The sequence below is a fragment of the Lissotriton helveticus genome, chromosome 6, assembly GCF_964261635.1.
Source record: "Lissotriton helveticus chromosome 6, aLisHel1.1, whole genome shotgun sequence".
NCBI lineage: Eukaryota > Metazoa > Chordata > Amphibia > Caudata > Salamandridae > Lissotriton > Lissotriton helveticus.
This window is the reverse complement of record NC_136067.1, coordinates 1,168,812,819-1,168,884,907: the sequence shown is the minus strand read 5'-3', so window position 1 is coordinate 1,168,884,907 and position 72,089 is coordinate 1,168,812,819. Positions and strand designations below refer to the sequence as shown.

The following is a 72,089-nucleotide window of genomic DNA, read 5'->3' as shown; positions in this document are numbered from 1 at the left end:
CTCTTGCTCGCCCCATGTTTCTCTTAGTTCTTCTGCAGCCAGATGGTTTGCTTATTCTCTCATTTTCTTTACTCAAAAGTGATTGTACCCCTACCCCCTGTTGTTTTCCTTATTATCCTTTAATACTTTGCCGCCTCTCGCTGCCCCCTCTACCAGCAACTTTCTAGTGCCTATTTCTGCCTTTTCATTATTTTCGTCTCTGTCTCAGTTGGCATTGCTAATAATAATGCAAAACTAGCACTTGACTGCCTCCAACTAACCACACAACTTAAAACAGACCACAGTTCTTCAAATCAGCCACAATACCAGTGACGGTTCCACACTAGCGCCGAGACACCTCCGGGTATTTGTGCGCTCTAAAAATGTCACAAACATAAACATAAACATAAACATACCTGAAACTGATCACAGTATGTGAAACTAACTGCAGTACGATATCTGAAACTGATCACAACCCTTGAAACAAGCATATGTGGCACTGAGTGGTATTATTTTGAGTGTAGTTATGTTGTATTGAGTAGAGTGTAAATATGTGTTGTAAATATTTGTGTGTAATTATGTGGTATTGAGTGTTATGATGTGTAGAGTATTTATGTTGCATTGATTAGTGTGTAAATATGTGGTTTTTGATTGTATGGTACTGAGTGGTATGAGGGGTGTATTTATATTTTATTGAGTAGAGTACATAATACCACTCAGTACCACATAATTACACTGCATTCAATACAACATAAATACTCTCCACATACCACTCAGTACTACATAATTGCACGTCACATAATTACTCTACTTAATGCAAGATAAATACACTCCACACAATACCACTCTGTGCCACATAACACAACACATAATGACACTGTACTCAATGCAACATAAATACACACCTTTCACTCAAGTTCGTGCTATATAAAAAAAATTGCAATACAATAGGTCTCACATTACTGAATCTTTGAGCTGCTAGTGTTGCATTATTATTAGGAATGCCAACAGCTCAAACTTTTAAAATGCGAGACCTATTGCATTGCAAATGCTTGTTTCCCATGCAACAGGAGAGCATGTGCAGCAAGCCGGCGGGACAGAGCAAAAATGGCGCCTCCCCTGGCGCAAGTCCTAGTGGACATAGCCCCACACAATGTGGTTTCCATTTATCTCAATGGGGATATGCTAAAAATCTGCCATGGTTCTGGCCCTCCAGGGCCGACTTTGGAGAACCCTGGACTATAATAACCCTGGCCCTTTTAAGCCCTACCATTAAACACAAAAAGGTTAGTGCTACTAAAGACCATTACCTCCTCTTCCATCTTCCCCAATACAATCCTAACCTGTAAGATTCCATCTCTGTCCTGCAGCACCTGTTTGCTAGCTAATCTGTAAATCCTCCCAATGTGGCTTCTATTACCCAGGAGTCATCAGAAAAGGGAGTATTACCAACATCACTTCCTGTGATTTCCTTTCTGTGTCCTGTTACCCTAGCTGATGCAGGAAAGCATTAGTTTTTTTTAGGTTTATATTATAGGTATGAAAGCTCGCTTTTGCAACTTGAATAGCTGTTTGATGTTCTACCCAACAATGCCTCACTCAAGCAGGTGGGGTAGACACGTCATGTTACACCTGACGGAAACGTGCTTTAGCAGCTTTTCAGGTCTGCTGCACTGGGCTGTCTGCGCGGCATGAGGCTGGGTTTCATAGGCGCTTAGTAGACTAATCTATCATGGAGCATCCAAGTACCCTGGAATACTTTGGTGAGATCCATAGTTGCTTAGTAATCAGCTGAAAACAGGAAGTTTAGCTCGGATTTTACGCTGTGGTGGCACCTGGCTTTTGCTGGCATTTTGTGGTGTAACTCCAGCATTTGGGCACAATGGAGAAGGAGGTTGAGTAGGCTCTAGGATCCTCACCAGGTCCCCCATTGTTGGCTGCCATACAGTTAATGATTGAGAAAACCATTGAAGCGGTATTCAGGGCAAGAAAGGGTACTCCACCAGCAAGTTGTCTCATTTAGCGGCAATGGTTGACCCTGATCATTTTACAGAGGAAGACCAAAAAAGAGGCTGGTTTATTCAAGGGGCTGAACTTTCTGATTTTTTGCAGCACAAAAGAGATAATAATGGCCTTACTGCATCTGAGCCTGTGGTTTGAAAAGAGGATTTCCTTATTCAATACATACGCCCTGAACCTGATGCATGCAGCTGTCATGCATCTATTACCAAACGAAGAGAGAGAGATGTGGAGGAATCCTCTTTGCCCATTTTTCTGGCAGGGCAATACACATTGGATACATTTGCTGAAGATTTTCCAACTGTGGTTAAAGTGGAAAACCCCAACGCGAGAAAATTTGCTCACATGGAAATATTTTAGTCTAAGATGCCTCTCATCTGGAGCTGGTCGATAATAAGGATGGAGGGGGGTTGTTTCCCCTGAGTTTTTGCTTTCTGACCTCCTGGTTTTGACTGGTGTAATGATTCTGCACACTTTCCTCACTGCTGATCAGTGGTAAAGTGCAAGTGCTCCTGTTGTAAATGTGTTATGGATTGGTATTTCCATTATTGGCTTATTTGAATTATGTGTAAGTCCCTAATAAAGTGCACTGCGAGTTCCAGGGCCTATAAATCAAATGCTGTTGGTGGGCTGCAGCACTGGATTGTGCCACTCACGCAAACAGCCCGTAAAGTGTAACTCTGGCCTGCCATTGCAGAGCCTGTGTGCAGCCTGCGGCTGCCATGTCGACTTGGCAAGGGCCCACCCTGGCAAGTCCCTAAACCGTCCCTTCTCTACATGTGAGTCGCCCCTAAGGTAGGCCCTCGGTACCTCCCTTGGGCAGGGTGCATTGTATGTGAAAGGTAGGACATGCCCTGGTGTGTGTGGCATGTCCTTGTTTGTGAGTGACAGGGGCTGGTGGAGACTCCAGGAGACAGGGTGAGTCAGGACAGGTCTGAATAGACCTATCTGCACATAGACGCCTGAATAAGACTGTGCCTGCCTTCCACAATGCTGGCTCCACCTCCTGTGGTGCCTCTGAGGACCCTGGCCCACACTGACAAAGGAAGAAGGTACACTCTGGCAGGATGCACCCAAAACTGGTTTGAACTAGGTCCAGGCCCTTCTGCCTTCAGAGGACAAAGGAATTGCTGGTATAAATATTGGGGCCCAGACCCCAATACTTTAGAACTTGATGGAATCAAGAAACCTGCCAAGAAGAAGAGCTGGAAGAGCTGCTAGGAGGAGTACTGCCCCTTTGCTGTGTTGTTGCTTTGTTGGGTTGGCCTTCAGCTGCTGCTTCTGCCTTGGGCAGTGAAAGGACTGGAATGAACGTTCTCTACTTGTGCTGAGTATCTTCACGGGCCTGAAACCGAGCTGGCCTCCTGTTAAGAAGTCTCAGGGACTGCAAAGACTTCACCAACCTCTGGATACCACTCCTGGAACCGCTGTTTCAGTTGCCAAAGAGAAGAGGGAACCGCGACCGACTCTGTCATCCGACTCTGTTGCTGGCCTTGTGTCCTGAAGGAACCGCAGGCCGCACCGTCTCGCCCTGCACCCCAAGCCTTGGTCTCACAGACGCCATCTGCGCGATTGTCACCGAGCCGCTGCCTGCACTGCATCGAGAAGCACTGCAGCTTGCACCATCTTGTTTCACTTCGCTGGCCTGGTCTCACCGACACGATTACCACTGGCTCGACACCCGTGACCCCCTCATCACGCACAGCTGTCCGGCTCCGCCAGCGCCAATTCCAGCCAACCGGCTCTGTCGCTTGCATCGCAACCTGCCAGCACTGAATCGAGCACTGCACCACACGCCTTAGTCTCACCGACGCCGTCTGCACGATCATCACCGGGCCGCTGACTGCACCACATCGAGAGGACACCGCGCCCCGCACCGCTTCCACTTTGCACCGTAACCACGATGGATGCCACAACCAGCTCTGTCACCTGCACCGCAACCTGGCAGCACCGCATTGAGCACTGTCTTGCTCTGCACCGCAAGCTTGGTCTCACCGACGCCATCTGGATGATCGTCACTGAGCCGCTGCTCTCACCGCATTGAGAGGACACCGCACTGTGCTCCGCTTCCACTTTGCATCGCAACCTTGACGGATGCCAAGACCGACTCGCACCTCTGTGTGAGCTGCACTAAGAAAGGTACTGTTAACAAGTCTGTACACACTGTTGCTGGCCCTTACCGACGTGGTCAGCTGGAACTGCGAGACTCTGTGGTTTCCAGCATCGCGGTAGGCTCGAACCGAGCTACCGACTCGTACAAACTGTGTTTTCAACTTATTTTTGCAATTTAAAGACATCTTGCAAATTAACTATTTTAAAGTACTGTATTGTGGATTTTAATCACATTTGGTCTTGTTTTAAATACATGAAAATATTGGATATTTTTCTAAACTGGTTCGGTGTCCTTTTGTAGTGCTTACACTGTATTGCTATGTGTTATCTGCAAATGCTTTACACACTGCCTCTGAGATAAGCCTGCCTGCTCATGCCAAGCTACCACGGGGGTGAGCAGGGGTTATTTTAGGAGTGTAACTCCCTTATCCTGACTAGGAAGAAGGGTCCCTACTTGGACAAAGGTGCAAGCCCTTGCCAACTAGAGACTCCCATTTCTAACAGTGGTCAACTGAGATGCTGTCTCTAATTTTTCCCTCAGAGTAAATACCTATACTACTTATACGTTGTAGTCCATCCTTAAAGATCTTCATCACTTGGCTGACCATATGTTTGAGGGAGCAGACTGTTCATCTCTCGTGAGTGTAATGGAACAAGTTTGTTTTTTATTAGATTTATCGTTCAATAATCTTTATGCTTCCACTGTGGCTTCAGGGGCAGGAGTTTCAGCACGCCATCATCACCTATGAATAAAAAGATGGAAGGATCTATCTTTTTGTAAAAAAATATTATTCACAGGAATGGAAGGCTTGTAGTTAAAAGACAGGCACTAGCTGATTACCTTGATAGCATCATAAGAAAAAGATGGGAGGCTAGTAAAATAGCTAATTATGAATTTGGAGAAGGATGTGGGCAGCTCCTGGCTTGGAAATCTTGCATTAATCAGAACAAGAATGTATTTAAGGAAATTGTTGACGTTGAATCAGGGGAGGTCTAGATGGAGAACTCTAAAATAGAATCAGCATTTGAGTCCTTCTTCCAAGATTTATATACAGAAGACCAGGTAGTGTCGGACCCCCAGATAAAAGAGTATACCGATAGCATAACAATACCATCACTGACGGTTGAGCAAGCTTTAGGGCTAAATCAAAGCATTACTTTAGAAGAATTAGAGACCACCATGAAACGCCTAAAAGGAGGTAGTGCAGCAGGGTTAGATGGTATTTTCAATGAGCTTTACATTTTGCTTGCTGAGGAAATTGCCCTGGTTCTGGTGAGGCTGTGTAACTGTATTTTTGGCCTCCCAATTTCTAAATCATGGGATGAGGCTGCTATCAGCTTCATCTTGAAGCCCAGAAAAGAGCCTAAAAAATGTGAGTCTTATAGGCCCATCTCCTTGCTGAATTGCGACTTTAAAATATACGCACAAATTTTAGCTGGGAGATTAAATCAGGTAATGGGCTCCCTGATTCAACCTGATCAGAAGGGATTGGTAAGGGTCATCAACTTCATGATTTAACTCATGAGCTGATCGGCGCTATTGACATTGCCTCCTCAGAAAAGCAACCTCTTACCATCTTGCGTTTGATGCAGCTAAAGCCTTTGACAGTGTGCACTGGCCTTTTTTACACCATATGATTCACATTTATGGGTTAGGGGCCAAATTGGCTAGGGCTACCACTAACATCTATAAAATCCCCACAGCGAGGATAGTGGTTAATGGGAATTTAACCAGGTCAATCAAGTTGGAGCATGGAACTAGACATGATTGTCCACTGTCCCCATTACTCTTTGACTTGTGTATCGAACCCTTAGTATGTAGTATTAGGGCCAGTCAGATCTTTGCTCTGTTTGAATGGAATGGGTAGGTCAAAAAACTAGCCCTTTATGCTAATGATTTGATGATTTTTACGAGGGAGAGTCCCAGCATCCTACCCAGTTTAGAGCAGTTGTTGATGGAGTTCGGGAAGGTTTCAGGTATTTTATTAACGCCCAGAAAACTATAATTATGTCCTGAAATTCGCAGGCAAACGTTCCAATGGACAAATAACACATTAGATACCTGGGTGTACAGAGAACACATGACATTACTCTAGGGTAGCTCAGATAAATCTTGAATCAAAAATAAAAGAGGCAGGAACACTATTAAGATCTTGGAGTAGCCTTCCACTTTCCATCTTGGGCCTTTCCAATTTGGTTAAAATGTCTATCCTGCCTAAATTCACTTTTATTTTTGATGCGGTCCCTTTATCCTTTAACTATAACATTTTAAAATCTCTACAGAGTGACATATCTAGCTTTCTCTCGGCCAATAAAGCGGTGAGGATCTCTTGGAGGAAATTGCAGAACATTAAGTTAGATGGGGGTATAGCAAGTTCTGATTGTTGTCTCTATTGCTGGGCCTTCCAATTAAAAAACATAAGATCTCTCCTGTTTGATTCCTGTTCCCTCCCTTCCTTTGGGCTATGTCCAGAAATATTCCCTTGGTTGGAGATGGGTTTCTTTTTAATTTCGGCCATCCCAAATTTTTCATAAAAGTCAACCTGAAGGTACTAAGATCAGCCTGTACGCTCTGGTATCAGGTCGGGAAAACTCTTAAGATTCTGGTCTACAGTGCTGGTGCCCCTATTTGGAACTCTCTTGGTATGCCCTTGTGTCTTAAGGATAGTTTGTCAAACCCATACTGGAAGAAGGCATTAAGAAATGGGGCCAATTGTTGCAAAACAATAAATTATTATATTGGGACTACTTAAATAATATCTCAAACCAGAGTTTATCCAGATTCAAATTCTACCAACTGTCTAGTTGGGCTGCAAAGATCGGGACGGAAGGGGAGGGGGATGATGAACATGAACATGAAAACATCCTCTTAGGTCCGCTACACCAACGTAAAGAAGTCTCCAAATGGTACTGGTTGCTAGTGAAAGCAGAGCCCCCTCCAACACCGATGGAGGAGCCCTGGAGAAGAGACCTGCCTTCGATCGACATAGCATCATTATGGCAAATCTCGATGCACACTTTATGGAGTGTTGTTAAAGCTGCTCCCCTTAGAAGAAATTATTTGTTTACACTCCACAGGACATACAGGACCCCCAAGAGATTGGCAAAGCTGGGAGGTAAAGGTGTGAAGCCCTGTTTGAAATTTGCTCTGGAAAATGTGGACGACCTGCATATGTTTTGGCAGTGTTCTCGGATTCAGGGCTTATGGCACGATGTTGGTAAGACCTTGTCAGAGGTTTTGGGCCATGAAATGGAGGTAAGCCTGGTTTTGGTTATTTTTGGAGTTCTCTTAGAGGAGAGTACAAGTATTAAGTTTTCTAAACTCTAATCCTCACTGCTATTTATTTAAATCCTCCTGGCAAGGAGAGAAATTTGCTTAAAATGGGTTTCTCCAGTATTTTTTGATTGGGTTGCTTCAGTTAAAAAGTATATAAGTTGAATCATTGCTGGGTTGTTTTTTTTTTTAATTAAAAAGAACTAGATTTTGGGTGGCCTGGGATGACTGGTTTAGTAAGTTTGACAATTTATCATCTTAATAAAGTCCAATGATTATTAAATAAGTGTGATTATGGGAAGAAGGTTGATTTGGGGGAAGTGGACTTAAACTCAATCCTCCTCTAACTAATAGTCTTGCAGTTGGCCATTCTAGAAACCCCGGAGGTGACAAGGATACAGGTGGGACCGTGGCCTCCCTCTGAGGGAACCAGGAAGGAGCCTATATCCGTTTAAGGACAATCTGCTTATTTATAAATGAGGACAAAAAAATATAAAAAATAAAATAAAATAAAAAAAGATGGAAGGCTGATTCGTTCAAAAATCCATCTTCCTGAAGTTACCATTTAATAGATGCTCACTTTTTGGCCAGCAATTAGAGGACATGATTAAAAAGACGTCTGAAAATCAAAGCTGGTTACTCCAGTCAAGACCTTTTCTGAAGGAAGGGTTTTTTCTACAAGAGGATGTTCCCTTCAACTGCAGCTACAGGGGGCAACCAGCCCTTTCAAGGATGGGGTCATGGCCAGGGGACCCCACATCCTGACAAATCCTGATCCCAAAATTATTCTTTCTCCTCTGGTTCTACAGCTCCTTCTAAGAAATGACTATCAAGGAAATCAACCAGTGGGGGGGGGGGGGTGAGGGGGGGTCATTTGTCTTATTTCAAGGACTTTTGGACTTTTTTGGGACCATAGGGCAATCAGTCTGGTAGTGAAAGGGCATCACTTGGAGTTCACATACCTACCTTCAGAAAATTTTCAGTTTACTCTACTTCCAAGGGATTGACAGAAAACTTGCTCTCTTGCTTGTGAAAAATGCCATTTGCCCGGTCCCAACCCTCTAACAGAGCAAGGGGTATTACTCAATTGACACAGAAGCATTCAGGCGAGTCTTGCCCTGTGCCCAATCCCAAAGGTCTCAGCAGCTTCAGTATGTTCAAGATGACCTCACTGCTGGGGATATTTCCACACCTCTAACAAGGAGATTACCTGGTGTCCTTGGACATGAAAGATGCTTACCTCCATCTTCACATTTTTACGCTTCATCAAAGGTTTCTGCAATTTGGTGTGGGTCAACAGCATTCCCAGTTGCACGTCCTTCTATTTTGGTTAACCTAAGCCATAAGAGATTTACAAACCTCTTAGCTCCGTTGTTGGGTATTTTACATTCTAAAGGTATCTAGGTGTTTCCCTACCTTGATGACTGGTTAATCGATTCTTCTTCAGAATTGGGTTTTTCCATCAATTTTGAGAATCCACAATTCATTCCGACTCAGACTCCTCAGTTCATCAGCGCCACATTGGTCCATCATGTCTTGGCCCATTGGAATTCACTATCTCAGAACTACAATGTTTGTTCAGTTGGAGGGAATTGATGGCTGTCAGTGCAGCCCTGTGGTTCTTTCTCTCTCAGATCAGGCAGTACATGGTTTGCATTCAATCGAGCAATCAGGTGATGGTAGCCTATATAAACCATCAGGGGGAACAATCCTTTCTATTTATCCTCTCTCGAGGGAGATATGTTTATTTATTTATTGAAGTTTTGTATAGCGCTTGCTATACCCGAGGGTATCAGAGCGCTTCACAACATGTACACTTATGAGCAAACAAGTACTGAGCGACAGACAAGAGCAGAGAAGAAAGCAAAACAAAAGTATCTCCAGTTTATCAACTCAGAGGCAATATGAAAGCAGTTGCGGACATTTCTCCAATTGGAGGGGATTCAGTAGTAAACCTTCCCCGAGACCTTTCTGCGTTACCCTTTACGGTAGAGCGCGCTCTAGAAAGAGGGTTTTGAGGAGTGTCTTGAATTTCGGGAAGGAGGAGGTTAGTCTGATGTGAGGAGGTATGGAGTTCCAAATCTTGGGCGCATTACCCACGAAGGATTTATTTCCGGTTTTGAGTTTCCGAGCTTTCAGAGGGATGAGTAGAAGCGTGTCGGAGCTTCTGAGGTTCCTGGACTGACCTGCCCTTTTGAGTTTGGCGGCCAGGTATTCGGGTTTGCCTGTTTGCAAGGCTTTATGCGTGAGACAAGCTGTGCGGAACCTGGCACGTTAGTCAATAGGAAGCCATTTCAGTTCACTGAGTGACGGAGAGATGTGCTCAAATTTCTTCATTCCTGTAACCATTCTTGCTGCGGCATTGAGGGTGGTGGTCAGGGGACCTCAGTGAGATTTTGCTGAACCGGTCAGAGTTGCGATTCCATATTCAATTCTGGAAAGCACCATCGCCTGCGTGGCCTGTTTGAGATCTTTTGGCGGGAGGAAGGGTTTTATTCTGTATAGCAGCTTCAGGTTTAAGAACGCGCATTTTGCGGCTTTTGAGATGTGTTCTTTCATGTCCAGCTTAGGGTCAAGGGTAATCCCTAGGGATTTCACAGAGTCCTTTGGCGTAAGGGTCCCATTGAGGGCTTCTATGGCTTTGAGCCATTCTTCAACTTGAGGGTTTTTGTCTCTATTCGAGATGAGAAGAACTTCTGTTTTCTCTTGGTTGAGTTTGAGGTGATTCATTGACAGCCACAGTTGGACCTCTTTGAGCGTTCCATTCAGTCTGTGGATGTCTTCGATCGAGGTGGTTTCCAGGTAGAGTTGTGTATCGTCCGCGTAGAGGTGGGAGGGGATGTTGGACTTCCTTAGAAGTGTGGTGAGGGGTTCCATATAGATGTTGAAAAGTTGAGGAGAGAGAACTGACCCTTGTGGGACTCCTCTACTGACAGGCCAGGGGTCAGACTCAAAGTTGTTGATTTTTATTCTTTGTGTGCGGTTGTGAAAGAAGGAGGAGAACCATTTTAGTACCGTCTTTTCAAAGCCTGCTCGCTCCTGGAGGACTTTGAGGAGCAGGGTGTGGTCAACTGGATCGAACACGGCCGATAGGTCAAGTAGAATGAGAAGGCTGCATTGGTCAGAGTCGAGAGACATGTGAAGATCGTCTAGGACATTTAAGATTGCAGTTTCGGTGCTGCATCCCTTTCTGAATCCTGATTGGTGTGGGTCTAGTAGTTTGATGTTCTCTATGTTTTGGGTTAACTGGGGGAGAATACATCTTTCAAGTATTTTGGATAAAAGCGGAAGGTTTGATACCGGTCTGAAGTTGTTCATGTCCTCAGTGTCCTTGGAAAGAGTCCAATCTCCTTTCTCTGAAGGCAGTATATCTTCCAGGTAAGGAGAATGGCCTCCAGACCACCTGAGCAGACCTTTTCCATCCTCGGTGTCCCTTTGTCTCTCTCATGCAATACTTAGGGAAATGTGTTGCTGAATGGGTCCTTCACAGTGGGACCTATTTGCCACTAAGGAGAATGCTTTTCTTCCTCACTTTTGCTCTGTGATTCCGGCCAGGGAGAAATAGGCAATAAATGTGTTCTCTGTAAAATGGGCTCTGGCTTTTCTATACTGCTTCCCTCCTATTGCTCTGATACCTCAGGTTTTGTAGAAGATTGAGAAAGATCAGGCTCGGGTCCTTCTGGTGGTGCCACGGTGGTCATGAAGGCTGTGGTTTCCAGTATTGATACAAATATCAACAGTTTCTCCATAGGTGTTTCCTTTACAGACATCCCTCTTTTGTTAGCAACAATTGTCTCAGGAAGCTCTCATGCATTTGAATCTGGGGCGTTGGCCACTGAACAGGAGCTCTTAATAATAAAAGGTTACTCTTCAGATGTAGCAGAAGCTATTCAGCAATCAAGATGCCCATCTACTCGGAAATCTCACAATTGCCATTGCATATTTTGAAAAAACGGTGTCTTTCTAAGTGCTTACAAGCTAGGTGATTTGATTAAGATTCTGGATTTTTTACAGGATGGGTTTAGCAGTCTCCATCATCAGAGGAGGGGTTGCTCACTTGGCCACTGGATTCAAGATAGCCTGGCTGATGAGGATTAGGAATCCGAAACCGGTCCCAGGATGCTTGTGTCCGGTCCATGTAAGACATGGCTTGTCAGTTCGGGCTGGACTGTTCCCATGAGGCACAGGGTCAGACTGATTTGCATATGGCCATGTCTGAAATGGGGTGGCTGAGTGGGCTAAATAATGGTGATGGATTAAACCCAGATCAGTTGACTGGGGGTGAGTGTTTGATTTGCTCGGGCACTCCGTCCATTATCCCCTTTTGTATCGCGGGGTTGCCCCTTTAGCCTCATGTCTTTTACACAGTTTTTTATCCAATGAACTTTTGCACATTCAACAATTCCACTATGGGGGTCTTCCCGTACTTTAAACTCATCCTCCTTTTCTTCTGCTATTAGGGAGTGTGTATTGTCTGCGGTGTTAAACTTATAATTTGCATGTTTTGATCTTTGTGGAGATGTTATCCTGTATAAAATAATGAATTTGCATCCATCACGTATTGGTATAGCTTTTTGCTGCACATAATCAATCTTCAGCTGTTTGGGTATTATCTCGTAGGTAATAACTATATTGGGGAAGATGGATAAGGAAGTAATGACATGGCTACTTTCTGATAATATTCATAACTCCTGCTCCACATCTTCCCTGAAACAGTCTTGTATTTGGGAGGTGGGATTTATTATATTATGGAGGTTTGGTTTTGTAGGTAGCTTGTAAAATGGACCGGATATGATATCAGTGATCATTCTTTCCTACTGACTACTGGGTATTAGCCATATTGGGAAGATTTTCAGATAAGTTAGGGAACAGGTTCTGCAGAACGGAGATGGAATCACACAGGTAAGGACTGTATCGGGGAACACTCAAAGTGATGAAGATTACCGGTAAGTAACTGGGACATGTGTATGATGACTGAAGAAACTTTCTGTTCCTATTGATGTTTGTTTTCCAAATGTGTTGAATAAAGTTGTGCAATTTAATGATCCTTTGCTTTTGGAGCAGTACAATTTAGGCTCCACCTTTCTATGTAACAGAAATGAATTATATACCTATAACTGACATTATATTCACTCTGTGCCTTCACTTCATTAATGTGTGTGAAGCGTGCATTAATGAAATGTAGTTATTGTAGGGATTAGAAATGTATACACTTAAACACTAATGTTCAATTTAAAGATGTAAGCATGAAGTCTTTGTTCACTTTCTTATGCTTATACTTCAAGTTATGTGTTCATATTTTATTTACATGTCTTATAGAGCGCCCAAATCCCCCCCAAAGGGGTATCTCCATGCTATGGAAGTGCTATTAGGTAAGCATAGGGATACTGAAGAAGAGTTACCAAGTGGACGAGGGAATCTGGAAAAGTTTGGTTTTGAGAGACCAACGGAATTGCAAATAATTGGTGCATTCACGAAGATGAGGAGAAAGTTGATTCCAGTATGAAGGGGCCAAGTGGTAAAAGGCTTTCCCCACTGAGCGTGATTTCTTTATCCGAGGAACCACGATAAGTGATTTAGATCCAGATCGGAGTGTTCTAGAAGGCTAATACCGTATAAGTCTGTTGCTGAGGTAGCTGGGAGCATTGCTGTGAAATGCCTTATGTACTGTACAGTAAATTATAAAACATATCCGCTTACAAACAGACAGCCAATGTAGTCCCGGGAGTAGGGGGCAAGGAAACAGTTCTGGCTGAAGAGTTGGAGACCAATACGGCAGCAGTGTTTTGAACCACCTGGAGTCTGTTGAGTGATGCTTCATTGGCTGAGATTAGGAAGACATTGCAGTAGTCACTTCAAGAACCGGTAGTAAGGTTTTCCTGACTGTCAAAGGGAGGAAAGGAAAATGTTTTCCTGACTGTCAAAGGGAGGAAAGGAAAAACCTTCCTCGGGAGACTTATTATATAGAAACAAGAGCTCATGGTGGCTGTAATTTGCTCTTTCATAGAGAGTTTCTCGTCTAAGTTTACACCTAGATTTTTCACCACTGCTTTTGGAGTAGGAGCGGGCCTAAGTTGTTAGGCCACCAATCTGGGGACCAGAGTAAGGGCGCCTCTCTGAAGAGCATAATTTCCATTTTACTGGCATTTAGCTGGAAAAAGTTGTTTCTTATCAATTCCGAAATTCCAGTCATTCCTTCAGAGAAGGCTGACTGAGTATTGAAGGAGTTTTTGTCAAATGTCATTAGGAGCTGGGTGTCATCTGTATAAGAAATAGGGATGAAGCCCAGGTTCCTAAGAAGATCTGCAAGAGGGGCCACATAAATGTTAAACAATGTGGGACTCAAACAAGATCCCTGGGGTACGCCTTTGGTGAGCTTTGATGTGGGGGATTGGAAAGCACCCAGATTACCAGTTTGAGTGCGGTTATTTAGAAAGTTTGACAGCCACTGGTAAGTTCGATTTTGGATACCAACATTTCTTAATCTAGATAATAAAATGGGATGGGATATTGTGTTAAACGCTGCTGACATATCCAGCAGCTTTAACAGTACTGCCTGTCCATAATCTATGAAATGTCTCAGGTTATCTGTGACTGCAATTAATGCTGTCAATGTACTGAATCTGGGGCGTAAACCAGACTGGGAAGGATCAAAGCCTTCTGTTGCTTCCATAAACTGCGAAAAATGTTTGTTTATATATTTCTCCAGGAGTTTACTCAAGAAGGGTGGCAAAGAAATAGGGCGGTAATTAGATAGATCTTTCGGAGGTGCATTGAGTTTTTTCCTGATTGGAATTATTTGGGCAGCTTTCTATTCGGAAGGTAGTATGCCCATGGTCAGGGAGGAATCAAGGATAGGGCAGATCAGGGGAGCCAACTGCTTATGAATCAACAAGGATACCTTAGCGGGTAGAACATCCTGAGGTGAGCCTGATTTTATTGTTTTCATAAGGGACTCCACTGTATCTATTGTAAGTGGGGGAAAACAATCCAAAGGATTTGCAGAGTGAGGATGTGATGGATTAGAGGCAATGTTTTTTGTTGGGAGTCCTTAACTTTAGTGATACTAGCATATATGCTCTCAATCTTCTGGGTAAAGTGGTTAGCCATTTTATCACAGAGGTCCTGTGATGGTGTTACTTCATTATGGCATGTCTTTGGGTTTGTGATAAAGTTGAGAATACAATAGAGCTCCTTGGAGGCTTTTCCTGCCTGATTCAGTTGGGACTCGATATGTGTCCCTTTTTGCATTTATTCTTATAGTTGTATAAGTGAATGTATAACCATGCTCAAGTTGAAGTTCAAAAGACCTTTATTCGAATTTCATAAAATTCATAAAAGTACCGATCACGACAACAAATCATTATTAGAAACCACCGCAATGGAGCGCACACCGCTAGCCCCTCCTCCGGATCGCCCCTCGGGATTCTGGTACTTGTAGTTCAATAGTGGATCACCCAGGTGGGTGCAAGTCGGTACTTGTTGGACTGATGAATCTCTAGACCCGATACATGTCCCGGGTTTTTGGGTATCGCCCGAGACATGGCTCGGGTTTCGGGATAACTTCCCTCATCAGTAGAGAAATGGTTAGGGGTGGAGGAGAAGGCCGCCAAACAACCGTCAATGGCCTCGATGCCCGAACCGGCACGCAGGGCAGCATCCAGGAGCCCGTCGGCTCAAAGCTCAAGGGAGCCAATTAATAGAAACCACCGCAATGGAGCGCACACCGCTAGCCCCTCCTCCGGATCGCCCCTCCGGATTCTGGTACTTGTATTTCAATAGTGGATCACCCAGGTGGGTGCAAGTCGGTACTTGTTGGACTGATGAATCTCTAGACCCGATACATGTCCCGGGTCTTTGGGTATCGCCCGAGACATGGCTCGGGTTTCGGGATAACTTCCCTCATCAGTAGAGAAATGGTTAGGGGTGGAGGAGAAGGCCGCCAAACAACCGTCAATGGCCTCGATGCCCGAACCGGCACGCAGGGCAGCATCCAGGAGCCCGTCGGCTCAAAGCTCAAGGGAGCCAATTAATAGAAACCACCGCAATGGAGCGCACACCGCTAGCCCCTCCTCCGGATCGCCCCTGGGGACTCTGGTACTTGTAGTTCAATAGTGGATCACCCAGGTGGGTGCAAGTCGGTACTTGTTGGACTGATGAATCTCTAGACCCGATACATGTCCCGGGTTTTTGGGTATCGCCCGAGACATGGCTCGGGTTTCGGGATAACTTCCCTCCTCAGTAGAGAAATGGTTAGGGGTGGAGGAGAAGGCCGCCAAACAACCGTCAATGGCCTCGATGCCCGAACCGCGACGCAGGGCAGCATCCAGGAGCCCGTCGGCTCAAAGCTCAAGGGAGCCAATTAGTAGAAACCACCGCAATGGAGCGCACACCGCTAGCCCCTCCTCCGGATCGCCCCTTGGGATTCTGGTACTTGTAGTTCAATAGTGGATCACCCAGGTGGGTGCAAGTCGGTACTTTTGGGACTGATGAATCTCTAGACCCGATACATGTCCCGGGTTTTTGGGTGTCGCCCGAGACATGGCTCGGGTTTCGGGATAACTTCCCTCATCAGTAGAGAAATGGTTAGGGGTGGAGGAGAAGGCCGCCAAACAACCGTCAATGGCCTCGATGCCCGAACCGGCACGCAGGGCAGCACCCAGGAGCCCGTCGGCTCAAAGCTCAAGGGAGCCAATTAATAGAAACCACCGCAATGGAGCGCACACCGCTAGCCCCTCCTCGGGATCACCCCTCGGGATTCTGGTAATTGTAGTTCAATAGTGGATCACCCAGGTGGGTGCAAGTCGGTACTTGTTGGACTGATGAATCTCTAGACCCGATACATGTCCTGGGTTTTTGGGTATCGCCCGAGACCAGAATCCCGAGGGGCGATCCGGAGGAGGGGCTAGCGGTGTGCGCTCCATTGCGGTGGTTTCTATTAATTGGCTCCCTTGAGCTTTGAGCCGACGGGCTCCTGGATGCTGCCCTGCGTGCCGGTTCGGGCATCGAGGCCATTGACGGTTGTTTGGTGGCCTTCTCCTCCACCCCTAACCATTTCTCTACTGATGAGGGAAGTTATCCCGAAACCCGAGCCATGTCTCGGGTGATACCCAAAAACCCGGGACATGTATCGGGTCTAGAGATTCATCAGTCCAACAAGTACCGACTTGCACCCACCTGGGTGATCCACTATTGAACTACAAGTACCAGAATCCCGAGGGGCGATCCGGAGGAGGGGCTAGCGGTGTGCGCTCCATTGCGGTGGTTTCTATTAATTGGCTCCCTTGAGCTTTGAGCCGACGGGCTCCTGGATGCTGCCCTGCGTGCCGGTTCGGGCATCGAGGCCATTGACGGTTGTTTGGCGGCCTTCTCCTCCACCCCTAACCATTTCTCTACTGATGAGGGAAGTTATCCCGAAACCCGAGCCATGTCTCGGGCGATACCCAAAAACCCGGGACATGTATCGGGTCTAGAGATTCATCAGTCCAACAAGTACCGACTTGCACCCACCTGGGTGATCCACTATTGAACTACAAGTACCAGAATCCCGAGGGGCGATCCGGAGGAGGGGCTAGCGGTGTGCGCTCCATTGCGGTGGTTTCTATTAATTGGCTCCCTTGAGCTTTGAGCCGACGGGCTCCTGGATGCTGCCCTGCGTGCCGGTTCGGGCATCGAGGCCATTGACGGTTGTTTGGCGGCCTTCTCCTCCACCCCTAACCATTTCTCTACTGATGAGGGAAGTTATCCCGAAACCCGAGCCATGTCTCGGGCGATACCCAAAAACCCGGGACATGTATCGGGTCTAGAGATTCATCAGTCCAACAAGTACCGACTTGCACCCACCTGGGTGATCCACTATTGAACTACAAGTACCAGAATCCCGAGGGGCGATCCGGAGGAGGGGCTAGCGGTGTGCGCTCCATTGCGGTGGTTTCTATTAATTGGCTCCCTTGAGCTTTGAGCGGACGGGCTCCTGGATGCAGCCCTGCGTGCCGGTTCGGGCATCGAGGCCATTGACGGTTGTATGGCGGCCTTCTCCTCCACCCCTAACCATTTCTCTACTGATGAGGGAAGTTATCCCGAAACCCGAGCCATGTCTCGGGCGATACCCAAAAACCCGGGACATGTATCGGGTCTAGAGATTCATCAGTCCAACAAGTACCGACTTGCACCCACCTGGGTGATCCACTATTGAACTACAAGTACCAGAATCCCGAGGGGCGATCCGGAGGAGGGGCTAGCGGTGTGCGCTCCATTGCGGTGGTTTCTATTAATTGGCTCCCTTGAGCTTTGAGCCGACGGGCTCCTGGATGCTGCCCTGCGTGCCGGTTCGGGCATCGAGGCCATTGACGGTTGTTTGGCGGCCTTCTCCTCCACCCCTAACCATTTCTCTACTGATGAGGGACGTTATCCCGAAACCCGAGCAATGTCTCGGGCGATACCCAAAAACCCGGGACATGTATCGGGTCTAGAGATTCATCAGTCCAACAAGTACCGACTTGCACCCACCTGGGTGATCCACTATTGAACTACAAGTACCAGAATCCCGAGGGGCGATCCGGAGGAGGGGCTAGCGGTGTGCGCTCCATTGCGGTGGTTTCTATTAATTGGCTCCCTTGAGCTTTGAGCCGACGGGCTCCTGGATGATGCCCTGCGTGCCGGTTCGGGCATCGAGGCCATTGACGGTTGTTTGGTGGCCTTCTCCTCCACCCCTAACCATTTCTCTACTGATGAGGGAAGTTATCCCGAAACCCGAGCCATGTCTTGGGCGATACCCAAAAACCCGGGACATGTATCGGGTCTAGAGATTCATCAGTCCAACAAGTACCGACTTGCACCCACCTGGGTGATCCACTATTGAACTACAAGTACCAGAATCCCGAGGGGCGATCCGGAGGAGGGGCTAGCGGTGTGCGCTCCATTGCGGTGGTTTCAACAAATCATTAATAATCGATCACGACAACAAATCATTAATAATATACAAACAGATGAGACAATAATATACACAATAATATACAAAACAACATTACATGATTTCAAAATATACGGCAGTATTACATGGAATGACAATACAGTGCACTTCATTTCATTATATTATTTACATTATAGCAGCATTAAAAATTTATTATATTCAGGGATTTTCCATCGTTTTTCGGGCTCGTGTGGCCAATCTTAGGAAAGTGCTGGTACGAAAAGTCAATTCATCATTACCCAAGGTAACCAACATAGTGTACGATTCTTTGAGTGTGAGTGGTCTGTACTTTTTGAAATAAGGAGTTAAAAGCCATTTGATAAATCTAAGATAAAATTTGCAGAAAAATAGGAAGTGCAGATCGTCCTGTGTGCTCACACCATCACAGGGACATGGCGTGAAATCAGCACTATGGCGATATCCCAGAGGAAAAGACAACAAAAATGTTACGGTACCCGCCGTTAAACGAAACAATAATGATCGCTCCCAGCTGGTCATGGGGAGGGAAAGGTAAGGCGGCAAAGTTTGTCTATATAATTCATTTCCTATGTATTTCAAAACACTTGATTTCTTTGATTCCCTTCCTATCCGTTCATTATTGTAAAATGCATACAGTGCATTTTTGACCTCGATTTTATCCTTAATTTCAATAGTCATAGGATTAATAAACAGAGTACCTTTATTAACTTCATTAAGTGATTTACAGACTTCTGAGAGACATGGGATTTCCATTCCATGATCACAATTTAAACAGTCCTTTATAATATTTTGTGTGAGGACAGCAGCATTATTCTTCCAGATTCTGATCCAGAAGAGTGCTGGTCTAGCTCTGATAAAATCACTTAAATATGGAAGATTTAGTTCACTATGACAAATAAAATCAGATGAGGAGATCGGTGCGCCCAACACTTTTCTACAGAAACGGTTTTCTTCCCTTTGAATACAAAGGCTGCTCCCCGACCCCCATACCTCAGCTCCATACGAAGCAACAGGTGAGCACTGTAATTTAAAAATCTTTAAAATAGCCTTAGTGGCACCAACTTTCTTTGGGCGAGGGAGACTCAGAACAGAATTGTTGGCTTTAGAGAACTTGCTCGTGGCGTGGGCCAAGTGCCCACTCCACGAGCCGTTCGCAGCGAAAACCAACCCTAAATAAGGGAATTTGGCGACAGATTCTAGTTTATCTGTGCCTATCTGTATAGTATTGAGTTTTCTTTTGCCGGGTCCACAGGACATAATAAAAGATTTTTTTAAATTTACCCTCAAATCCAGACCCTCCATAAAATTTACAAAACTATGTACAAGCAGGCGAAGAGCATTTGGAGTGCGGGCCATAAGCACCGCATCGTCTGCATATAGAAGCACTGGTAGTGGTTTCCCTGAGATAGTTGGAACATCTGTAGTGGTTTTTTTCAGACAGTTGGATAAACCATTAATATAGATGATGAATAACAGAGGTGCTAAAACGCACCCCTGTCTCACCCCCCTCCCTATGTCAATGGCTCCTGAGACTTCTCCTCCCATCCCAATACGTACCCGTGCTTTCAGGTCAGTATGGAGATAGGCTAAAAATTTTACAAGAGTGTCATCAAGGCCATTGAGTTGGAGGATTGACCAAAGTTTGGATCTATTCACAAGATCGAAAGCGGATGAAAGATCCATAAAAGCAAGGTAGGTAGGAGATGAGCGGTCAACACTATATTTATCAATTATTAATTTCAGATTTAGACATTGCTCCACTGTTCCCACCCCGCTACGGAACCCCATCTGACAAGGGTCCAAAAGGTCTGTATCAGTGGCCCAATCCAGTACTCTATTATAGATTATACGTCCCAAAACTTTTAAAGTGTTATCCAAAAGGGAGATAGGGCGATAATTCGCAGGATCTGACCTATCTCCCTTTTTGTTGATTGGGACGATAATGCTGGTTGCCCATGTGGTCGGCATGGCTGCTTTCGGGAGAGAATTAAAAATATTAAGAAGTATTGGTGTCCATAAGTCCACATTGTGTTTGATGATATCTATGGGAAGGCCATCAGGTCCGGGGGCTTTATTTCCCAGACTCTCTTTTATAGCTATTTTTACTTCATAATCCTGAATCTGTAGGCCACCTGATTGTCCTAGATTAGACAAAGGAAGGTGCTCCTCTGGAGGGGCTGCATAGATTCTGGAAAAATGGGTCTCCCATGCTGCGCTTGTTATATTGCAGCTAATTTGGGTGAGCATTTTTCCCATTTCCCTGGTTTTCCTAACCGCAGACCAAAAAGGACCGCTGCCACCCAGGTTTGCACTAATCACCAAGGAGTCCCACTGTTCAGATAGTAGATTGGCCTTCCTTTCAGATATTGTGACTTTGTAGTTTTTCCTGGCAGATTGGACAGTAACTCTACACCTAGGTTTCGCAGAAAGTGCCTTTCTTAGCTCTCTGTTAGCCAAGGAGCAAGATGAGTCAAACCACTTAGGCTCTCTGCCCTCCTTGGGTAGTGGAACTGACGGTATACACCCGTTACAACGGATCTTTTACTCCGCACTACCATTACAACGCGACCATTACTCCGCATACCATTACAACGCATTGCGCTGGGGGGCGCTCTAGGATAAGGAATAAGTATAATTTACTATCCAACACCTTCCCTAGGGTCCACGGGGACTGGAGTTAGAATAGTAAATTATACTTACCACTATCCAGCGCCCCAAGGCGCTATGCGTTGTAACGGTATGCGGAGTAAAAGTCGCGTTGTAATGGTCTGCGGAGTAAAAGTATGCGTTATAACGTCATACATCCGGAACTGACAAGAGGGTTTTGATGGTTAAACACAATACTTCAAAATCAGCAATTAGTTTATCGTAATTACCACATGGAAACAAACAGGAATCAATCAAATGTAAATGTGACTTTTGTACACTATCTAAAATGGCCCCACAATCAACTCACCTCCATTTCAGTCGGAGGCCGTCAATTGACGGTGTGATGTCCCAAGCACCATTTAGATTCATGAAAATTGGGCTTGGTGCAAGATTTAAAATTACAATCAATGGATTATGATCACTAAAAGATGTTTGTACCACAGAGGTATTGGCTATACAGTCTGTTAACAGTGGTGATGTGAATACATAATCAATGGTAGAGCTGCTATCCCTGCTAATGAATGTAGGTACATAGGGGGAATTGGGGTTATACCCTATTTTCATAGCGTCAGCAAGGTCAAATTCAATTAGTATCTTAGACAATTCCAAACCTCTGCGTTCCGCTGAGTCTAGATAGATCTGATTTCCAGGCCCATAACATTCTGTAAATTTCGCATTAAAATCAACCCCCTATTAGAATACCTGAATCAGTGTCAGCTGATAGAAAACATTCCAATTTATTTAAAACCTTAGATAGTGTCAGAAAGTTCTTGTTCGGTACACAATAAAAATCATTGTTATAAAAATTTATTAAATAGATCGTGGTCTTTGACTTTAACTTATATTCAAGAATTTGAATATTGGGGTTATCTGGATTAACACTCTGCAGGTTTCTAATTGTACCTCCTGCCAGGATCTTAATCCCAATGAATAGGCCACCCGCAACTCGGCCGAAACTGGGTTTAGATGATGTTAGACTAAAACAATGATAGCCCACTATATACAGATTCCCAACAGCCCATGTTTCTTGAAACAAGAGAATATCCGCATCATTAATTATCTCAGTCCATGCAGGGTCCAGTAACTTAGATTCCAATCCTGCAACATTCCAGCTTAGAATAGATAAACCATTGGGAGTACAGCGTTTAACAGGCCTACCCCCTGTACTTCCCGTTTCATTATTAATTATATTGGCAGTGACAGGCAAAGTACTATTAATACGTATGGTTTCCACGGGGCCTTTTGGGTCCTGAGAATCAGCAGCTGCTGCGGAGTATCCCTCTGGTTTGCTGTCTGTGACTTTGATGGTAATATTGCTTTTAGTCATTGTATACAGTCAGTCCTGCTCATCCAAATTGGAAAAATAGTCAAACCGATTGTGAGTAGGGATGTTAAATATTGGTCTGACTTCAGTTATCGGGGAGAACTGATGAAAGTCAGGGGCAGGATAGGACCTATCTCTATGGTTGTATTGATGCATGGTTGAGAATTGCGGATGATATACGGGATGGGGAAAAGGTACTGACATAGGAGCCTGGTTCTGCCAATTACGGCCATTCATGTGATTAAGAGTAAAATCTTGATTTTGACTAAAGAGTGGTGATTTAATCCTTGCTCCAAAATTCAGATCTTGATAAGGAATTATGGGGTTATTCACCGTGGCTTGTTTGGGTGGTATCAAATGTCTGTAAAAATAACCTAATGGAAGGAGTGTAGTGTTAAATTCCCGTGGTGAAGGTAATGGGGCACTTGCTAATGTTTTCTCTGCCCATTGGGGATTCTTGAAATTTATTGTAACACAGTCACCCTCAAACTTTTTCCTAAGTGAGCCTATCCAGCCCACTCTCTGGGTGTTGATAATCTCCCTTGCACCTTCTATAGGAAAATTGCAGTTTGCAATTAACCAATGTAAGGTTTTGTTTTTCAAAGATATGGGAGTTTCATCTTGATCCTTCCTTAGTTTAGAGACATTAACTAGAACCAACACAAAAGCCCCACATTCCAGTGGGAGGTTAATACGGGATGGGACTTGTCTTATTGTTTTTTGTGGCGGATGAACCGTAAGGGAACTACTGGCGGGATTCACAGTCGTCCCATTTTGCTGTTTAGTGTTTTGGTCCCTCCTTTTGTCTGGGGGTACATTATTGATATTGGGGTTAACTGTTGACTGGCTAACATTAGTCCCTTTAGATGGAACCAGTGAGGGTTTAGCAACAGTATTTGTGTTTGTGGTTGGTGTTTGTAAGGTGTTAGATTTAATGCCTGCTATTTTATTGGTAGTAGAATCAGTTGCAACATTTGCAGCGCCTTCTTTAGATAAACTATTGATAGGAATGCTCAATTCGGCTACTTGCTATTCAATCCGAATGAGCCTACTTTCAATAGGAGACAGGTAAATACTAAGTAACTCGCCCAACCTTTGAAGCATATGATCGTTTATGATCTCGATGATGTCATTAATTTTACCATCCTTGTCAGGTATCCCACCCTGCTGCTCCTCCTCTCTTTCATCCTCAACAATGATATCCCCTACCTTACTCGTTTTTGGATGAGGGTTGGAGTTAGTGTCTTTTCTGGTTTTTCTTTTGGGCAGAGTATGTTTTCTAACCTTTGGGGACCAATGCTTCGGTATATGTTGTTTATATTTTTGAATGGCGCCCTCACGTCTACCTCTTAAATGCCTCGTGCTATCTGCTGATGTTACTTCAGGAGTGAAATTAAGATGCAAATCTGGGGTCTTCTCTAGGTCCATACTGATATCTGTATCAGATTCTATCAAAGGTATAGAGGCTGATAAATTCACCTCACTTGGAATGGTATGAATATCAGCGCGTATATCCACCAAAGGTCTAATATCATTAGGCATTACCTGGTTGGGTGTGGTGGCAGTGGCAATAAGACCTAGAGATGAACGTCTGGCATGAGCCAGATCTTGAGAAACCCTCCGTTCGAGGAGAGAAATACCCTGGTTTATAGCATCGTTGGCTTTAATGATAAAATTATCAATAGGGCCAGTTACTGGACCACCCCCAGCAGCAGCAGCTGTTCTGCTGCGACTACCCCTTGGTGACATGTCAGAGTAGTAAATGGTTGCTAAACCGATCACAAGTAGGAATCACACAACAAACAAAATATACTGTGTAGTTCAACGGGCAAGTATATGTAAAAGAATAAAAATGCCCTCACAAGTTGCCAGTCAGCTTAATGTTCCCAACGCAAATAAAGTACATAAGTGTCAATTATCTTCAGGGCACCTCCCCAGGCACATAGTCAAATGTACAAACCGGTACCTTACAGTGGAAATGTTAGGGAAATAGCCCCGCCCCGACCTCCTCCGGCCTCTGATGGCCACAGACGGCCCCGCCCTTGTCCCGGGCTTCTCCCGCGCGCGACTCGCGGGGCGAGAGGGAGGTCAGCGTTTAACAAGCACCTCCGGGCGCTCCACGCGCGTCACAGGCGCGCCGCCCCTGAGGCTGCTGGGGGCTGTTGTTCGTCGGGTCTCCGCCTCCGGTGTGAAAAATAATCGCCGTTCACCTCACGGCCCTGCCCTGGCGTTCCAGGTAAGTTTTCCCGCTTTCTGGTGTTCCCCCACTGGGCTCCTGGGAGGTCAGCGTTTAACAAGCGCCTCCGGGCGCTCCAAGCGCGTCACAGGCGCGCCGCCCCTGAGGCTGCTGGGGGCTGTGGTTCGTCGGGTCTCCGCCTCCGGTGTGGAAAATAATCGCCGTTCACCTCACGGCCCTGCCCTGGCGTTCCAGGTAAGTTTTCCCGCTTTCTGGTGTTCCCCCACTGGGCTCCTGGGAGATCAGCGTTTAACAAGCGCCTCCGGGCGCTCCAAGCGCGTCACAGGCGCGCCGCCCCTGAGGCTGCTGGGGGCTGTGGTTCGTCGGGTCTCCGCCTCCGGTATGGAAAATAATCGCCGTTCACCTCACGGCCCTGCCCTGGCGTACCAGGTAAGTTTTCCCGCTTTCTGGTGTTCCCCCACTGGGCTCCTGGGAGGTCAGCGTTTAACAAGCGCCTCCGGGCGCTCCAAGCGCGTCACAGGCGCGCCGCCCCTGAGGCTGCTGGGGGCTGTGGTTCGTCGGGTCTCCGCCTCCGGTGTGGAAAATAATCGCCGTTCACCTCACGGCCCTGCCCTGGCGTTCCAGGTAAATTTTCCCGCTTTCTGGTGTTCCCCCATGCATTCGAAGTGCTAATTAAATGCTTATTTTAACTTAGCCTGATTACAGGCCTCAATAGAAATGTATTTTGCTTTCCTAGCATATTCTTTTTTCATTTGCACTTGTATTATCGTGATTCTCATTAGTCAGAGGCTTATTGTTTGTATTATACTGCTGATAGTCAGGCCCGGAGGGAACAACTTGGCAGAGAACATGGAAATGTAATGGTTGAAAGAGGACATCTGTTCATCATGTGACAGGATGGAAAGATGTTCAAGGTTGAGAACTGCAGTCCTAGTTCTATGCAATGGGAAACTGAAGACATTTTGCAGTTTCACTCGAGTAACAATTTGATTGGTCCCTGATGTTGTAAAATGATAAAAGCACGTTTCTGAATTTTCTGTTACTTTTAATATGGTTTTCTCACAGTTAAGAGACACAGAAATTCCCTTTAGACTTTGAGGGGAACAGACCTCTTTGCTTGCCTTATTCTTACAAGTGTGAAGTTTTATTCTAACTAAACATTAATTGAAATAGGGGCCCTTGGTAGATGATCCTATATTTGCTCTATGGTTAGGAGAGAGAAGTGAAGTTTCTTTATGGAATAACTGTTTAATGTTATTCGTTTCTTTATTGTTGTGGCTATCACAATCCTGCATCTCATTATATTGCTCCTCAACTTAATGAGATATTTTAGCTTATCTGCTGTATTGCTGTATTTTCCCAAACGTATTATTGGTTTGCAGATAAACTGGGTTTATTGGGAATCCAAAATAAAACCTTTTAGCCATATTTGGTGATTCCTGGTCTTTATTTTGGAGTCACAGTGGCTTCACAAGTTAGAATTGCACTGTTGATGTCTTCTCCCTTTCAATCCTTTATGTCAACCAACAAAGGCCCATATGACCAATGGGGAAAGATCTTTAACAACTTGACTAAGAGATTGCATTTTAAGGCCCAAGTCTCTTTTGCCGCAAACACTGGATTTACCAGCTCCTAAAATTTACTTGTACAATTGAGCAACTGCAAAGGCTAAAAATGTAATTTCTGTATATTTTAAACAATTACCTGAAGAGATGCAGGTTAACATCAAAACAGAGAGGTCTACCTCTGCATATGTTATAAATTGACAGAGGAAGCATACCACCAGGGTCTCTGATTTCTAAAAACCTATACATTTTTCAAAAGACATTGTCTAAATGAAATCTAATAATTCTGAGATGGTGGACAGGAAGAATATAAAAACAATACTTTTTGTTCATATATGGTTTTAAATCATTGATCAACATTATTTGTAAAAAAGGTTTTATTTCATTAATCTTTGCCAATAAATACATAAACAAATATATACAAAAAACATTAGAGCAAAATAGGTAAATGCAAAGGCAACATACTACACTGGTATGTAAATACAAAATAGGTTACAGCTTCAACATATTTTTGATCTAGAAAGAAATAAAAAACGTACCCAGTGACACTGGGAGAAGTAGGGAAACGTCATCTTTCGTGAACACAAGCAAAGTATAACTTCACCCAAACCTTTTTCCTGAGAACAGATAGCCTGCCCAAGACATATAGGACTTCAGGCTCCAGAACTGTTTTTTCTACTGTCAGCTAATGGTGGTGCTAGCTCTGTGTTTCAGCGCAGAAACACATGGCTGTTTCCCTTTACATTTGATAGAAGGTCCACCCCGAGCCTTCCAACAGCAGGGAGTGGAAGGAAGTACACAGTTTGAATGTGGGGATCCCAAAGAGATATGAAGAGATTGATGTGCAGCATTCTCATGACCTTGAGCTGAAACATTACCAATGTTGTGCAAAGCTCAGTTTTTGCTCTTTTTTAAAGGTTTGCCAACTTTGAATGTTGTGAAGCTGACCAAGGTTTTGACAATATATACACTTAACACTCCTTATTTTTAACCTTACATATTAAACAGATAACTTGTGGGAACAAAAAACACAAATCTACAAAAATAAAAAATCCAACAACTAGATGTAGAGTAACCAAAAAACATGTTATCTGAGTTGCAGCAGTATTAGTGTGCTTTAAGCAGATGCCACTACAGAAAGAAAAGGACCACTAGGAAAATACAGTGGAGTCACACCACATGGGCAACATGGTCCTTGAAGTTACGGAGGCTAAGTGAAATTACATGGCCACAGACCACATAACGTAAACAACCCTGGATACATTCTCAGATTCTTTACATATATCCTTTTTATCTAGAATGCATTGAAAGGTTTGTGAGTTAGGGAGGACATCAAAACGATGTCCTCCCTAACCCCCAAACCTTTCAATGCACTCTAGATAAAAAGGATATATGTAAAGTGCTTTTTGTGGTGTGCTTCATTATACATGATGCTGATGTCTGCACTATCTTGATGGTTTGAGATGTGCTTAGGTAGTACTGAAGTATGGACACACATACCTTGAGTTCCTTTTCAAAAATATAAATAAGGTTTGAAATAAGTGAATTGAAATATTAAGATAACGCAAAATAAATTATGATTAAATGTCTGTTTGTTGTGGCGTTAATCATGTAGAAGGGATCTCAACTGTGGTGACTTGGCTTTGGCTGTTTTCGGAAGCAGCAATGATTGATGGTTTCTTCAATTCCAGGAATTCAACGATGCCATAGAGCAGCATTGCAAGCACCAGTACACACAGGAGTATGTAGAGCTTCACATCAACGCACAGGTAGGAGCCATATCCAAAAGCAGCAACGAAACCCACGGACTCCCAAAGGCAACAGTTTGAGAAAGCGGCTGCCTTGTTCTTTTCAAATAAGACTCCATAGAGTGCTAGAAAATAGGAAAATACACGTTATGAGAAGACGGTGTCCAAATAATCGCATTTTTAAAAATATAGGGGCATATTATCAAGGGGGTTTATCTCCGCTTTTTTGGCTTTAAAAGCCAAGAAAGCGGAGATAAAATTATCTTCCTATTACCTAGCTGTCGCTAACACCAGTTAGCGACAGCTAGTAGGAGATAGCGACCATCTTGGGCCCTACTTTGCATGTCAGTGATATTTATCACTAATGACATGCAAAGTGGGCGTGCCAAGATGTTAGCGACTGGAAACAGTCGCTAACATCGCTATCTCCTATTACCAAATTTTGGAGATATTCGCGCTAAGCGCGAATATCTCCAAAAACTAACACCTGCCCTGAGCAGTTCTTAACCATGTTATCCAATGGGAGGTGGATAACATGGCAAAGAGCATTAGCTCGGTAATGCATAATTATCGCTGACTTTTCAGCGATATTCATGCATTGCGGCCGTTTTTTATCGCATTTGCGATAAACCTTGATAATAGCAAGGTTTATCTGCGATAATTTCTGACGATGCTTAGCGTTAAAAAATTCGTTGCTAAGCATCGTTAGCGATAAATATCGCTTAACGTTGGTAATATGCCCCATAATGTTTGTAATGTGTTCTTTTGGTGTGCTGATGGAAAATATCTACGTTTTTCTTTACTGCATATACTCTGTTTAGGCAGCATAAAAAGACCTATTTGGGACTCACCACTTGTCCGAGCCTGCCAGACAGCATCAGCAACTCCCCAAAGACCGGAAATCACAAAGAATACTGCAAACTGGTGCTTCTGAGGATTCCAGAGCAGCAGGGCAATAATGCAGCCAATGTGTACAACTGCACCTGGAAAAGGAACATTATTTATAAGCTTTTTTGAAAAACAGTGTCCCTTTGTGTACAAAGTATTCGAAAACCAAATATGTTCACCCCATTTGAAGCGAGAAACAGAACATCAAAGGTATGTTATTTAAAACTACGGCCAATAATAAACAGAAGAGGAGGGCTGAGAAAGAGATCAATAGTGAAAAGATGTTATGCTTGCTCAAATGAATGAAAGTAATGCAGAGAACGGAAAGAGAGAAAAAGGGAAGACAAAGAGAGTGAGTGATGGAGAGAGAACCTGAAAGAGAGATAGAAACCGAGAGTGAGAAAGAGAAAAATAGTGAACAAAAGCAAGAAAGAAAGCACAGAGAGGCGAGAAAGGAAGCGAAGAGGAAAGGAAGGGAGTTGGAGGGAGCAATAAGAGACAAAGAAAGGGAGAGGGGAAAACTGAGTGAGATAGTGAAAGAGATCGACAAGATATCTGATTATGTTTCACCACTGCTTCCTGAATTATTTGGTATCCTGTTTATCTTGGGTTTCTGTTCGCCTAGCGCAGAGCTTTCCAAACTGTGTGATCCCGACAAAGTACTGTGTCGCCTCCAAGTGGTGGGTGTGTCGCGGGATGACACCACCGGTATTAAGGGCACTTAGCACATAACTGCTGCTAATTAAGAGGCATTCCTTTGAAAGAGTGTCTCGGAGTCTGCTGCAGCAGCGCAGACTCTGAGACACTCTGCTCTATGGGGGGCGGCGATTCACAACAAAGCCCCATTAACAAGTAAATGGTCTTTTAAAGACCTGTGAAGTACTTGGGTGCATATGTTCACAAGCATGAAGCATGTGAGTTAAGGAGCGGTCAGATGACAGGACTTTATATTGGGTGAGGGGGTGGATTAAGGATTAGTATGATATTGAAAATATTTCCTTGAAAATGTGAGGGCAGCCTGTGTGTTCTGGATATTGAGTTGCCAGTAAGAGTAGAAGAATAGTGTGGTCTGTTACGATCCAAGATGAAGTCACCAAACACAATATGGGGTGGATGAAAGGGGGCTGTTATAAAGTTGGAATCCAGGTCTTTGAGGAAGGTGCCATGTCACTGGTGAAGCACTAAAATATGAATTTGGCGGGGGTGTTTATTTACCTAGAAATGCGCTTGAGGGATGCTTGTCGGGTCTCAGAAGAGGGTGGGGTAGTGAACGAGTCTTGAAGAGGAGAATTTGGAGTCGAAGTAGGCTATGATATAGATATGTGCCCTGTAAGCTGGGGTGAGGTGACAGAGGGTGACAGGCAGAGGGAGGGAGATAGAGGGAGGAAGACAGAGAGAGGGAGATACAGGTAGGAAGACAGAGAGAGGGAGACAGAGAGGGAGACAGAGAGAGTGAGACAGAGGGACAGAGACAACGGGACAGAGACAGAGGGAAGGAGACATAGGGAAGGAGCAGAGGGAGACAAAGAGGGAGACAGAGGGAGGGGGGAGACAGATAGAGGGAGACTGATAGAGGGAGACAGAGGTAGGGAGACAGAGAGAGGGAGACAGAGGGAGGGAGGGAGACAGAGGGAGGGAGGGAGACAGAGGGAGGGAGACAGAGGGAGGGAGACAAAGGGACAGAGACAGAGGGAGGGAGACAGAGGGAGGGAGACAGATAGAGGGAGGCAGATAGAGGGAGGCAGAGGGAGGGAGGCAGAGGGAGGGAGACAGAGGGAAGGAGACAGAGGGAGACAGAGCGGGAGACAGACGGAGGGAGGAGACAGATAGAGGGAGACAGATACAGGGAGACAGAGGGAGGGAGAGAGAGGGCGGGAGACAGAGGGACAGAGACAGAGGGAGGGAGACAGTGGGACAGAGACAGAGGGAGGAGACAGAGGGACAGAGACAGAGGGAGGGAGACAGAGAGGGAGACAGATAGAGGGAGGCAGAGGGAGACAGAGGGAGGGAGGCAGAGGGAGGGAGACAGAGGGAGGGAGACAGAGGGAGGGAGACAGAGGGACGGAGACAGACAGAGGGAGACAGACAGAGGGAGACAGACAAAGGGAGACAGATGGAGGGAGACAGAGGGAGGGAGACAGACAGCGGGAGAAGGGCGACGGAGGGATGGAGACAGAGGGAGGGAGGGAGACAGAGGGAGGGAGACAGACAAGAGGGAGACAGACAAGAGGGAGACAGACAAGAGGGAGGAAGACAGAGGGAGAGAGAGGGAGAGAGAGAGGGAGAGAGAGAGAGAGAGGAAGGGAGACAGAGAGAAGTAGACAGAGAGATAGAGACAGACAGCGTGAGTGAGAGAGAGGGATGGGGAGGGAGGGAGAGAGAGGGAGAGAGAGGGAGGGAGACAGCGAGAGAGGGAGGGAGACAGACAGAGGGAGACAGAGGAAGAGAGAGAGAGAGGGGGAGGGAGGGAGACAGACAGAGGGAGGGAGACAGAGGGACGGAAACAGAGGGAGACAGAGAGCGGGAGACAGAGAGCGGGAGACAGAGCGACAGACAGAGGGAGACGCACAGAGAGGGGGAGACAGACAGAGGGAGGAGGGCCACAGAGGGAGGGAAACAGAGGGAGTGAGACAGACAGACAGAGACAGAGGGAGGTAGACAGACATAGGGAGACAGACGGAGACAGACAGAGGGAGACAGAGGGAGGGAGACAGACGGAGACAGACAGAGGGAGACAGAGAGAGGGAGACAGAGAGAGAGAGAGAGAGAGAGAGAGGGAGACAGACACTCCCCTTAGGTGTTTCGGGCTGACTACGCTACGCTCACTACACTGCCTTACTGTGTCCCAAAATGATGCATCTCCAAAAAGTGTGTCCCCCAACATGAAAAGTTTTGAAAGCTGTGGCCTAGAGAGTCTTCCATGAGAAAAGCACCACTATTCACATCCAACCCTTGACCAGCCACTGTGAAATCACTACTCAATGGACTGTGAACCCCACTTAATTGTGTGCTATGATCCTTACCAGACCTCAACAAATAAAACACTCATAAATAACAAATTATTATTTGTAAAAAAGGAACACTGCACCAAAAACAATGAAATAACATTAAGTATTTATGAATATTTATCTCAGACAATTACTTTACAAACTATTGTACTGTACTTTGTATTTTCAAAAATGCTAATAAAAAATATCAACACAAAAAAAGAAATATCACTAATCAGAGATGCTTGAAGCCCTGTGCATTCTACGGTCTTTGACACAGAATGCCATCCCGTTATTGCGTAGTGGTTGATGACACGATTAATAATATACTGACCGCTTGGTTAAAAGTGAAAACGTCTCCACTCCCTTCCACATTCCTCTATAAATAAACAAAGCAAGCTCTCTAGAACAAACCTGCCCGGCTGGGTCATAGCTCTCCTTGAAATAGTACATCATATGGCTCTGATACGCCGCGTGGGGGCAGGCTCCTGGCAGAGTCTGCGCACAGCATGGTGTGAGAACTACTTAAGCTTATGAGCCCCTAGACCTTCACATGATCTAGCTAATCTAGCCTAGTATTATCTGTTCAATGTTCACAGCACAGGACACACTTACCCAAGACAAAGAGAAGGATCCTTCCTGTGTACAGGGAGATCTTTCCAACCAGCAGACAGCAGATTGCATTGGAGGCTCCAAAGCAGATCATCACATATCCCACAAACTTCAGCCCCAGGACACAGGTTACATACGACTAAACAGAAAATAAACAAGCTGGTTAAAACCCACACATGTGTTAACATTGGTCAAATAACACTCTACTTAGGATGCAAAATGATTCTCCGTGGTACCTACCACAATCTCTTCAAGCACATGCCTGCTTTAAAACCAATATGCTAGACTTTGACTTACATGCATGGAGAAAGATCACTGGCACAGGATCTGTGGTGCTGCTGCCGGTTGCAATGGGGGTTTGGGGGCAGCCGAACGAAGTAAGGTCTGCCCCCCCTCCCCCCGGATGGATTGTGAGGGGCGAGTTGCATGTTGGGGGTGAGCCATTTAGTAAATTTTTGGGCTGTGTATTTGTAGCCCAATAGTAGCCCAAGGGTATAAGGGTTAGCTAGTTGGGCTCCAAGCCACCATTTTAGGTTTGGTAAAGTGGTGGCTGGGAGCGGGAAATAGGAGTAGAAAATTTCCCCCCACCTCAGGCCCCAAAATGTTTCATCGGATTTTATGAGGTTTTGTTTTATGCGAGGTTTTTTAAGGGTTAGCTTTGATTGGGACAGGTGTGCAAGGGGTTAATTTGTACTGTTGCTTGGAACAGATGCTTGGCTGAGTATGAAAAGTTGGCCGGGGTTGGCAGAAGTTTTTGATTAGCGTTGAAAGTTGGGAACATGGGCAGGGAAAGGGTAGGCACATAGTTTGAGTTTCAGTTGTAGACGTTTGGTTATTTACAGTTTAAGAAAGGCAGGTATAGGATGTTGGTTTATTAGAAGTGTATATTTTCACTGCAATACATTATATTGTTGTTATAAGTTAATGGCAGGGTGGAGGTATGTTGAGGGGATCGTAGGGGCGGGGTCAGGTGTCAGTTATCGATGTATAGCGAGGTTTTAGTTTTGTAAGGCAGTTGCCAGGTATGATATTGTAATGTGCAACTGTTTCCATAAAGCAGCCTTTTTCACACACAAAATGCTTTCTGATCTGGTCTGCCCCCTTCTCTCCCACAACCGGTGAGAGGGTGGAAGTTTGTTAACGCTATTTCTGTGCATCACAGCATTGCATCGTGAAGCACATGCAGCACAACCGTTTAACATTTCCTGGCCATTGGCCTGATTCTCACATATTTTTGTGCTCCTAAGCTTAGCATAAATGACACAAAAACCATATGCGAGGGTGCATTTCCAATCCTTCATCCCAGAATTCGGACTGATAGAATGTTACTCTACAGCCATGTTGAATATTGATGTATCCTGGCCCCATTCGCCGCTAGAGATATTTATTTATGTCTGTAACGTTTTATTCCCAGAATAAAAGTCTGGTGTTAAAAACATATTCGGTAATATTGGTTAGTTATATTTGGTGGGCAACGTGTAATTCATTCGAAAACTGTGATTCATGCATAAAGCGCAGACTATTAGCAGAACTTTTTAGCCAAAGAGTAACACGTCTTAATTATGCGGTGTTGTTTTAGCACCTCAGGAATCTCGCAATTAGTCTTCATACAGAGACAATGCTGAAAAACGAAGGGTAATGCCACTCCACATATACTGTACACAAGGGGGTGGTGATGGACGGAGCATCTGAATCAATCAAACACTCACACCCAGTCAAAAGATCTGGGTTTAATCCATCACCGTTCTTTAGCCCACTCTGCCACCCCAGTTCAGACATGGCCATATGCAAATCAGTCTGACCCTGTGCCTCATGGGAACAGTCCAGCCCGAACTGTCCGGTCCATCACCACCCCCTTTTGTACCACTCCACATATACTGACACTGACCTTTGTGTAGTCACTGGCGATGAACCCCTGCTCGAGGCCACTAAACATTGTGATCGGAATGAGGAGCAACTGGCGCTTGTCCCCAAGCTGTCTGAAGGTAGACAGGAAGGCTGAGAAGAAGGACTGCGTGTTCTCATCCATTTCCTGTCCTTCTTTGGTATCGACTTGATCCAAAAAGATGACGATGAGTGTGACGCCCAGAACTCCGCAGCCTGTGAGAGAAGCAGACACAACGTGAGGCCAGGCAGAGGGCGTGAAACGTGCTGACGCTTGAGTGCTACGGGGGCATTTCTCACCCCAAGGCAGAGTAACACAGCAGGGACATTCTTGCCGGTCTGTTTCTGCTCCATCCTCTGGCGGACCCCACAATCTCTACAAGATCAACTAAGGAAATGTTCCTTTTTTTGGAGGGGACGCTACTTTGTTTCAGCCCCATCATAAACTACGCATACAAGCAGGCTTTCAGAGATAGGTAGTGTTTCTCTTGAGTATATTTATTGCTGCCAATGTGTTCAATCCCAACCAATACCTCATATGTGAAATATACCTTTTACACATTAAAACAATGATGACTACTATCCCCAAACATTCCAAGCTTGGAAAATGGAGTCTTCCATACTCTCATCTCCTGTCTATGTTTCCTAGGCCCAGATTAGGCCACCGTTTCAGTCCCAATGACACGAGGTGTCCTCAGTGTCATTTTCAGATACACTTTATACTTCCTCAACCATCTAACTTCAATATTGATCTCTCTTAATCTGCCCAGGTAGCAACACTAGCCATAAAACGAATGTTGTACATTCCTCATCGCAGTCTTAGGATGTCAAGAGGTATCAAACCTCGGGTTATTTTACTAAGTTTTTATCTTAATCTCAGACAAACACTATATATACACTAAATATAATACATATTTATATATATATATATACACACAAATATATACTCACTTGTGTGTATATATATATATATATATATATATATATATATATATTTGGTTTTTTTTTCTTGAAATCCATAATTACTTTATAACAGCATTGTTTTCCTTCTGAATGTTATACTTAATTTTTGTCAGTCTAAAGTCTTTACTACATGATGTTTGTTCTTGGTTGAAACAAATTCCCATATGATTTTCATGATTTATTATTTTTAACGTGCCTATTGACTAAATAGTTGTTATTCATTCAATAAAGCATTTTGGAACACAAAAAAACTGTCATGGCATGTATCCATTTATCTTAATGTACACACACACACACACACACACGTATGTCATGGTTTTATAAATGTATCTTTATTTGTGCGCACACACATATTTAAAATGGCCCCTGGCCTCTAAACCTACCAGTGTAGGAGCCCAACAGAGTGTAGATGACAGTGTCCGACGGACGATGTGATTTTATGTCTTCGGGGCCTGGACAGTCATTTGCACCACAGTACGTACCATTCAAACCATGGACTCTTGGACCTGGAAAGCAACGGGCACACACTTATTAGAATACATATTCATATGAAACGGCTTATCTAGAATTCCTAATTTGTTCATCGTAATCCTCAAACAGAGTAAGGTCAATGTTGTCTCTGGGTGATTAGCAACAAAACTGGACTATGGATATAGCTTCCTGTGGATTGAAACTAAAAAAATCTCTTAGTTCCGTCATTAACTTGAGTAGATCAAAAATGAGTTTGAGTTGGTGTGTGGTATGGAAAATGGTGCATAAACAAAACTCAGTAGGACATTACACTCTTAATGAATGGAACTAGGAGCTATATATGTGAAGGTGGTGCATTCCAGAAGGGAGAAGCCTTTGCCACGCAGCCTTTCCCACACATACAGGCTTTACCTCCCAGGGGCTGTATTGTGCGCCACATTCTGGGGAATGCTCTGCCCCCAGGGCAGCCGCAAATTTGTGCTGTCATTGTGGCAGCGCATTCACGTGAAATAGGGAGCGCCTGCTTTGAACCCCCTCTGTGTTTCACTGTGCAGGCGGCAACACACCTGTACTTTTAAAGGGGATAAGAGATCCCCTTGAAGGTGGGTGCGGTTAGTGACTACACCCCCGTGCATGGGGAAATCTGGGTGGTGCATAGGACCCCCTTTCCCCCCTCCAAAGGGCAGCCATCAAGGGGGGCACTGACTGTGCCAATTCTTAGATGGCGCACTCTCAGTGAGGCTCCTGAGTGCTTCTTTGCCTCTGCGCCTGTGTTGGAATTATGGCACGGGCGCAGAAAAAAAGGGATTCCTTTATTTGCATGGGGCACTCCCCCATGCTAATGAGGGAACGTCCCCTTGAAGATAGCGCTGGCGCTTTATGTGCGCCAGCGCTATTGGTATCACAGAACAGGCCGCACAAGCTTCTGCAACCCCTTCTGTAATACCAAAGTGCCCCAGGGGCATGCAAATGCCCATTGCACCCCCAGGGCACTTTATGTAATGCGGCCCCTGGTGTAATCTGTTCAGTAGTTGCTGAGCAATTAGAACCCAAATTAAATGTGTATTTCACGCCGTAGAGCACGGTTATTCATAGTACGGCCCGCGGGCCACCAGCGGCCCAGCAAGCCTTCCTGGGCGGCCCGCGGACCTTGCAGACAATTTACCCGTGTTTAAAAGAAAATAATAATAAAGAGTGTCTACAAACACTGCGCGCCGAGACTCTGCTGCTCTATGGGGGCCCGGGCATTCCAGTGATAGTCAGAGTGGAGCTGCAGGGGCGCTAAGAGGTGAAATACAAAAGCCTCATTAACATACAAATGGTCTTTTAAAGACGTGTGAAGTGCTTGGGTGGCTGTGTGTGTGTGTGCCCAGAAGCTGTCTCAGTCCGGGCACACACAGGCAGGGTGAGATGAAGAGGGTGACATAGGGAGGGAGACAGAGGGAGGGAGGGAAAGGGAGGGAGAGTGAGGGAGGGAGGGAAAGGGAGGCAGACAGAGGGAGAGCGAGGAAGGGAGGGAAAGGGAGGCAGACACAAACAGAATGAAAGCAAGGGAGGGAGGGAAAGGGAGGGAGAGGGAGGGAGAGCGAGGGAGGGAGGGAAAGGGAGGCAGAGAGAGGGAGAGGGAGGGAGGGAGGGAAAGGGAGGCAGAGAGAGGGAGAGGGAGGGCGGAAGGGAGGGAAAGGGAGGCAGACCGAGGGAGGGAAGGAAAGGGAGGGAGAGGGAGGGAGAGCGAGGGAGGGAGGGAAATGGAGGCAGACAGAAGGAGAGCGAGGGAGGGAGGGAAAGGGAGGCAGACACAGACAGAGGGAGAGCGAGGGAGGGAGGTAAAGGGAGGGAGAGGGAGTGAGAGCGAGGGAGGGAAAGGGAGGGAGATCAAGGGAGGGAAGCAAAGGGAGGCAGACAGAGGGAGAGCGAGGGAGGGAGGGAAACGGAGGCAGACAGAGGGAGAGTGAGAGAAAGGGAGGCAGACAGAGGGAGAGCGAGGGAGGGAGGGAAAGGGAGACAGACACAAACAGAGGGAGAGCAAGGGAGGGAGGGAAAGGGAGGGAGAAGGAGGGAGAGCGAGGGAGGAAGGGAAAGGGAGGCATAGAGAGCGAGAGCGAGGGAGGGAGGGAAAGGGAGGCAGAGAGAGGGAGAGCGAGGGAGGGAGGTTGGGAGGGAAAGGGAGGCAGACCGAGGGAGAGAGGGAACTGGAGGGAGAGCGAGGGAGGAAGGGAAAGGGAGGCAGACAGAGGGAGAGCAAGGGAGGGAGGGAAAGGGAGGCAGACACAGACAGAGGGAGAGCGAGGGAGGGAAGGAAAGGGAGGGAGAGGGAGGGAGAGGGAGGGATGGGAAGGGAGGTAGAGTAAGGGAGGGAAAGGGAGGCAGAGCGAGGGAGGCAGAGAGAGGGAGAGTGAGGGAGGGAGGGAGGGAAAGGGAGGCAGACAGAGGGAGAGCGAGGGAGGGAGGGAAAGGGAGGAAGACAGAGGGAGAGCGAGGGAGGGAGGGAAAGGGAGGCAGACAGAGGGAGAGCGAGGGAGGGAGGGAAAGGGAGGCAGACAGAGGGAGAACGAGGGAGGGAGGGAAAGAGGGAGAGCAAGGGAGGGAGGGAAAGGGAGGCAGACAGAGGGAGAGCGAGGGAGGGAGGGAAAGGAGGGAGGGAAAGTGAGGCAGACAGAGGGAGAGCGAGGGAGGGAGGTGGAGGGAGGGAAGGAAGGGAGGGAGAGTGAGGGAGGGAGGGAAAGGGAGGGAGAGGGAGGGAGAGCAAGGGAGTGAGGGAAAGGGAGGCAGACAGCGCGAGAGCGAGGGAGGGAGGGAAAGGAGGGGGGAAAGGGAGGCAGACAGAGGGAGAGCGAGGGAAGGAAGGAAAGGAGGGAGGGAGGGAAAACGAGGCAGACAGAGGGAGAACGAGAGAGGGAGGGAAAGGGAGGCAGACAGAGGGAGAGCGAGGGAGGGAGGGAAAGGGAGGCAGACAGAGGGAGAGCGAGGGAGGGAGGGAAAGGAGGGAGGGAAAGGGAGGCAGACAGAGGGAGAGCGAGGGAGGGAAGGAAAGGAGGGAGGGAAAGGGAGGCAGACAGAGGGAGAGCGAGGGAGGGAGGGAAAGAGAGAGGGAGACTGAGAAAGGGGAACAGAGAAAGGGAGAGGGAGGGAGACAGAGGGAGACAGACAGACGGAGACAGACAGAGGGAGGGAGACAGACAGAGACAGACAGACAGAGGGAGGGAGGGAGACAGACAGTGGGAGGGAGACAGACGGAGACAGACAGAGGGAAAGAGACAGACATGGAGGGAGAGGGTGACAGAGGGAGACAGGGAGGGAGACAGACAGAGGGAGGGAGACAGACAGAGGGAGACAAACAGAGGGAGGGAGACAGACAGATGGAGACAGAGAGAGGGTGACAGACAGAGGTAGGAGGGAGACAGAGGAAGGGAGACAAAGAGAGGGAGACACAGAGTGGAAGACAGACAGAGGGAGACAAAGAGATGGAAAGGGAGGGAGGGAGACAGAGGGAGACAAAGAGAGGGAGAGGTTGGGAGACAGAGAAAGGGAGAGGGAGGGAGACAAAGAGGATGAGAGGGTGGGAGACAGAGAAAGGGAGAGGGAGGGAAAGAGAGAAAAGGAGAGGAGGGGGACAGAGAAAGGGAGAGGGAGGGAGACATAGGGTGACAGACAGAGGGAGGGAGGAGGATAACAGACAGAGGGAGGGAGGAGGGTGACAGACAGAGGGAGGAGGGTGACAGAGGAAGGTAGGAGGGTGACAGAGGGAGGGAGGAGATAGGGAGGAGGGTGACAGACAGAGGGAGGGAGGGGGGCGCGACCGAGGGAGGAGGGCGACAGAGTGAGGAGGGTGACAGAGTGAGGAGGGAGACAGAGTGAGGAGGGAGGCAGAGTGAGGGAGACAGAGTGAGGGAGACAGAGAGGGAGAGGGAAGGAGAGAGAGGGAGACAGAGAGAGAGAGAGAGAGAGGGAGACAGAGAAAGAGAGAGAGGGAGTGAGACAGTCAGAGTGAGACAGAGGGAGTCAGGGAGAGAGAGAGGGCAAGAGAGGGAGTGAGAGGGAGTGAGACAGTCTGAGTGAGGCAGAGGGAGAAATAGAGAGAGATGGAGGGAGACAGGGAGGGAGAGAGGGAGAGAGAGGTTGAGAGAGGGAGAGAGGGAGAAAGAGGGAGATAGAGGGAGATAGAGGGAGAGAGAGAGAGAGAGAGAGGGAGGGAGAGAGAGAGAGATAGAGAGAGAGAGAGAGAGAGAGAGAGAGAGAGAGAGAGAGAGAGAGAGAGAGAGAGAGAGAGAGAGAGAGAGAGAGAGAGAGATGTGTGTATGCCGTCTCTGGTGGCACAGTGGACGAAGGCGTCCGCTGCAGGGACCTGTGTTCAACCTCATGGTCACAGTTTTTTTGTTGCTCTAGCCCCCCTCCCCCTCCTCCACTGACCCTGCACCCACCGATGCGGCCCTCGGACACAAACCACACTGCAAATTTGGCCCCCGAGCTAAAGTTTGTGAGTACCCCTGCCGTAGAGGATCTGTAGGCCCGGCAGTTTTTATGGTAAGATCTGATTGGCTGCTACCACATCAACAAAGATGTTGCAGCAGCCATTTTAGGACTCAGTACCGAATCTTAAAAAAAAAGGATAACAAAAGATATAAGGGGCCCAGGCACCTTGACCACCTAGGCCTAAAATGATAAATTGCAGTCAATTTACACAGAATCCACAAATGAGTGGCAAAATTAAAAATGTTAAAAACACAGGCTTCAACCCTATTAACAAAAGAAAAAAACTGTGTGAGCTACAGCCCGGCGGGTGTCACAAAATACTGTTTTAGGGGTGTAAGGCGCTTAGCCCCCCTTCCCGAGCCTCGAGGCGAGCCGAATGTCATTAATAAGGGGAGGGGGCAGGGTCGGATTGCGACCAAAAATTAGCCTGGGCATCCCCACAAGAGTGGCCCGCATTAGAGAAGTGCAACTTAAAAAAACATTGATTGGCTAGTATCAGGAGGCTAATTTTTGAAGAAATGTGTGGTACATTAAGGATTGTAAAGCTTTTAGAGTCAATTGCAATGGTGAAGACTGTAAACACTGTAGCTGTGAAAACTGAATACTTATTCCAGTCTCAATGCCTTGTAAAATGTTGCAAGAGTCCCTCTCTCAATCAACTTGAACCTCAACCCTGAATATAACATTAATGAAAAATGTAGTACAAAGCTAAGGGGCAAAAGAGGTTAGATCAGGATCCCTGTGAAAATAACCTACAATGACAAAAGAAAGAGAAAAAGTGTCCCTGAAATTCTTCCTCTTGATGATTCACAACCAGTCATTTTCAGTGGTGGTCACTCTTGTTTTTGCCCCCTTTCTTTTATAATACCTGTAATTAATAATAACCCATTATTCACTAGTATAATGACAAATATGCCCAACCTTGCAGCCACCTGAGGCAGTAAATCAGTCTGATCCCTGGCAAAGGCCCACAGAGGCACCTGCAACTGACATCAGCGAGTTTGACCAGGACTAGCAAAGTCTTCGCTTTAGCCTCTGGTTCCTGGCAGGCCTTAAGACCGCCCCATTAGTGAGATTCGTAGTGTCATTGGTACAGGTAGCTCTGGAGGCTTTTGATGTAATTTCTACTGTGCCCAGGGCTACCCATCAGTCATGCTGTCCGCTCTTTCTCTCCCATCTCATCATGGGGGAGAGATGTTGGCAAGAACCTCACTCACTGCACCCTACCTTATGACAAGATGAGGTGAAAAGGCAAGACACTGACAGCTGGAGCCCATGCATCACTGCTCAGACTCCAAGTTTGTGCTTCAGCTCCCGAGGCTGGCAGAAGCTGTGTACCTGCCCTGAGAGTCTGCAAGTACCATCAGCTGAAGAACAGCACATCAGCTATCTGAAGGTAAGTAAGTATAATAAAACCCTGTGAAATGTCGCGTAAGAGTGTATGTGGATGTGTGTGTATGAGTGGTAGTGTAACTAAGTGAGACGGAGTGAGTCAGAGGGAGTGGGAATAAGTGAGGCTAAGTTAGAAATAGAGTAAGTAAAACTGAGTGCAAATGAGTGTGAGCTAGAGAGAATGAGTGGGTGAGAAAGAGGATGATAATCCTTGGTATATGATGTACCCGGGCAAAATGCAGGCATATAAACTGTAATTCTGGTAATATGGGACACCTGTGGTGCTGACACATTGGGCATAATTCGTGTTACAAGGGGAACCTAATGCAACATGCAAGCACTGTCATTTAGAGGTAATTCTTGGCTTATGGGATGGGACACTCATGGCAAAATTCTGTTGCTTGCACACTATAGGTCAACAGCTTACTATGGGACATCATTGGTAGAATGCTGGCACTGGCATTAGGGAGGACAACCATGGCATATAGGTCGGGGGACGCAGGCAACACAACAACATTCTGGCCTTGACATGCTAGTGGTAATGGGTCACCCATCATGTGTCTGTCTATCTATCTATCTATCCATCTCTCTATCTATCTATTTATCTATCTATCTATCTATCTATCTATCTATCTATCTATCTATCTATCTATCTATCTGTATGTATGCATGTATGTATATATATATATATATATATGACAGTACACTCCCCCGAAGAAAGAGAAGAGGCCACAGTAGGAGAGTTCGTGGAGGCACTTTATTTCTAAAACCCTATATATATTTGCTACAATGTAGCCCTGGAGTTTGACACTGGCGCTCTCTTTGTAAGCGGTGCGTCTTTTCCGTCAGGACCAAGCCGGTTCCAATTTTACCAAAGAACAATTCTGCTGCCCAATAACATTAGAGACTGTAGAATAAAGACGCACTCTCTTGTATGTCTCAAAGTTTTAAGGCAGCTTTATTTAAAAAACACTGCCTGTCCCAACGCGTTTCACCATCCCCTGAAGGCTTATAGATATAGATAGATAGATAGATAGATAGATAGATAGATAGATAGATAGATAGATAGATAGATAGATAGATAGATAGATAGATAGATAGATAGATAGATAGATAGATAGATAGATAGATGCAGTCAACTGCAGCTTTTGGACACTGGCATACTGTATACTGGCATACTGTATGTAACTCTTGACATTAAAAGAGTGCCCATGGCATTTGGGACCCATCAATCCCCAAAGTGCTAGCACCAGCACATGAAGGTAATTGTTAACATGCAGGGGCACCCATAAGTGCACTTTAGGAGACTGTTGTTTTTGAGCGAGTTTGTATGAAAATTCTGCTCCAAAATACAATATTTTACCCCGATTATTAAAAATAAATTTAGGGGGAGACACCCCACGGAGCCTTCCTAGAAGTTGGGCGTGCTCCCTTTGCTTTCTCGCTGGAAATCAAAACAACTATACACCACTTCACTTTCAACACAGCTTTTTGACTTTGTTGAACCATTTATGTAAGGTTCACGCATAATTCTTTTTTTATTTAATTTCTTTTACAGCAGTACGTGTCCCAGTGTAGGGTGTCACAGTAATTACGCAGGAAGAGAAATATATGTCTACTCCCACCTGGCATGAGGGAGACAGATATGCATTCCGTGCGCCCAGGAACGCGGGCAGAGGAGACATATCTGCTCCACTTGGCGGAAAATTAAGCTTATCATGCCACTAATGTTTATGTTTTGACATTACTCAAGATTCACAAGCATCACACCAATGGGCAACATATTAGCATATAGCATGTGAGCAAGGGCTTGCTTAGCCCGAAACGCGTTATGCACTTTTACCAGCTGAACTGAAATAAAGAACCTGTAACCTGATCCAGTGGTCCGTCTCCTGGTTATCGCTTCGCTGATCCGAGTGGGGATTGGAAGCGGCGTGGTGGAGTTTCGTGTGTATATATATATATATATATATATATATATATATATATATATATATATATATATATATACATACATACACGCACTCACTCCAAAGGAAAATGTTAAAGGCATGCGTGGTACCAGCATGTGTGGTAATGGCTGCATTGTAAATATGTGCCTGTTAAATGAATGCGTTGTAATCTCATACATCTTTTCCAGAACTGCACATAAATGAACCCCAACATGTGGTAGAGATTCCTTTCTAGCGATCATAATAGCAGGTGTCTCTCTAGGGGTAAGTATGACCGAACCATACAAGGGGAGCAAACAACAGGGACATCAGTAACCATCAAGCCACTGAAAGACAGGTGACATCTGTGGATCAAATTCATACCTTAACTTTCTGATCACTTCGATTCACCACCATCAAACACTGACCCTGTCCTCATACTCTGGGTACAATTACTTTAGAATGATATGTACTCCAGTATTATGGAGCCTCGTAAAGTTTAAACCTTGAACCATATCTAGCTACTTGATAGCCACATTCCTCAACTAAACCTTCTTAATATTTTTGGAAGCCTAGTTATCTCTGCTGCAGACGTTTTCTGTTATTTTGCATTGGCTCACCTCGGGAAAAGTCAAGAATCAGTGAAGAAATAAGGTTTCCCCAAATGCGGCATGTCTGTAGAATAAGGAAGAATGTTCCAAAGTATTCGTTGATAACATCCTCTGCTGCCCTCTGCCTCGACGCTGCCTGCTTGCTTCCACACACTGTTATGTAGGTACTTTTGGCTGCCCAGAGGGCTCCTCCCCCTAAGCCCAGGAGCACAGAGGATGTGATCAGAGTGTACCTGCGAAACAAAAAAAGCCTGCTTCAGTTCATTGGCTTGACAGTGAGAAAAGAGAGGTATTTATTGTTTTGCATTCTTGTGCTTCTTAGAAAGTACACAGACCAAAATCAGGTACCATTACTACTATTTTATGCAGTCTCTTTGATATAGCACAACATCTTTTTTCCAGTTTTGATAAATCATTAATTAAGTATTATATCTAATTAGACAGTCAAATGCAAAATGAACAGAGGACCTGTGCTCAGTCTGACTTTCTGTTCTCTTGCTTTGGTTTTCATTCATAAATTGTTTTATTTCAGAATGAGACGAAAGGTGTGAAATACGTAACATCTGAATGTCTCCATATTACTTTTGAACGCCAATAGACAAAAAAGATTGAGACAAAAAGTGAAAAAGTAGAGCTATGTATTTTTTCAGCACGAAATGACGGAGGGCGTGGCCAAGAATGACACCCACAGAGAAGACAGTCGCAAATTGGACTGCGCTCTTGAGGGTGAAATGAGAGTGCCCAAGCAGACCTAGTGGCAGATGCCAAGCCTGGATGTACATTGTTACAATGCATGCTTTTACCACGCATGCTGTTACAACGCAAGTTTTACAACGCAAGCCTTTACAACGCATTGCTTTGGGGGGTGCTGGATAGTGAATAATTTAATTTACTATTCCAACTCCAGTCCCCGTGGATAGTAGGGAAGGTGTTGGATAGTAAATTAAAACTATTCCCTATCCTAGAGCACCCCCCCAGTGCAATGCGTTGTAATGGTTTTCGTTGTAAAACCTGCGTTGTAAAGGCACTGCGTGGTAAAAGTTGCGTGGTAAAGGATGTTTCCCGCCAAGCCTGTACCCACGATGCTGGTAAGCTTGTCATTGGATCAGGTCAAATACAGGGCGGGTGTTTTCACTGCACCCAGAGAGGTTCTTGCCGGTAGCAGGTGCTGCAGTGACAGCTCTGTGCTGGTGCTAGAATGTGTTCGTGTTGGAAGTCCAAAGGAGGTGCCTTGAGGCACACACACAGGAGGGCCTGCACTGAGATCTCCAGAAGATCGTGGACAGAATCGTTTGACTGATCCCTCTTGAGTTCTTTTGTGGCTCTCAGCCAGAATACAGTGCATGATAAAAAATACATCCAATGCATGGAGCACCTTTACAATTAAAGGAGCAGCTATATCTCACCTCACAAGACCTCAGTTGAAGAGGCAGGATTGTGGACAGCAGAACAAAAGTGATTATCAGAGGATGTACAGAGGAGGCACAGAAATGTTGAGGAATCAATATAATTTACACTTCTACCAAAACTGATGCATACACATAGCTTTTCTACAGCTGGTTTCAGAGTTTAGCCAGATCTATTCTGAGAATTTCTGACTATGGAGGAAACGAAAAAAGGAGGTAGGTGATGTATCCCAGTTTAAATATCAAGATTATTGAGCCAAACATACAAACATTTTGAAGTAAGGGCCTAAATTCCTTCAAACAATTTTCTTACAGCATTGGATTTGGTTGTGGCAGCTAGTTAATCATCTCAAAATACATTTCTGTAGGGAGCACTACGATCTGCAGTACAGCATTTAACAAAGTCAAGTAGTCAAGTAAAATGGAACTTACCACTTTGGGTAGAAGTTGGCTAGGGTGTAAGTGATGTAGCAGCACATGGAGACGACAATGGTCCACTTGCAGCCAAATTTCCTCATAACCACAGGACCGAGGAACAGACAAGAGCAACAGAAGGCTCCATACATCACACTCAAAGAGACAACTCCCATGTTCTCTTCCTGGTTCAGACTGCTCTGTGGAAAGATCACACATGAACTGTTATTGGTTGCAGAATAAAATCATGTCTCCGAAAACCGGTTGCTGTTCCCTGGGGTGGAACGAACCAAAGGTCCCCTAACCCATTCAGTCCTGAAAACAGCCCAACATGTGCCCATCCCTCTAGAAGTTTGCATTGCGTTCTGTATGGCCAGTTCAGCTCTGAAAGCTGTCCCTTGTCTGTCAAAATATCGAAGCTCGAGCGACTCAGGAAAGTCAGTGATCGCCAATATAGAGGGCGCCGTCTTGAGAACTCAGCGAGCCAATCAGCAGTGGATTACACATTTGAAGGTGAGAGATGAGTGAGGGGAAGGATGGGATCAGTGTACTGTTGGCATAGAGTTGGTATCCTAAATTAAAGAAATGGATGAAACTGCCATGGAAGTGTTGCAGATGGAAATGATATTGCAATCAAGAATAGAGTCTTGGGTGTCTCACATATGTAGGGTGAGGAGAGTGATTGTAAAGATTTCCAGCACTGGGATGGCCATCTCTGCTGAAAGCTGCAGAGAGGGTAAGGAGAATATGATAGAGGAAAGGGCGCCATAATGATCCCAGCAGTCACTTGAGACACACATGTTAGTAAGCTGTGGTCCTAGTGAAATAAAATATCTCCTCACAATCCATAATACGACCTGCACTTCAACTCATTTGTGGTTCGAATCACAAGAAGTATTTGGGTCTCTGGGATGGCCACCGCAAGGTGTCATTGAGCTCACTGTATCGTTTCCATGGCTTAATGTGACCATTAACATTATGTGCCGAATGTATGTTACTGTTTAACATTTATTCATTCATTCAAGAAAACTTTATTTCGGTTGGATACAACCATAAAAGCAGATACACAATAAAAAAGAGAGTACATATGTTCCTCCATCATATTTAAAATAACATTTGAATACTAATCAGTTAGGGTGCATCTACCCAACAAAATATCACAATGGGAAAGCAGATTTTAAAATTTATAAAAATATAAATTATGTCTATTTTGTTAAAAGAAAGGGATAAGATTATTTATTGTCAAAGTCTTTTTTTGTATCAAAGGAAATCACAAATGAATACACTTCCGAGCAGTTAAAAATAATTGGCAGTTGTAATTCATGATCTTGGGAGATTATAAAAATAGAAAGTGGTAAATCATGTTTGTAAGATCTAAGTTTCCGTTTACATAAAAGGAAAGGTGTGGCAAGATAAATGTAAGCTTTCAGCTGGTAATTGGGTGTGCAGTTGTGTAATTGCGTTAATTGCAGCCTGCACGTGTAAAGCCACATAAAGAGGGTGGGGCACGCAATGTTGCCTGGCCTCGGAGATCCAGGTGCTGGCTTCAGGCTTCGCCGGGACTTGTCTGCCCTCGCATGTGACTGTTAGATCACAGAATTGATCCTGTCACGCGCACATAGCACTGCATCAATTCTCCCTCGTCAAAGGCGCTTTCAGCACAATTGAACACCCTCACAAATCACCAGAACTTTGCACGAGCAAAACTCCACTTTGCAAACTAGGAAGAAGAGGAAAAGTTGATGTGCAGTTCGTAAATTATTCCGTCATCTCAATAAATCTATCGCATGATCCAGAACAAAGAACAACATCTGCTCTAATACGCCTCAGGTGTAGAGGCCTAGACCCTCGAGAAAACAAAATCAGTTTAGAGAGAGCATCATTTTAGGTAGCCAAGAAAACATATTTATGTTTCATTTCTCCCTCCTAAAATGTTCCTCCCTTTAATTCAAAGGTATCAAGCTTCCAAGATGGCTGTCATGTAGGTCACTCCAAATTGAGCAGCTTACCCTGCCTAAATATCTGGAGCCCCCCTCATCAGCCCACTGCCATCAACCCTCACCAAACACATAAAGCAGGCCTCTTCTCCGGCACTTCTCTCTCAGAAGGTTCCACTTTGCCCTGGAATCACAAGTTATTCACCAGTCCTGAGGGGGTGGTCTGAGGCCTGAACTGATGAGATGAGGACATTGTCTCGCATCAGATGACAGCCAAGCATCTGCTGAAGTTGCTTTCAGGACCTCCACAATCAATCCACAATTCTCTTTCCCATTCCCTTTTCTCTCTGTGCGACCTCCTGCTAGACTTTCACCGAGCTGTGCATGCATTCCAAGACAGGCAGCTGCTCTACCTTGTCCTGTGGCATAAATTCAGAGCTCCTCCAACTACCCATCTTCCCCATCATGTCTCAGTAACCTTCCCTCTCCATTTACCTAGGGCCCCTATCTTGCTGGATAGATTACCAACTTGGTCCCGGGATTATAATATCTTTTCAGAGCTCCAACATGGTTTCGGAACCGGAATATGAACTATTGGCCAATGTCTGAAACTTTACTTAACCCTGAACAAACACACAGCGGCACGGGATCTGTCCAGTTGGACTCCATGAATTTAACAGTAAATTTTGAACAGATTAACCAGGATAAGCTTTGGAGAATCATTTTGGAAATGGGTTTAGACCATAATATAGACTATTTCTTGAAGGATATCCTTGCCCAAATGACTGCCTCGGTTAGGTACACACCTGATTGTCAGTGCACAGAATATCTTAATACCAAGCATGGAGTCAGGTAGGGGTGCATCATGGCCCCCTTCTTATTCACCATATATATGAATAAACTTGAACAAATGTTGGTTGAAAGCAGAGATTATTGTCCAAAAGTAAAAAAAACATCCCTTGCCCATCCTGCTTTAAGCAGGCGACTCTGTGTTCATGGCTAGAATGGCCAGGGGTCTCCAAACTCTTGTTATCTCATTTGTGAGTTTTATGGAAGAACTGGACCTTAGCACCAATGTTAGTATGTTTCTAGACTTTTTATGTGAGGCACACAGACTCTCACTTAGGGGGAAAGTTTCCCAGTATCTGGGTGTCCTGCTTGATGACGATTTGTGATGGAACACTTTAACTATTAAGCAGTTGGATCTTGTACGGACCAATGCAGCCACCTAAAAGTTCCTTCCAGATTGGACAGGAACCCAATCCACCCACTGCTACAAGTTTATCTAGCCAAACGTGTGTCTAAAGTTTGGTGTGGGAGTGCCATATGGGGTTATAGATCACATGACGTGGTAGAAAATGTAGTTTTGGGATGTCTTCTTTGCGCCCCTCAGAGCATCCCCGTCGCACATAATACACGAAGAGCTGGGAGTAAGATTAACTCTCTGATATTATAGCACGTCACGCTCTATATGTGGGATTGACATTTGGACGAAAGGAGCCCATTTCAATAGAGTGATATTGCAGGACTGTCTATCTCTCGACCTTGACCTAAAATTCTGTGGCTAAAGTATATCAAGGTAGCCCTTCAGGACACGGGAAGGGGGACCTGTTTCTTTTCCCAGATAAGATTGTAAAGGCTGACCGAGGCTGGGTCAGTTGCAACTTTGTGAGGCATGCACTACATGAGAGAGAGGGCCTGATGTATCAAAGGGTTTTACCCATTCTGTGGCTATGGGAAAATGTGTTCATACATATGTCCCAGAGTCTCTGACCCTACTGAAAAGATCGGAAAAGGATATGTGCTGTTGAAAACAAAATTAGGCATAGACCTGATCTGACTTGAGTTACTACTAGCTGCGTGCAAATGTTGTTGACTAGATTCAGCCTTAATGTCTTACCCCAAATACTTCCTTTCCCTCAGGGTTGGCATGACCCATCTTCTTTGGCACCCTGCGGCTGCGATCAGGTGTCTCCGCAGGACACCATGCATTTTACAATGTTTAGCAAGTTTTATTAGTTCCTGAGAAATACTTCTTTGGTCCCTCTTTTTAAAGCTCGTGATTTTAAACAAGTAGGGCCAGCACTTCTGTTTTACAAATGCTCTCTGCGGACATTGGGGCATATTAGCAAGCTGAAGTATCGCCGCTTTTTCGGCGAATTGTGCCGAGAAAGCGGCGATACTTCCAACGCCCTATTAACAAGGGCATGCTAACGCCTGCCTCAAGCCCACTTTGCATGTCAGCGAGAAACATCGCTAATGACATGCAAAGTGGGCGTTCCCACGTCCAACCACATGTAAAATGTGGTTGGAGGTGGGAACACCCTATTACCAAGGCAGGCGTTGGGAGAAGAAGACCTGCGATAAACTCGTTTATCGCAGGTCTCCCAACGCCTGCTCTGACCAGGTGTTAAGGCATTGATAACATGGGGGTGTGGATCATAACGCTGAATCCACCCCCCCCATATTATCAAGGCACACATTAGCACGTGAAAACGTTTGTTTTCATGCGCTAATGTTCCATATCGCCGACTATCGCCGGATTTAATTTTGCCTACGTGCTGCTCATTGATAATTACGTGCTAACACGGCGAAAAAATCCAGCGATAGCCGTCGATATGGAAATGTGCGATGTGCGTTATATAATGCACATCTAGATAATATGCCCCTATATATTTTGAAATGAATGTTGAAACCTCTCATGAAAATTTGTAACTGTGCAAAATAGTTCTGGTAATAATAGTGCATCAAATAAAGCAATTTGAATAAAACACATTTCAGTTACCAATAGGGCGACAAAACTGGCTTTCTTTTCAACAACCTCAGAAAGAGGAATGTGCTGAATCGAGTTTGCCAGAGGCTCTAGTGATCATAAAGCACAATACCAATCCCCAAAATAGTCAACTACAGCTATATCATGACCATAGTATCGACTGCCAATATATCAAGGTAAGTGTAGATTTGCTATTATGAAGTATTCCATGACAACATTTCAGAATCAATGTTATGACCTCAATATATTTGTTAGTTGATATTTTGATCACAATATAGTGGAGCGACAAGCTGTGGACTACTTATATGCTACAACAGCACTTCATAGATAGATTACTGATGTGTGCTATTGGAAGAACTATCCAATGTAAATACAGGACTGAGCAAGGGAGCAGGAAGTGGGATTATTAGACATTTAAAAAGTGAAATTGAAGCATCACGTTTAGGATTTACCTGCAAAATCTGAAGCCCTACATAGGCTATGTAGAGGAATAACATTCCAAAGGAAAGGATAAATATATTCTTGAGGTGTGCAATTCCCATTTTCATGACTTGTGATCAGCTCCGTGCACTGTAATCTTTTGCTTTGCAGCCGCTTCGAGTTGGCGTTGATTCTCACACAAGGATCAATTTACTCTGCAGAAAAGGAACAGAAATATTTATGTTAATTAGAAAAGAGCTGAACAAAAAAATGCATGCTGATCTGTTAATGCTGGCATCGTGTCACACTGGAAAACATATGTGCCACTGTAATGACTTTGATCCGAACTTGCAGTTTTACTTTAGAAGCATAGGCCTTGAATAGGAGACAGTCATTGTAGGATTCAAATCAATGAACCGAATGCAACAAAAAAAAGAACGCATTCGCACGTGTCTTATCGCACCTCGGTGAGGAGAGGACTTTATCAGGATGTTAAAGTGAATATCTTCTGCACACAGGCAGGCAGCGTTCTCAAACGGAACCTGCTCTCCAAAGGAGGACTCGGCTGGCCGTAGACTGGCTGCTCAGCAAGTTTGGGTCGGTCCTTCCTTGAATGCTAATAGAGCACGCGTGCACTCACGCCTTCAGGTTCGCTGGCTCCAAGGAGCCTCATATCAGCATCCCTCCAGACAATTGGGCCACAGAATACATATTCCTCTATGTGCCTTACAATATCTATTTGTATAAAATGTATTGCTATATACAGATTACACGCTTACATAAGCTTTAAGCAGTAGCGGTCGGTAGTAGGTGTTTCTGTAGGGCGGTGACGTGGGCAGGGTGGGGGGAAATAATGTATGGATTACGGAGTTTTATAGGTAAGTAAGCATTTAAATAAATAAAACTAATTTTTTTGCGCGCACTGCACCACCTCTCATTAAAACTGCATTGCACTGGTGGTGCCAGTGCTATAATCTGTTGGCTGTGCCCCCCTCCACCGTACTAAGCTCGTGGGCGGGGCGCTGTACCATTTCGGAATGCACTCTGAAACTTCCAATGCCGCGTGCTTTAAGAGTGCATGCTCAAATGGCGCCCCATGTGATTGGTGCCCGGTGCGGCGGCACAGCCTGCACCATCCTAACAGGAGAAGGAAAACACGGAGCAGAAAAAGCATCTGCGGCACCCCTTTATGGATGAGAATACACGTGGATCAACAACTGCCACAATCCTGGACCAAAGCCAGTCTTCGGGACAGGGCCAAACGCCATGTGCACGTGTAATTGTTCCTATGTTCTGTCCATTTTGTGCACATGCAAATTTGTCTGTGAATTCCACCATGCACTAAATACTAACTACACAGACAATATTTGTTAGGAATTGGGCCCACAACGATATAAAACGCTGCATTTCTTGGTTTAAAATCTCAGTGGAAACCATCCGGAGTTACTGAGAGCATTTATTTGGAAATAAATAGATAGTAAAAAATATAATTGGCTGATACTAGCAAGTGAGCTGCTGATTCGAAGCAATGCAAGCTAGGCACGCAATATTTTGAGAATTAGCGATTTAAAACGACAATTGCCCATTACTGAATAAACAGATTAAGGTTCACATTAGGATTACGACGAAACGTGTGCCTTTCCTATGAGAGAAGGCACACCAATGTATCTTGTTATAATACAAGTCGAACTTACATTTCTGTGAAGATGTCACTTCGTGGTCCTCTCAGTTTATCAGACGATAGTCTTGTGCAGGTTAAAAAGAATGGACGGACAAGGGAAGGTGTTCACGCAGATTGCGTCCTTATCACAGCCTTGCTAAAAGCTAGCATGCCTCCTTTATACCAGGTCATGCAGCACACACCCTAACATTAAAGACAAATTAAAAATAGAAAATGTTGGATGGCTACGCCTTCATCCATGTTCTTCCTGCCTTGGGAAGTTTTATTTCATCATCAATTACATACATTATGCTCTGTCAACTTCCTATTTCATACAACGTGATTTGAAAGATAGCACTTTTCCTGTTGCACCGTAAACATCTATTTTTAGCACACGGTTCAACAGTAAGACAAACAGGAAAAAAATGAAAGAAAAAACATTTACACTACAGAATTACAGGTGGTGTGTATTAAAAAATTATACGTATTGTAATTATCATTGCCTTTCATGCTCTCAAATAATTTGTCAAATTTCAAAGCTGGTTAAAAGTTGTTTGTGAAAGGTCCACATCTCTAAAACAGGGTTTGAATTAAAGACTTCCTAAATTCTTACAGAAAGCCAGTGATACCCATACCTTATGTGCCATTTTAGGTTTTTTAAAAGTAGCTGTAAGATTGAGAGATACAATAAATTGATTAATCCTTGTAAATTACTATTTCTGCCCATGAATTGTGGCCCCTCCTCTATATACTTTTTAACTTATTTTTATCAAAAGTTCAGAAATGTAATTTAATGATATTTTTACTGTGTAATGTATTTTTATGAGGATTTTTTATTCTTCGAAATAAAGATTCACTGAACTGAACTGACTTCCTTAGCCTTACTTTGAAAGTGCTTTTCGAAGTTTGATCTCAAGAGGCGAATAATATTGCCTGCTACTAGCTTTAGTCTAAGACCGCCTCTGTGGAAACATTTACCCCAAATCAATTGGCACTCAGCATTCTACCTGCAAACAAAGTGTTCTAGTATTCCAGTTCCCACACCTTCAATAACTGTTTTCTTTAAACAAAGTCTAGGGAGGTGAGGCCAAGATGGCAGAGGAAAATGATGTAACTCGCCCACCACAGCCTGGGCCTCCTAAGATTATAGCCATCTTTCGAATAACACGCCAGTGCACAGAAATAACCACTGGAGAAGAGTAGTTTGGGCCCTCTTTTGAAATTACCATAGGAGTACGTCATAATCATGGTATATTTGCAATCACTTATTTTCTGTGTGACTAACATATGAAAAAAGAGGGAGGAATACAAGATGATCACATACCCTCTTGATTAACCAGACTTTCATGTATACATTAGAAATGTACTGACAAGGGGGTGAATTAGTATTGTGTGTACGAATAACAAAGCACATGTGTTTATTGATTACTTTAATATTTTTCCCATACTCCTTAGTATTTTAAGACTTTCCACTTATAGCAGTTTAAATGTGCTGAAAGTATTCTTAGCTGTTTATAAAAAAAATGTGCACGTAATGTAAACCGTGTGTTGTTATTTTCGCTTAACTGTAGGCCTGAATTGCAATTCCAATTTCTTCCCAGCTAACATTTGAATTCTTATTTTGCTTGCATTGTGGAATGTTGCATGCTTCTTGTGGTCCCGCTGCAGGTGGACAAGGATTCATTAGTTGGGAGAAAGTATTATTGTTCTTAGTAGAAAGAAAGGCCTGTGGAGGAAAAAAAATAACAGATGAAGGACAAGTTCTCGTGGGAGAAGGAGATAGCGCCAAGGACGTATAAAATATTTCACAGTATAAACATGGAGGCAGAGAAAGGAAGCCAGAGAATGGTGCAGATGGACATTTACCAGTGTCCCGATGGGAGGTACCTTAATATAGTGACTGCGTATGTTATATTAGAACATTGGAATGTTGGGAGCTCCATTGAAAATAATGGAGTAGCTCCGGGCTTATAATGGCTGGTACAAGCCTGGAGCTCCAACATTTCAATGTTTCTTTGTTTACAGCTGTGGCTGTGAACAAAGTCTTCAGGGAGCCTGAGGAAATTTCAATCCCCTCGCGCTCCCTGAAGCCTTTGTTTTATTTGTTAGAACATTCTGCCCACTAGTGGCAGAATGTTCTAATAGCCTTATAGCCCTTCGTAGGTGGGCTATACCGGCTATTAAAGACCCGCTCCCTTTTTAAAGGCCCTCACCTTGGCTCGGGCCTTTAACGCTGGAGCTGGCCTTTAATAGCCAGTATAGCCCGCTACGGCGAGCTATAAGGCTATAAGTAGTTAGGGACAGCTGGCACTGCTTTAGCACACCTTGAGGTACAGACCTCACCTTTGACTTTGTGGCTTTATGCTACTTGACCCTGGTTGGAGTTGCTTCTTAGGAAGACTCTAACAGCTGACACCTATTTTGTTCCTTTCCACAGCCTGCACTAAAAATTAAGATTCCCATTTTAAGGTAGTGTAGGGATAGTTAGGGATTTTGTAGGGTTCGCCCTGAAACTCGATACAATCCAAAGTACATTTTCGTCTTTTGATAACCTACGTTGCAGTGATCGAGCTAGTTGTTTTCTTCATGCTCTGCCGCCTCAATTGGTTTCGGAAAATTAGCTTCATTCTGTTTACTTTGTATTTTTACACCATAAAGCTTTGATTGGTGTATATTAACCTGCTTCAAGACTTGAAGTAAACAAACTAACTTGAATTTTGTTGTCAACCTGGAATATTTCCTGTAATTGTGGAAACCATGACTCTAGAGATTTCGAAAGGAGTTTTATCTTTACTTCTCATGCTGCATAAAAAAACATCAGTCTATAGAATTTAGGTGCATGGGTTCCAGCTCTCTCACTACACACTACACAGTGTAGTCATGACCCGGTTCATTCATGGGCTATGACACCGGATGGAGGCAGACAACTGTCTGCACATCGCCACTTAAATCTGATAAGGGCATGGGGCAATTAAGATGGAGGACAGGACTTCAGAGCCTGATAGGAAAGACCAGGATGGTTCTAACATAGAAGTGCCCTAGACCTCAATCAGGAGGTTCCATAAAAAGCAGGCATTACCCAGTCAATTCCTCTGATATGCGAAAATAGCAACAACATCCTGTGGAATTTATCCCTCATTCCCAGAGCTCCCCCACCCCGGAATCCCAGACTCATTTAGCTCTGCTAAGTAAAGCCAAGCCTTTGAGGGAGGCCCAAACACAGGTGGAACTTCCAATACATGTCAAATGGCTTGAAGTGCTGGTAGTGCCTGTTAGAAATGGTAGTCTCAGGTTGGCTAAGGCTTGCGCCAAAGCCAGTCAGAGACCACCACTCTAGTCAGGGAAAGGGAGTTACACGCCAAAGATAACCGCTGGTGGTGATGTTTAAAGCATTTGCACAACACACATAGTAACAACATACTAGGCATACTACAAAAGGAACTGCACACAAGGTTATATATAACAATAGCCTTTGTATTATCATAAAGCACATTAGATGGTAATCACACAATATACACTGTGTCAACTGGCACGGGCAATATTAACAGGGGATTATTTACACATGACGGCCACGTGGGCCACTGTCAGAATCATCACTTGGTAAAAGAATAGTAAAAGTAAGAAGATATCATAATCTTAGAACACAACCGGTAATCACTGGCAAACACTATACTAAGCGTCAACCTGTAACATAAATCATATCATGCACAGTATCACATAAGGCGAGAAATCTATTCTGCGCCAACCTCATAAGCCTAAAGATAGTAGACCATAATCTCCTAGACATATTTCGCAATAGGAAATAAACTGACTAACATAAACTGCAGTAGGGAATGAATGAAACCTAGACCACAAAAGAAAAATAAAACATAAGACAGTAGGTAAAACTTAATAAGCATAAAAGCACATCTATAAGCAGAAATCAAGGGGCGCAAAACATACTATAAACTTTACATTTCCTAGCACCTATAAAAATCACACTAGGGCCTTGCGCCCTATAAACCTAATAGTCCCCAGCACCAACTGGCCATCTCTAAGGGGCTCAAATCCTGGTCCAAAGTTAGGGCGTGCTGCCAATGCAGCGACAGTCAAGGGTTCGCACTTGGCACAAACCTAAACATTGCAGCTGCCCACTACTTGCTTGGCAGCTGTGAATCTCAAATGCAGGACCTAAACGTAGCAGCTGGCACTAAGTGCTGTGCAGCTGTGAAGACCATATATTGGCGAAGGAGTACATCTCACTCCTGAGTCCAAGACATGTCCCCTAAAATAAAAGACAGAAATTGAGCAGCTGCCCACTACTTGCTGGGCAGCTGGAAAAGTAAAAATGTGGCATGGGCTCTCATTGGCCCTTCAAACAAATGGGCCCAACGTTGGAGCCATCTGGCTCTGAAAATAACCATGTCCCATGGAGCACACTGGCTCCTGAAATAGCTGCACAAACTAGAGAAAGAACTGGCTCCCAAGCACTGTGTAGCGTACTGGCGCTTTAAAAGTAAGTTAAGGCCAAGTGTTGGAGCCTCCGGGGCTCTGAAAACAAATAATGCGACTATGACCCCCGAAACACGGCCCTTTAAGTAAATGTGCCCCAAGCTCAGTGGAGCGACCCGCTGCAAGACGGGGACGCTCAAGACTGGGCAATGCACTGTGCCTCGAAGGCACCAAGCAACAGGGAGTCCCACTCACAGGGACACCACACAGATAAAGCCCCTACTCACTGGGGATTCCTGGTGGCTGCACACGGGCTCCCTCCTCTTCACCTGCGGTGGGGGCAGGCACTGGCAATGTGCCTCGCGCCCCTTTCGCCTTCCACCTCTACTGGCTGACGCCCGCTGGGCTCTCCCTCAGCAATGGGAGCCCCGCACGGGCAGGCGCCATTATCATCCTTCTGGGCAGCTTTTCCGGCAGTGTCGGCGGCGTGCGCGGGGCTTCCTTCTTAAAACCGGAAGTCCCGCCCACCGTCAGGCACCTCGCTGCCTGACTTCCGCCCTGTCCACGACTCGGGCCGCCGTGGTGATTCGAACAGCGGCAAATGAGGGGTGGGCTCCATCGAGAACAAAAATACAGCTAGCATGCGGGGTGGGCACCCGCTAGGGCTCACATAAGTGGGGTGGGCACCCGCATTAATTTATAAAATAAAACGAAGACGTGCACACTGGAACTCATTAAATAAGCGGGTTGGGCACCCGCAAGGTCAGTACCACAGGGGAATTCTTACGCTGGGGGTTTCCTCTTAAAAGGCCAACAAGAAAAATAAGCACAGTGCTCCCAGGGTGCAAAAGAGCATAAAGGCCAAGGATAAAAAGGAATCCAAAGTCTTTCCAAGGCCCTGGGAATAATTCAAGCAAAGCAGAAGGGTCCCAAGAAGTCCTCCAAAAACCCAGGGGCAGGGCAGAGCCCAGGGAGGCAAGCCTTCCACCGGGCCCCAGCAGGAGTGTGCCCCTGGTCGATTCAAGTCCAAGAACTAGAACATTTTACATGGGGTCACAGCCCCTTATACCACCAAATTCTTTGTTCTAACAGTGTGGACAAGGGGGAACCAGATACAACTGGTTCAGGAGCACTTTGTTTTGCCCAGCTCCTTTCTCCCTTTCACAAGACAGGCGAGGGTCATCAGACCCACCACAGGGGGTGGAGCCAGCATTGTGGAGGGAAGGCACAGCCCTATTCAGATCCCAGGTGCAACTCCCCACCCACATCTACATGCAGATCTCCCTATACACCACTGGGCAGACTCATCCTGGCCCCTGGAGCCGACCACACCAGCCAGCTCCTGTCACTCACAAGCCAGACAGGCAATTCCCATCTCACAGCACACAGAAATGCCAACTTGTAAAAGTGGCATTTATAAACTAACCACAATAAATCCGTGCACACTATTGCGCAGCATTTATTCTCACTAGTTCGCACATACTAAACTTGACCCTGCACTCCCCTCATATCAGGAACTACCATGGACACACTTATCCCCCATGCATTCCTATGGGAGGGCAGGCCACTCTCACCACACACACTCAGAGTGCGCACGTACTTTACACTGGGCCACAGTGCTAAAGTGCACAGAGGCCTAAAATCACTACTACTATGCCAGAGTCTAAAGGCAAACAGTTTAGGGGTAAACCTGCCAAAAAAGGCCCAAGTCCAACAGTGCCCCCTTCAGCAAAGGAATGGGAGGGAATCCACAAGGGGGGTAAAGCACACATCTTCAATCGCTAGATTTAAGTTAATCCCATTCAATATAGTTCACCCGGTTTACCTCACCCCTACCACTCTACAAGCACTATACCCTAGACGTCTCTCTTCTTGCCCCGTTGCTCTGTGCTGGATGCAGACTTTACACATATATGGGGTTTCCCCAGGATAGACGAGTATTGGGAGACAGTGCTCAAATTCCTGCATGCAACTATAGGCTGAATCACACCCAGAGAGGTGGGACAACGTCTGTTAGATCAGATTCCTGTAGAAAAAAAAGAAACTGAGTAGGAAGTTCCGCTTGCAGGGGCTCATACTGGCTAAACACAGAATTGCCATTAGGTGGATCGCCCCGTAGCTCCAACAACTGCGAAATGACTGAGAGATATGTCTGAATGGGCAAAAGTAAAGGAATTTCACATGTGCAAATCACGCAGGGACAACAAACTTGCGGATGGCATACAGGCTTGGGCGCTGATGCTCTAAGAGCTGTGAGACCCCCCAGATGTGAGACTCCCCCCCCCACCGAGCCAGATTGTGAAATGGGGTAAGGGAACATACATTGATCAACTACAGGGTGAACTAATGAACGGTTTAATTGTTAGAATTGTTATATAGAATGTATCTTTATTTTGCCCTTAGTACTGTATATGACAGAATGTGTGATGTTTGATAATACACAAGGAAAGGGGAATGTGTCTTTGGGATAGGGAGGAGGGACCTCAAATGCCATTATTTCATTTAATTTATTGTAAAAATGGCAATAAAAATCTATACATAAAAGAAGGCATTAAAGGGGCCAGGGTGGGGCAGGACACTAGTCCTGCAGTAGCATCTGTTTGCAGGATGACCCCATAGAGATGGAGGTGAGCCAGCTTTAATTGGGGCAGGAGCTCACAGATAGCTCCTAGAAGTGGCCCACAAGCTGAGTGCACCGCAACCCAAGAAACACAGCTGAGCTTTAGAGGTGAGAAAGTAGGCTGTGGCAACACTGATGAATGCACTATCAATGCAAAAGACAGTTAGGTATACTCTTGAGACGCAGACATAGAATTAGATGCTGAAGAGATATGCATTGAGACCGGGAGAGATTAATTGAGTCTGTGTGCATTGAGCCTAAAGTGTAACTCATATCAGACAAAAGTAGTACTGTTAGACCTGACAGCCTTAAAGTGGTCTTCCCCCAAGTTTTTGTTTTCGTCCTACACTTTTCTGACCTTGTTTTTTCTGTCCTTAGAACTCTGCACACTTTACCACTGTGCACCACTGCTAAAGTGCTTGTGCTCTCTCCCCTAAACATGGTAATATTGGTTCAGCCCCATTTTGCATATTTATTTTACTTATAAGTCCCTAGTAGAGTGGTGCTCCCTATACCCTGGGCCTGTAAATTAAATGCTACAAGTGGGTCTGCACCGCTGACTGTGCCACCAACTTAAGTACCCCTTTAACCATTTCTCAGACCTGCCATTGTAGTGCCTTTATGTGCAGTGTACCCTGCCATGTGGACCTGGCAAAATAACTCTTTTGCCAGGCTCCAACCTTCCCTTTTTAACATATAGGTCAGCCCTAAAGTAGGCCTTGTATTAAAAATGCAAAAGATTTACTTTTAAGCTTTACATGTCCTGGTAGTGAACAACTCTCAAAATCATTTTACACTACTGCAAGGCCTATATCTCCCATAGGATAACATTAGGCTTACCTTAGTACATTTTATAAGAGTAATTCCCAAATGGGAAAATGTAGCGTATTCAAGTTTGGTGCCTTTGGAATCACAGTTTTAAATCCAAACTTATGGTGAAGTCAGATTTTAAATTGCAAACCTAAAAAGGCCACTTTTAGAAAGTTTCCACTTTCCTGCTTTAGTCATTTAGGGCCTGTAGCTGGTCCCTTACCCCATGACTGGGTTTAGTTGGCAGTTGGGTTTTATGTATTGCCCCGGGACAGCCACACATAATGGTAGCTGAGGTGTGACTTGATAAGCCATTGTGGCAATATGGAAGGGAGAACTAGGCACAGTCTCACTTACACCTCCATAGGCTGTGTCCTGTCCACACAAAGTTTCTGCATACCCCCTGTAGTGAGTCTGGATCCAGGGCAGAAAGGAGGACCTCGATGCACTTAAATGGCATGTCTTTGAAGACTCCCCTACTTCAAAGGCACGACTGGGTATACGTACTGGACAAAAGACAGCACCACTTCAGTACAATTCTGGACCTCAGGATACTCTGCCATGAAGAAGGACTGCTGTGCTGCTGAAGTACTACCACTCTGCCGGACTGCACTCTGCGGGACTCCTGCTTCTATGTGCTGATCTGCTGCCTGCTGCCCTCTTGCCTGGGTGAAAAGTACTGGGTTTGCATCACTTGACCCCAGAATCCAGAGTGACTCCAAGGGCTAGCTAACTGGCCTCCTGATCTAAAGCCTCAGGAACATACCAGGCTTCCAACGCCTGCACCTGGACTCTGCCAGCTGTGAGTCTACCATTCCAAGTTGTGCCACCCCAGTCTTGGACTATTGAAGGTGGGCCTAAGGTGCTTGCCAGCGGGACTGACGCTTCTTCTCTGCTGCTCCCCCGAGCAGACCTTATGCATCGCTGCTGCTGCATAGATTGGACCTATTACAAAAGACTCACATCACTGCCACCTCCCAAATCTTGGGAACAACACATCGCCTTCGGAGCCGCTGCTGTGCAATGCTTTAACCTGCGCAAGCTCCTCACATCCCTCATCGATGGCAACCTTGACGACGATGCTGAAACTCAGCATCGCTGGTCAAATGCTCATCAGAATCGATGCGTCGCTTATGTTGCGCTCTGCATCCTCAACACCGGACTTCACATTGCAAGCCCCATCGACAGGATCCTCGACATCAATGCATCAAAACCTTGCACCACAGCCTCATCGCATCTTAGAACTGATGCATTTCCTCCGCTACGTGACGCATCTTTGACGAGGATCCATGCATAGCACCACAACCGGGATTCAAGGCACTTTGTTCAGTGGGCCTAACTGGGTCAATGTAGCCAGCCTTATTTCAAATATAACAAATCCTAGGCAACTTGAGGGTCCTGAGGGATATCAGGTACATCAACACATATATAACAAATGCTACAGTGTACTGGACAAATGACAGCAAATAAAATTGAAAAGTATATTGTTCATTTATTTAAAAAAAACATGAATACACATTAAAGATAAAAACCACATAAGGTGGCAATGGTACAATAAATGACAATTATGCCAAAAGTATATAGGGCATATAATAATGTGAATACAATACATATACAATAAACAGTCGATACAAAATTTAATTAAAAGAACAAAAAAGTGGGTTGAATGGTAATCTCTACGCGCGTTTCGGCGTAACACACGCCTTCTTCTGGAGAACCACTTGAAGATTCTAAGAAGCAGTTAAAAATAGGTGCAAAGTAGCGCAAAGGAGATTATTCGCAGCTATGGACAGCACTCATAACTACAAGTGAACAGTTCATGGAGCCAATGATGAATGGCGACTTCAGTTGACAGAGGTTTAAATCACAGTTTTCATTTCTACGAACTGATAAGGATTCAAGCCAAGGTCTGAAAATAAATAGACCTTGAATAATGGGCAAATAATGAGGCACTTCATGTTCACGCAGTTTTGATGCACCACTAGTTACAGGGCCCCACTCGGAACACCAGGCGACCTTAAATAAGTCATGCAGCCGGATGGTCGTGATATATCATGGGGGTTGGATTGCCACTTAAGTCAGATATAGATAAAGAGGCCGCTAACGTGGGGTGTCTTGATGTATGGGGTCCCTGTAGCCAGCCCGTACTCCATCAAGGCTGGCCTGGAATTGTGATTTTGTCCTGGCCAACCGAAACCAGATGTGCCCAATAGCAATTTTTGCTTATTGGTTCTATTATACTTAAAAATGTTGAAATCCAATACTACTAATTGCATGTTTGTAGTATTGGTCGTTTTCTTTATTAAAGTCAGATCTATTTTATCTAACTTGGTGTGGAATCATTTTGTGTGGTGTTTTCACTGTTTTACTGAGTAAAGTTTTGCACAAATAATTTACACACTGCTTCTAAGCTAGTCCGGCCTGTTCTTTGCCAACCTACCAGAGTTTGAGCACAGGTTAATTTAGGGTGTGCCACCCCTTACCCTGACTCGGATTGTAGGTGCTCCTTGACCAGGGCTTACACCCCAGTCAACCAACAACCCAATTTCCAACAAGTACATTTTAAGTCAATTTGGAAAAGTCATAGAAAACAATATTTAGAAGATACAGATATGTATGCGGTCACCTCAGCTACATTTGATCTTTGATTGATGCAGTAATATCTGAAGTCAAGCAGTTTCTCAATATCCTGGACCTACGCTCTGAGCAAGCAGAATCTGCCACCTCTCCTCAAAGAGACATTCACCAAAACTCTAATAAGTGGGCGACAATCTAAAACAGACATAGCACAAGGAAAACAAGCAGTACTTGAGATGCCCAAAGAAGACAGTAAACTGGCTGTAAATCTTGGGAGTGTCCTGGAAGATCAGCTAAATAAAGATGGTTGACTCCACAGAAGGATGGGGAGAGACCATTATTCGGTAAGCTGTGATTGTCCATACCTCTTAATCTCTTAGGTGGAGCAGGATGGAATGCTGCATTGCGGAACTGTTGCTTAAATGTGGAGCGGATGGGTGTTCCATCCAATATTGGGGTTAGGATGTTGTTTGTTGACATGTATTTCTATTTACGGGGGTGCTAGAAATGTTTCTCTTAAAGACAAGAACCATATAAAACTCTGACTACCCATACATTTAAAGACACAATTACAACAGATATCCTTTTGTATGGATATCCTGAGGACAAAATATCCTACAGGAATAAAACTTATGGTAACACAGATAGATCACAAAGAAAATCATAATGCTCGGGGCATAAACACCCCAGCCAAACAACTGGTTGTTCTATCACTGCTCCATGATTCCAGATGAAATGTGTCTCCAACAAGCTACACATTTCTTGGCGAGAGTCTTACATCGAAATGGTTTCCGAGACTTCTTGTCCTCTGGATCAATGAAAAACAGGGGGAAGTAGGAGTTTGGATATCAAACTCCTTTCTGGGCGAAGTTCATGGGAAGATATTCAAAGAGGATGGATGAGCTTTGGCTCCCCGTGTCACACAAAACTATACACACCGAAATGTCCTAAGAAAGTCTTTGAGACAGGCCATGCTCAACATATTACATGAGAGAAATCCTGAAAAAAGGACACTACTTCCTAGAGTTAGACATCAAACTAGATAGATCAGCACAAAGATCAGGGTAAATCAGGATTATCTTGTAGAACGGGAGGACATGGTTTAAAAACATGATTCTGCAGGATATATGGGGTTCCATGTACCCCAAAGAAGATGTTACAAACTATTATTCCCTGTCTCACCATTTTTTTGCAAAACTAGACTATTTTCTGTGCACTCCCCAAGTAGTCAACAAAGTGTCCACTGAAGTGGTTGACCATATCACCTTTGTCAGCCAGGTACCAATTAAAACCACATTGCATATTCCCAAGTGCACAAAGAAACCCAGTCATTGGAGATCACAAGACACCATTATTCAAAATGGGCGAAATTTAAAGAAACTCCCAGAGAGCATTTCCCATTACCTGACTGAAAATGGCAAACCCAAAGTCAATATAAATACACACTGGGAGACCATTAAGCTATTCATGGGAGGAACGCTAATTGCAATATCGGCAGACAGAATAAAGAATAAAGAGAGGGGAGAAACCGAGGTAAGGCTGAAAGCATCAGAAGAGATTTATAAAATGATGGGGGGTCTTTAAAGTGTGGCATAAGGTACTAGCTCTCAGATCCCGATTCAAAATCAAAATTCTAGACATCAGTGGCGTAGGCCCTTTCCGGCCCATGGTGGCCCCAGCGTTTGCTGCCCGGGCAGCCTGATCGAGGGTGGGGGTAGTGACGATTAATGCAGCCGCGACGGACTCGTTCCACCATTGCTCCCCCCAGCTATGCCACTGCTAGATAGGGACAAGGCCAGATACGCTTTGCTTCATACTAAATAAAAATACTACACCAAGGGCAATACAGCAGGTCAGGTACTTGCATGTAATCTGATAGCACAGGAACTAGAGAAAGCATCTTAACAGTAAAGAGTCAACACAGGAAACCCATGAAAGAAAACTCTGACATACTGAACACATTTTTTACCGGCACCCTGTACCCAGCGGAGACAAAACTACTGACTCAAATCCAAGCCTACCTCAACATGTCTAATGTTGTTAAGCTCATAAAAGCCCAGACAAGGTATCTCAAACACCCCATCAAACTAGAAGAAGTTATCTCAGGAATAGCCAGACTCTAAACTGACAAATCTCCAGGTCATGATGGCTTTTAACCCTTTTTCTAAAAAATATGCTTCCAGTCATTGGCACACCTTTTAGCTCACCTTTTAAACTCACGTACGGAGACTGGGGTGATGTCAGATACTGTGGAGAAGCACCAATATGGGTACCCCCAAAGCTGGCAAAGATCACACATGTTGTTCATTATGCAGAATAATATCCTCATGAGTGATGCTAAACTACTCATAAGAATATTGGCTGACCCCCTCAAGCTGAGTCTTATGATGATACAAAACAAACCCTCCATATTACTGACAACATTAATAGAACTAAGAAAAGCACACTCCTGCATCATAGATGCTGAAAGAACATTTGGAGGAGAACACTGGCTCGCTCTAGAAGAGACCTTAGCAGCATTCAGACTTATCCCAATATTCCACAGGTGAATATTAATCAGTTGCAACAACCCAAGTGCAGAGGTAAGGAAAGACGAGACCTCCTTGAGGCCTCCGGTTGCACAAAGGGGAACGAGACAAAGACAAACCCTCTCCCCTCTTCTATTTGCCATTTATACGGAAACGATGGTAAAGAGGGTGAGAAAAAAAATAATATTATAGCAAAATAGAGGGTGACACCCATAAATTGTGTATGTACGCAGATGATGTCTTAGTATTCCTCAGAGGACTGCTAAGACATCAACTGTGTATGAACACAATTTGTGGGTGTTTCCCCCAATTTTGATACTTTTATTATTATTGATATAAGTAGTTTGCCTGGGTCGCTAAAAGAACACAATGTGCTCGGAAATGTTTGGCACAAGCCTCTTCAACCTGGGGCGTGGCTTGACCGCCGAGGTATCATGGCCGACCTTCTCTGAGCTCCGCTTCAACGCGGGACTCCCTTTGTCTCTTTGAGCCTCTTACGCCGGTTATTTCAATACCATGTGGCGGTCGAAGCTGGGCGAAGGTATGGTGATTCTGTGTGTCAACTTTTGAGGGCTTCTGTTGACTGCTGAGCCTTTTTCTGGACGGCGGCGATATTGCCTCACATCAAAGCGAGCGTCCGCCATTTTACAGCGTGGCGCTCGCGTTATGGATTTCTGCTGCCCCTGCCGTCTCCGTCAGACAAATGAAGGTATTACCATAATGTGCACAGACTTTTCATTACATGCCTTTCAAAGATCTGATTTTCACTCTGCATGTTAAGATCATTTGTTGCTCCCAGAGCCCGTTTTTGACGGCGGCGATAATTCCTTAGATCAAAGGGAGCGGCTGCCATTTTATAGCACGGCGCTCACGCTCCTGATTTCTGCTGCCCCTGCTGTTTACATGCAAAATGAAGATGCTAGTATATCAAGCATTAGGTATTTGCTTAATGCTAAGTTCTTTTCCCTTCTGAAGTACTTTATGAGCCTTAACTTCATTTCAACTATGGCATTTTGCACCCGTTTTTCATTTTTTATTTTATAAATGCAACTGTTTTTTTCTCAGTGCCTTTCAAGGTTTGCCACATATGTTTTACAATGTGCCTTTATTGTTTCTATTCAATCCTCATTGACTTGCTATATTTATTCAACTTTAACTGACTCATTGCAGGATTTGTTTTTTCGCCCTCTTGTGGTTGTTCTCATATGGCATTCCTCAGTTTTTCCTCTAAGCGAGCTTCTGCCTCATCATTTGGATAACCTTTTTCCCAATTTTTGGTGGCCAAAGCTCTTGCTACATATTGGAGAATTTGACCTAACGATTTCAGCTGTGATTTTTTTTTTCTTCTCACATCTTTTGTCATTTACCTCATAAGATAAATTGCTCTTCTCAAGTGTTCATTATGGCTAATGATCTTCACTCCGCCAGATCCACGTCCACTGGTACAAAACCGAAACGACATAAGAACGACCCACTTTCTCCTATCCTCTCCTCACAGAATCCTGTTCTGGACTCTATATTAGATGAGGTACGTGGTCTTCAACCCTTTATGACTGCTACTAATGAAAAACTAAAACAGATTGAGGAAAGATGGATTGTCATGGAGGGAAAGGTACTGGAACTTGAACAAAGAGTGAGTGATATTCAAGATGTTACTGTTAAAATTCCGCTACTTGAGTTGGAAATCCACAAGTTAAAAATTCACACTGAGGGCCTTGAAAATCGTAATTGCAGAAATAACCTACGCCTTTATGGTCTGCCGGAAAATATTGAAGGTACTGACTTAGTAGCTTTTCTACAGAAGTTTCTTCCAGAACTTTTAGATCTTCAACCTTCATCATCTGCTCTTAATATTCAGAGAGCACATCGCCTGGGCCGTATGCACCCTGCTTCCAACAAGCCTCGTGGAATTATAATGTTATTTTTAGAATTTACTGAACTTATGCACACCTTGAGAGCAGTGAAGCTTAAACGTTGTCTTACCTGGTCGGGGCATAACATCTTTATTTCTCAAGATGTATCTAATGCAACGAATGTCCGTCGCAAATAATTTCTTGCTCTACGTCCTCAAATGAGACAGCTCGACATCCAATATGGAATTCTTCACCGGTGCCTCTGCAAAACTACACATGATGGAAGATCTCGCTCTTTTGATGATCCTGCTAAACTCAACCTTTTTCTCAATACTATTCCATCTCTTGGCATGGAGACTAATAACTAACGTACCTTTTATTTCAGGATTGTTACTTTGTATGCACTAAGTTTTGTTCAATAGTTTGTTCCAATTAGTGGTTATCTTTTTCTTCATGAGGCTCTTTATTGTTCACTAGTTTTCTGTTATGGACGTCCGTGTTCCTCGCTGTCACCAATGTCCTATCTTCTAGTGTTTTTTTCTCTTTTCAGATCTGGATTTTACTCCTTGATCTGTCTACTTGTTTCTCCCCTCTACCTTTCTATCCTTCTATCTCTTTTTTCCTTTCTATTTTTATTTGTCTATCTTGCTGGTGGTTCTATTGTTCATTACACGTCTTATATTTTGTTATGTCCTTCTTCTTTTTCTTTCTTTTTTTTTCCTTTTTACTTTACTTGTTGTGTCCTGGTGCTTTCTTTCGTTAATCTCTTCTTCATCTCTGTTCCTTGGTTTTTCTATATTTGCCTTGTTTTGCTGCCCTTAATCAACTTATTGCTTGTGTATATTAATACTGTGTACTTTTTTGTAATGTTTTGCTTATATGAATCTCATGTGTGGTGTTTTATTTCTTATAGCTGTACTCCTGCCGTGTATCAACTCCATTCGTGCACTACCCTCCTCCCCCTCCATTATGTGTAAGTTTGTTACGCGGAACGTTCGTGGTCTTGGAAATCCCATCAAAAGACAAAAGGTATTATCTCATTTATCCAAGCTTAACTCTCAGGTATCTTTTCTCCAAGAAACTCATTGTACTGAAGCAGAGTCACTTAAGTTGAAAAGATATTGGGTGGGTCAAGTTGTTTATTCTCCTGCATCTGGTATAAAAGGAGGTGTTTCTATATTGTTTCATAAGTCATTATCTGTACATATTTTGTCTACACAGAATGATGATGATGAACGCTGGGTAATGGCAAGACTCTTGTCTTGCTAAATATCTATGGCCCTGTTAAACCAGACCCTAAGTTTTGGAATGACATTAAAATCCTACTCTCTTCCATAGACGGTCCTAATATTATTGTTGCTGGTGATTTTAACCAATGGATAGACCCTTTCTCAGATATATTATCTAAATGTAAATTTAACCCTGATAAATCTCACAAAACATTGGAATCAGCCATTGCCTCTCGTTCATTATATGATGTTTGGAAGACATGTAACCCTGACTCACTTGAATATACTTTTTTCTCCAATGTGCATCACACTCGTTCTAGAATTGACTATGTTTTGGTTAGTAAATCTCTGCTACCTTCCATTCAATGTTCAGAAATTGGATCCGTTTTTATTTCTGACCATGCTCCCGTTCATGCTGTACTTGACCTTTCACTTACATCTCTTCAATTTAGTCTTTGGAAACTTAATAATTTTTTATTATCTGATACTGTTTTCATCAAAGAAGCTACCACTTTTATTCATGAATTCTTTAACTTCAATAACGGCTCAAGAAATCCCTAACGCTATTAAATTCTTTAAAAAAATCAAAAGCTCCAGGCCCTGAGGGTCTTTCTGTTGAATTTTACACCACCTTTACATCCATTTTTGTTCCTAAACTTCTAACACTTTTTAATTTCTTTATTGCAGATGCCAAAGCAACCGGCTCTTTTATGGATGCCTTAATTAATATAATTCCTAAACCTGATAAAGATCACACCCACTGTAAACATTTCCGCCCTATATCTTTATTAAATTATGATTGTAAAATATTTGCCAAGATTCTTGCATCACAACTTGAAACCATTATTCCTTTATTGGTTAAAACTGATCAAGTCGGATTTGTGAAGGGTAGATTAGCATCAGATAATGCACGAATGTTTGCAAATATTATTTCCTATGCCAAAAAATACAAATCTCCTCTTGCAGCACTGTCACTGGATGCCGAAAAGGTCTTGATCGTATCAACTGGCAATTTATGTTTAAAACACTCCAATGGTTTGGTTTTGGCCCTACGTTTATTTCTTATATTAAATTACTGTACTCATGCCCTCGAGCTAGTATTTGTGCTAATAATCATTTTTCTAAATTTTTCTCTTCATCCAGAGGTACACGACAGGGATGCCCGCTCTCGCCTTTATTATTTGTTTTATGCCTAGAACCTTTCCTGGAGCGTATCCGAGTTAACTCTCATATCTCTGGCTTTACCTATAATTCTATAGAAACCAAAATATCTGCTTTTGCCGATGATATATTAATTTACATGTCAAACCCCATTGACTCCCTCCCGCCTTTTATGGATGAGGTTCGATTATATTCTAGTATTTCTGGTTTATAAGCTAAACCTTTCAAAGACAGAAGTTTTACCTTTAAACTCCATATGTTACCAATTTATGTTTAATGATACTAATTTTGCTTGGTGTCCCACAAAAATTAAATATATTGGTATTTGGTTTTCTACCTCGTTACACGCCACAATTAAGTGCATGTTTAATGCGTTACTTACTAAAATCCAGTCACTTCTTCCCACTTGGTCTCCCCTATATCTTTCTTGGTGGGGTAGGTTGGATACTATTAAAATGATGATTGTACCTCATGTTCTATACACATTATCTATGTTACCTACTCGGATTCCTATCTCCTACTTTTCTCAAATGAATTCTACTTGTATACAATTTTTATGGAACAAGAAGCATCCACGAATTGCTCTTACCAAACTTATTCATCCTAAGTCTGGGGGTGGTGTACGTTTTCCAAATTTTAAAGCATATCACTTTGCTTTTTTGATTAAGCAATCCTTTGCTCTATCCTATGATTTTGCAGATACCCCCATTCCCAGATGGATTGTTTTTGAACGTTCCTTATTAAACGACTTTTCTTTTCAGAATGTACTTTTTATGTCCAACAGCACTTTTACATTTAATAACCCTATTTTGAAATATTCCTAGAGTATATTATATAATAGATTTTCTAATGGTTTCACTCCATTTCAATGTTTTTTATCCTCCACAATTTGGTATAACAAATTTCTTAAATATAAAGTTAAATCATTCTACTACAAACACTGGAAGGAGAAGGGACTTATTTTTGTTCACCAATTGTTTCACCAAAATGCTGTTATTCCTTTTTCTGCCCTTCAAGTCCAATATCAATTATCTGATTCTTACATTAATGAATATATCATAATTTCCAATGCCTTACAATCACAACTAGCTACCTTTGATCTTCCAGCAGATACACCTTCTCTTATCCCATCCTCTCCTTTATACTTTCTATTTTCAACACGCAGACCTAAAGCAGCTCTTGTATATAAATTATTGTTATCGAATGTTACTGAGAGACCCAAATCCCCTATTGAAACTGCATGGGAAACTGACTTGTCCGTTTCTTTTTCTATTACGACTTGGAATAAATTGTGGTCTAAGCTATTTCAAGTTTCTGCTGCTGCTCGCATAACCCAATTTTTGTATTTTATTTACAACTAGCAGCCCGTCCCGACGTTGTCCGGGTATGAAATAGAATGTGTGTAATGTGTGTATTCAGATACGGTCATTCACGTGTTCCCCCGCTTGAGGCCCAGCTGCAGCCCTGGTTGATGTTAGCAGGCGCGTGTCCGCCCACTTGAGGCCCAACTGCAGTCCTTGTTCATATTAGCAGGCGCATGTAATTAGTGTTCCGCCGCCTGAGCCCGGCTACAGCCCTGGCTGATGTTAGCAGGCGCGTGTAATTTGGTTTCATGTGATAGTTCAGTAACAGCGCGCATGAGAGGCTGCAGTAATTGTCCCCGCAGACACGTTCAGTCGCATGTGTCCCCGCTTGAGGGCCAGCGGCGACTGTCTAACAATTAGAATTGTGTGAGTCTTGAATGATTGTTTCCCGCTGTTCTTATTTTTTTATGACCCACACCGACGCTCTTCGGCCCGAGTGCTTTTTAGACGCACCCAGGCCAAGCCACACACTGCGTTCGGCCCTTTCAGACGCACCCAGGCCAAGGCACACACTGCATTTGGCACCCCCAGTATGTGTGAGACAACGGGCAGTCCCGCATGGGTGTCTTGCGAATGGTTACTTACCACGCTTCGAGGTGAACGCCTTTGTGACGGCCCCAGCACACGGCCACAGCAGACAATATGATTAATGTACGACCCAGATGACATGAAGTGCGAAATGTAGCACACGCCCCCAGCGTTTGTCACGCCCCCAGCATGCCCCTTGATGCGGCGCAATTGCGTAATTGGCACTTCACATGGCATGAAGGGCGGACACACGCCCACAGCGCGGACACACGCCCACAGCGTTTGTCACGGCCCCAGCGTGTTACGCCCCCAGCATCCCCCTTGATGTGGCGCAATTACGACTCACAT

At 44.7% G+C, this 72,089-nt stretch overlaps 1 protein-coding gene across 1 annotated transcript; it reads right to left on the bottom strand.

Moving 5' to 3' along the window:
- Positions 1–27,430: 27,430 nt before the first annotated feature.
- On the bottom strand, positions 27,431–52,788 carry LOC144761675 (protein unc-93 homolog A-like). The gene is made up of 9 exons (XM_078646955.1): positions 52,675–52,788; positions 51,013–51,195; positions 45,869–46,050; positions 44,040–44,263; positions 35,536–35,658; positions 34,194–34,405; positions 32,309–32,444; positions 28,670–28,801; positions 27,431–27,943 (listed from the first exon to the last, which is right to left on the bottom strand). Exons 2-9 carry the CDS (start codon positions 51,106–51,108, stop codon positions 27,678–27,680), a joined length of 1,371 nt encoding a protein of 456 aa, XP_078503081.1. The 5' UTR covers positions 51,109–51,195; positions 52,675–52,788; the 3' UTR covers positions 27,431–27,677.
- Positions 52,789–72,089: the final 19,301 nt, after the last annotated feature.

Excerpts from the sequence above, each read along its gene's own strand:
- LOC144761675 (XM_078646955.1), bottom strand. The coding sequence starts at position 51,108 with ATGAAAATGGGAATTGCACACCTCAAGAATATATTTATCCTTTCCTTT. Across the intron at positions 44,264-45,868 it reads GCCAACTTCTACCCAAAGTG|GTACACTCTGATCACATCCT; the intron begins GTAAGTTCCATT and ends TTTGTTTCGCAG. Across the intron at positions 35,659-44,039 it reads GATTCTTGACTTTTCCCGAG|GTCCAAGAGTCCATGGTTTG; the intron begins GTGAGCCAATGC and ends GTTGCTTTCCAG.